Here is a 72,089-nt window from a genome sequence, read left to right as displayed (position 1 = left end):
ATAATGGTAAATTCTAATCGATACTTAACCATAGAATCAAACTTAATAGCACCGGAAGCGGCTCTGGGAACATTGTACGTTCTTTAATACGTAATGTTAAGGGCACAATAGTCTGCATCTTGATCTACATGACATTTTGGGTTTTGATCAACAAAGCTAACAGTGTCATGTGAGTCAGTGTAATTATATGTCTGTTGCTGGACATGAATGGGATCTCCAGGAACAACCAATGAAATCCAAAGGGGGATTCTGCAAAATGGCTGACTTAGAGTTTCAAACAGTGTTTTTAGAGAAATGAAGGGGGCGGGGACTAAGGTGGGGAGATGCTCTGGAGTGTCAAAATGGCCTCGAGGACCAACAACAATAGCTCTCAGTGAGATCCTGAATGGTCAAGGCACAGCTTGGGTGTGATGGCATTATTTCATGCATCCTACCTTACGTAATAAATCTCACTTATGAACGTTTACTGGCATAACGGTTATACCGTGGTGATCAAGGGATGTGTCTTTATTTTAAAGAACCTAAGTAGGGTGAAAGGGGAGAATACCTGCAGATACCTCTCTAAAGGTTCAAAAGTTTGTCCAAGAACAAGGACATGTGTATCACATGCAGAAGGCAGAGCCATGACAGAATATGGAATAAAGTGGAATGTCTAGGTGGGGGGGGGGCTTGGTTATTCTTTTCATTCCTCTTGCAACCTGTTCCCAGAATCGAATACTTTGAAAGTAAATAGAAGGAGGAAGAATGAATTATTTCACTCAGGGCCTGAATGCCAGGCTGTCGGGGGCTTTCCTGAATGGAATCTTTGACTCTACGACCAGCTGTGTAATGACTGGGGGGATTTAAAAGAAAAAGTCCCAGATGAAACAGATTCTGTCCCCTACCAAAGGGGAAAAAGAGTTCTACTCCCGAGCTAATGGAGCTGCCCGCGACGTGCCCTGCATCGGTGCTCTGATGAACAGGATCCTGATCTGCACGGTGGCACAGCTGTTCGATGGCACCCGAGAGCCGTCCTCATCTTTGCATTAGGACAAAGCTCCCCCAAGACTGGGTGACACTCTTAAAGTATTGAATTTTACAGGGATCTTACAGCAACTGGGAAATTAAGATTCTGTGGAAGGACGGAACAGCTGGAGGTGAAAGTCCTTACTAAAAATAGAAATGAGTTGTCTCTTCACTGTCTCAAGGGTCACGTTGGGTTTGCTTGGTGAGCAGAGGCTCAGGGCGGGCAAGGGGGAGAGAATGCTAAGGAGTGTCTCTTTCTGTGTGTGTGTCTCTGTCTCTGTGTCTCTGTCTCTGTCCCTCCCTCCCTCCCTCCCCCCTCCTGGTGCTATTGTGGCTCTAGCAACATCTCAGGCCAGGCTTCCTGCCAAGATCTTTGTCTTTCCCTGGCCTTCAGTCAAGTTCTGAGCTCTTTGTGTGAGTCTCTTCCTGTCTGCACCCCCAGCCCTCGCTCTTCCTTCTGTCCCATCAGCCTTTGCTTTCCTGTGAGCTCTCTCAGCCATAGCAGTTTCCCCCATTCGCTCTCGTTTTCAGTGAGATTCTCTTTCCCCGGGAGGTAGAAATGACTGAAAAGGAAAGCCAGTCCTGAGCATGCGCAGGTGAACAGGCTAGGCAGGAGCGTGTTCAACACGAGGAAAGGCCTCTTGGGAGTTCTGATTTCTCAAAAAGGCTCTAACAGTCCAGTTTTAAACAGACCCAAATTAACCTTGTACTACAGGCTGTAATCTAGCAAACAGACCTGGGTTGAAAACCCAGCTTCATCAGGACAGGGTTAAGCTCTGGAGGCGTCCCCGGGCTCATCCGGGGAAGGTTCGGCTCTCAGTGCAGCTGTCGCACAGCGCTTTCTGGGAAGTGAGAGGATCCTGAAGGCTCTGACCTCATCAGTGTATCAGTGTATTCATGTGCTCAAAATTTAATGGGATAGTGGGTTCTTAATTTAGTGGGAAACTTACCACTTAGGAAGTGGGCTGGCTTGAATAGGTATGGCATATACATATACACATATACATACACACACAGAGAGAGAGAGAGAGAGAGAGAGAGAGAGAGAGAGAGAGAGAGAGAGAGAGAGAGAGAGAGGCTTGTTGGGAAGCTGCTCTCAGTTGGGAGAATTCATTGCCTCAAGGAAGGAGGCCAAGGATGTCACCACTGGAGGAGAGGTAGAAGGGAAAAAGAGAGAGAGAGAGAAAGAGTGTGCTCAGAGAGAAGGCAAAGAAGTGGGGAGGGGAGAAGAGGGGGGAGAGAGAGACAGAGACACACACACACACCCAGAGAGAGAGAGAGAGAGAGAGAGAGAGAGAGAGAGAGAGACAGAGACAAAGGCAGAAAGGCAGAGACAGAGACAGAGAGAACACACACAAGCAAAATGACCGGGTTATACAGCATATAGAGCCTCTGGAGTAAAGTCCAGCCTCTGGGCTGAAAAGTTAAGGGTTGGGGGCAGGGTATGCCAGGGAACAATTCTGGGAGAATCTGGAGGCACCAGGTCTGCTTTACTATGTAAAATATGCACCTCAGCCCCTTGTCCTGGGTCTGAAACTTAGCAGTAAGTAACCCCTAGCCCATATTCTTTTGAGTAAGACCAGTAAAACTCATTGGTTCACCCAGTTGGACCCCGGTGGTATCCGTCCTTTACTCTGTCACAGACTCCTTATGTGGGGTGAATAGATGCGTGTGTAGGTCTCACTATGACAAGTTTTGTCACAGAACCCCCTCTTCTACCACAAACACGTGGGCTGTGCCTTGTTGCTTGGGGACCCACTCTAACACTTCACTGACTGGCCTAGTCAAAGTGATTAGTCATTCCCCAGTATGTTTTGTGCAACCTCAGGATTTTTTTTTTTTAGGCTTCTTACTGTCTTTCCACACAACTCCCTTTTTATTTTCTGTCCACGGCCTTCCCTTTCTCGCTTCTTCTTCCTCACTACCCTTTGCATGTCTTACTTAACTTTGTGTTACTCAGAGAAAATACCAGACAAGATGCAGCTTAAGGGAAAAAGGGGTTTGTTTTGGCTTAAGGCCCATTGTGGGGGCAAGGGGAGGGGGAAAGGAGCAAGGCATGAGGCAGGAGGTGGATGTGTGGTGATATTACCAGGATGCATAGGGAACAAGGGAAACAGAGGTGGGCTAAATATTTCATGGCCTACCTCAATGAACCATTTCCTCTAGCTAGGTCCCACTTCCAAGGTCTGCCTCAGATGAGGACTGGGTCTTCAAACACACGAGTCTGTGGAGAATATTTCATATTTAAACCAATGACATATCTTCCTTTCTGACTTGATTTTGTACACTGTGGTGTGTATGTGGCTTGTTCACTGCCATGTGTGCCAGGCTAGCTGACCCAAGAGTTCTGGGTGAGTGTCCTGTCTCTACCTCCCATCTGGCTGTAGGCAGACTGGAATTACTGATACTCTTCTGGTTTTATGTTGGCTTGGGGATTTGAACTCTGATCCTTACACTTGTGTAGCAAGCACTTTTTACCCACAGAGCCACCTCCTCAAACCCCTTTATTAATTTCTTCTTTAAAAGAAAATCTTTTACTCTCTCACCAAGACTTACAATCACGCACGTGCCCGCACACACACACACACACACACTCACACATACACACACGCATACACACACACACATACACACACATACACATACACGCATACACTTACACACATACACACACATACACATACACACACATACACATACACACACATACACACATACACAGACACACACATACACACACATACATGCACACACACACATACATACACACACATACATACACATACACGTATACACACACATATACATACACATACACACATACACAGACACACACACACACACACACACACACACACACACACACACACACACGCACACGCACCTAACTTTGAAAGTTAAATAATTAAGGGGAGATTGAAGGAAGGCAGAGATGTCATAAAGGTAGGATTAGGAGAGGAATCCACACACGCCATGACCAGGCATAAGTGCTAGCTGACGCTACAACTTTACTGAGTTTTGCTAGCAGCTGACGAAAAGATAGAAACAAATCATTAAGAGTGGTGAGGTCCCTGAGATTAAGTACATACGTAAGGACAATAATTCTTTTCCTGAGCTTTTTATCTTCTTTGTAGATTCTCATAAGGCGAACCAAGTAGCAAGGGCTGTCTAGCATAATCATGTATATACCTTCATAATAGACATGGCGATCTGTTTGGAGAGCAGTTCTTAGAACACCCTTTATATAAGCTGGTAATGTATAGCTGACGTGAAGTCTTAGCAAAGCATCTTCATGAGAAGCTAAAATAGCATCCTGTGTGTGTGCCCCAAGGTCCTACATTTCCCATAGGCTTTAGAGCTCTGTACACACAGGGATAGACAGATTCCTGTCCTGTAGACAGTCTTTGGAGATCTATAATCAAGTACAGTCCCAAGAGTGGTCCCTTTCCGCCACAGTGAAGGGCAAAGAAATGTGGTCAGAAGAGGGGTACAAGGAGGACTAAAGTCCTTTTAACTAAAATCAGCGTTCAAACAAGCACCTGTGGCTGAACAAAGTCCCTCCACCTTTGCCTGTGGTGGGCTGAGAGACTAGCTCCAGGGACGGGCAAAATAGCTGACCATTCTGACACGCAATAGTTCTTGGAAGTTTATTGTTGATTTTTCAAAAATTGGATTCTACCTTGTGTGAGTTGGGGGGTGTGTGGAGAGCACGTACATGTGACTTAGAAGGAAACACCTCAAAACGTTGGCAGGGGGAAAGCCATGACAGGCTGGATTTGGGCTGATGTTCCTTTCTTGCATTCACAGTGCCCTTTGTGGTGAACACATGTCCCTTTGGTGGTAAGAAAAAGTACGACAACGAGAGTTGTTTTAGGGAAAGATAACTATAGTGAGCTGCTTCCATAGCGCGCCATAGCCAGCGAGCAAGCCTGGGACATTCTAGCACACTGGTTCACAACTCAAGGCATTTTAGAACATTTACGAGGACTTTAAATGTAAGGGTACCCTGGCTCTATCCCCAGTTAAATACAGTAGCACGTCTGAGACAAGGGTTCGGGTACTGGCATTTAAAATAATGTTCTATGCACTTATAATGTGCAGCTGGTTGAAAACTACCCCAGGCACCGTAGAACAGCTGCAGCCGTTTGGCCCCAGACGGCGTTCAGACAGACACACTCTTTAGTGGTTTATGTATCTCCGTGATCTCGTCTTTGCCTTCTTGTTCAGCTTTGGCTCCTTCCTTAGCTTTTAGAAGAATGTCCAAATAGGGGACGTTGTAGATTAAAAGCAAAGCAACATTGAACGGATCCGCACAGCCCGGTGTCCTGACAGGGATCATGGGGAAAAGGCATCCATGTTTCAGCCGCAATTGGTTGGTTTGCTTTTAGTGATGTAGGGACAACTGAGTTGGACTTCTCAGTGGGTGTGCTGCTTTAGCGAAGACTGGTAAGGCTAATGGCGTCTATTCCTCCGTAGTTGGGGTTTTCTTGTGTGTGGTAAATCATTGGATATGAAGACCTCTTATCTGCTAAGATGGGTTGTTATATAAGAACAGGGTTGAGTTTTTTAATTCTGTGTTTCTATGGCTTAGGAAATTGCCTGGTGCAAAGTAGGTGCAGTCAAGGGATGACTAACAACGCAATAGGAATAGAATGGAGTAGCCCATGCCTGTCTCATGGTCGAGAAGGACCGTGAAGTTCACTTCTCCTAACCCCAGTGCTCAAACGCACAGGACAAGGGGGAGGCCGCCTTGCCAGAGCTCAGCCTCCATCGCTGTCTGCCCAATGAAGATCTCCTCGGCAAACTAAGTTGGTTCTAAGTGTATCCTGCCCTTTGGAAATTCTCAGTGGCGCTTTAGGGAGCGCAGCATCTGTTTCTCCACCGGTGCGTGTGCCCCAGAAAAAGAGTAAGATCAGGTCTTGGGGACACGGTGTCTGGACGAGATATGTTCCAACTGCTACAGCATTTTTCCTGAATGGCTGGAATTTTTCGCCTAAGAAACAAAAGATCCTATAATCTGAAACTTGCAGCAGCCAAAATTTACACTTCTATGGGAAAGCTTGGCGTGTAAAGCTGTGTGTAACAACCTGGGTACTGGGAATCATACTTACATGATATTTTAATGATCTATTTTTACTATTTTCAGAATTAAGTGTGCATGTATGTGTGTGTGTGTCTGTCTGTCTGTCTGTCTCTCTCTCTCTCTCTCTCTCTCTCCCACCCTCTCTGTGTGTGTGTGTGTGTCTTTATGAAGGTAGGTGCATGTGCAGGTACCCCACGTAGAAGGGGGTGTCGGATCCCTTGGAACTGGAGTTATAGGTGATTGTGGGCTGCCTGACATGGGTGCTGGGAACCAAATTTGAGTTATCTAGATAGCTGTAAGTTCTCTTATTTGCTGGGCCATTCCTCCAGCCCCACTTACATTCTATTTTAGAAGCAACTTAGCCTTCCTGGGGGGAGGAGAGATGGCCTGAGACAGTAGAAAGAGAATAAGGGTTCAGAGTCAGCTCGAACCGAGTCTGAGCCATGCAACCTGTGCCTCCTGTTGGGTTTGCTCTCTTTACCTGTGGAATCAGATGTCAGCTCTGTGGAAACAGCAATGTCGGAAGGAAGGCTGGATGCTGTTTCCTTTAGCTGCAGCAGCAACTGTTGTCTGTACTTCCCGTTGGACCTTGAGGAATGTTGGTATGATAATCGCAGGAAAGACCCTCGGTCACTGGAACCGAGTGCCGCTTCTTACCCTTGCAATTTCACGCCGATTTCACATCCACCGAGGCCACCGGGGAATCCATGAAGACTCACAAAACTTTGCCCATGCTTTCTTTAGTCACAGTGGAGGGGAAAAATAGAAATAGAGGAGTGGGAAGTGTAGTCTGTAGAAGGCATTTTTGAGCTTTGCGTGCTATGGGTCTTGTGGTCTTATAAACAATTCTCTCTCTCTCTCTCTCTCTCTCTCTCTCTCTCTCTCACACACACACACACACACAGAGAGAGAAGAAGAGAGAAGTATGTCTCTGTGAGGCAGGGGGAGGGAGGGGAGAGAGTTTGTTTTCAGGAGCTTGTTTCTTGGGGCACCACAGAACAACATGGCTAGATTGTCCAAGGAATAAAAATCATTAATAGAGCTGTCTTCTGGGTTCCCCGCCAAACCACTGTCTGTATACTCAGGGGAAAGAGTTCCAGCTTATTCACAAATCGTGTTATCTTTCCACAAGATATTCATTGTTTTGAAAATAGGAGAAAACCTCAACAGCTCTGAAGCATATAATTAGGCTTTCTCATTACCCAACAGGAATGCACCCTAGTGCTGTGGGGATACACTTGAGGATGATTTGGGGGGAGGGAGGGAGGGAGGGAGAGAGCTCTGGGGAGGGGGAGCTGGAAGCGGGGGGCAGAGCAGCTGGCCCCCATTCCTCTCTTCTGTCTTGTTCGATTTTTTTTCTGCCTAAGGCTTCTCGCACATTGGTGGCTTTTCCACAGCGGCCTGGGCAGAGTTCTGCTGTGCATTCCCAGGCTTCTCATCTCCTCCTCTCCCTGGTGATCAGTGTAATAAGTGACTTCAGAGTATTAAAGTGAATTCCACTACCACTGAATCATATACAGAGCCAAGGCCAAGCGATGACATCAGGAACATATGTGTTAGTCTGAAGGAAAAACTTGGCTTCGGGAATGAGAACAAGAACTCCAGTGGGGAAACCAGGGGTACAAACAAAGGCTACAGGAAAACTCAGAGTAGTTACCTGAGAAGACCACCGCCCCCAAACATTTGTGCAGAATCAAAGCAGGTCTCAGAAGTTAGGATGCATGTGCTGCACCCACAGCAGAGACTGTGGGGAGGGATGGATTCTACTGGCTGTAATTCTTGATGACTATGATTTTACAAGCCTGGAATTTTCCAAGGAAGCTTTATTTTCATTCAGAGTGGTATCTATGAGATATTAATTCATTAATCACTGTCCCCATATCAACCAAACGCCAAAGAAGATGCATTCGAGATCTGTGTTTATGTAAGCACATTGCAACATTGGGATGTGGTCATTTCTCCTTGTATTCCTCTGAAGCCACGGGACAAACTCAGATCACTTCATAATTTGACCTCATGCTTGAGCTTTATGCAAACCTTCTTGTCTCCATAGCAACGAAATCACTTAGTATAAGAAGCCTGTGGAACAATATAGAAAACAAGAGGGGAATCTGACTAGAACAAAAGACAGAAGTTAGGGTCAGAATTTCTTGGGCTCTAGAAAATTTTTATTACAATTTTATTGACCTCAGTGGATTAAGCCTTGGTGACACTAGGTATAAGTTTTGTTTGTTCTCTCTGATCCTCTCAGGACCCAGAACCACCTTACTCAATCTTCAGTCCTGCAGATGCCTGCTATGCTCACTGTGCACCGGCGTGAGATGTGTGTTCGTGCTCGAGCGTGTATACACATTGCTGAAGATCTGTGGTCTCTCGTTTCGAGTCTGTTTTCCTAGTCTCTCCAAATGGTCTTCTTCCTTTTCCTCAGATGCACTCATACTAGGATAAGCCTAACTCTCATGTGAGTAAGTTGTAATGGTATACTGGAGAACATACTCACTCACCTAGCCAAGCATTTGTTAGAATGCTAGGCACCGAGCAGACATCCTGTGTGACAGACAGCAAGCACAGCAGACACAGAGGCATCAGCGGGTGGTTACAGTTCATCGTTGTGTGGTTCATTTATGAGGAGCTCAGTGTGAAACCTTCCCAGTCCCCTGGGACTAATAGCTCCCCCTTTGTACATTCTTAGTCCTTGGGATGCTTGATTGACAACTTCTGTCCCTTGGTAACTGAAGTGTTTGGTCCTTCACCTATTAACTTCCATGGATGAGAAAATGTGTGCTCCAAACCAAAAAGTAAGTTACATGAAAAGGTTGCCCAAATGCCTATGGTTTCTACTCCCATTACAACGCCGTCTGTGGCCAAGCATGCACCTAGAGCCTCCTGGGGTTCCCTGTGATTGTTTGACTGAGGAAGAAAAGACTAGGACCTGGTTTACTGACGGTTCTGCGCGTTATACAGGAACCACCCAGAAGTAGACAGCTGAAACATTATAACCCCTTTCTGGGACAACCCTGGAAGATATGGGTGAAGGAAAATCTTCACCGTGGGCAGGACTTTGGGTAGTGCACATGGTATCACGGTTTGTTTGGAAGACGAAATGGCCAGATGTACGATTGTTCACTGACTCATGGGCTGTAACCAGTGAATTGGCTGGATGGTCAGGGTCAAGATCATGACTGAAAACTGGTGAGAAAGACATCTGGGGAAGAAGAATGTGGCTAGATCTATCCAAATGGGCAAAGGATGGAAGATATTTATATCATCCAAAAGTGACTTCAGCTGAGGAGTTCAATAGTCAAGAGTTTAAGATGACCCGTTCTGTGGACAGTCAGCCTCTTTCCCCAGCCATCCCCGTCATTGCTCAATGGGCACATAGATAAAGTGGCCATGGTGGCCAAGATGGTGGTTTATGTATGGGCTCAACACAGACTTCCACTCACCAAGACTGACCTGGCTACCACCGGCACCATTCCCCGAGGTGTCCAGTCAGCATCCTGGTGGCAGGGTGACTACCTTGAACCACTTCCTCTGTGGAAAGGACACTGTTTTGTTCTTTCTGGAGTAGATACTTATTCTGATTATGTATTTGTCTTTCCTGCATGTGATGATTCTGCCAAAACTACCATCTGCAGACTTACAGAACGCCTTATCCATCATCATGGTATCCCACACAGTATTGCTTCTGACCAAGGAACTCATTTCACAGCCAGAGAAGTGTGACAGTAGTCCCACGATTATGGAATCCACTGGTCTTACCGTGTTCCCCATCATCCTGAAGCAGCCAGCCTGATAGAAAGATGGAATGGTCTTTTAAAGTTACAGCACCAATTAGGTGGCAGCAGCATGGAGGGCTGGGGCAGGGTTCTTCGGAAGGCAGTACATGCTTTAAATCAGCATCCTATATGATAAAGTTTCCCCCATAGCCAGGATCCACAGGTCCAGGAATAAAGGGGTGGAAAATGGAGTAGTTTCACTCACTATCCCCCTAGCGATCCACTAGGAAAGTCTCTGCTTCCTGTTCGCACAGCCCTAAGTTCTTCTGGCCAGGAAGTTTTGGTTCCAGAGTGGGGAGTGCTCCAGCCAGAGCCTACAAGATAAGCTATGTGTGTTCCCGTGAGCAGAGCTAGAGAAGTGGCCCAAGCCGTCTGGAGGAGCCCAGAAGATCGTGTGTGGATCTCAGACATTGGACACTGAGTTATTTATACTGTTGGAGTTTAGTTTTGCTTGGTTTAGATTGTGGCTGTGCCCTGGTTCTTTCCTCTTGAAGAAGGTATTTGATTTAATTTTGACTTTTGCCAGAGCCCACAGCTGAAGGACCTTGAAATTTTAAAAGAGATGTTGGATTTTTAGAGATTGGCTATTTTAAAGAGACTGAAACGTGTTTTAGTTTTAAAGACGATGGGACTTCTAAAGTTTTTTATGTTATTATTGTGATATCTCATAAGAAAGGAAGGGTTGTAGCAATGTATTTGTGTCTCATGTTGACAAGGGGTCAGTTGTACTGGCTGGTTTTGTGTATCAACTTGACACAAGTTAAGAGTCACCTCAGCTGAGGAAAGACCTCAATGAGATCCAGCTGTAAGGCATTTTCTCAATTAGTGATCAATGGCAGAGGACCTTGACTACTGTGGGTGGTGCCATCCCTGGGCTGGTGGTCCTGGGTTCCACAAGAAAGCAGACTGAGCAAGCCATGGGAAGCAAGCCAGTAAGCAGCACCCTCCATGGCCTCTGCATGAGCTCCTGCCTCCAGGTTCCAACCCTGCTTGAGTTCCTGTCCTGACTTCCTTCAGTGATGAACAGTGCCAGGGAAGTGTAAGCTGAATAAACCCTTTCCTCCCCAACTTGCTTTTCGGTCACGGTGTTTCATCCCAGCAATAGAAACCCTGACTAAGACAGGCTGGGGTGTTAGTTAGTCTATGTTGCTGAACATAATTGAGAGGAATCATCTTGAAGAGGAAAAAAGGTTTATTTGGGGGTCACAATTTTGGCAATTTCAATCCACAGTTGGTAGAACTTGTTTCTTTGGGCCTGTGATGGGGCAGCCAAGCCCATCAGAGTGAGCAGCTCTTGCTAGAGGAAGGTTCTCACCTCAGGAGAGCTGGCTATCAAAGAGAAGGGGCCAGGGTCCCTTTTGGGGAACACCTTTGATGACCTAAATTCCTTCTCCTGGGCCACAACTCCTAAAGGTCCTAATGAAACCCGTGGGCCCTGGGGGAATACTTACTAAACTATGGAAATCATCTCTGGTTTTACCACATCGTTCAGTTCTGATGGGATGCCCAGACCATTAAGGCTCTCACCATCAACCCTGACAACCTGAGTTTAGTCTTTGAAAGGGGAGAAAGCCTGCACGTTTTCCTGTGATTTCCACATATGTGTCACAGCACATGCACATGTGTGCCCACAGCACATGCACATGTGTGGCATAGCATGTGCAAAATATGAAATTCAGCACAGGCACATCTGCACCACAGCACATGCACCTGTATACCCACAGCACATGCACATGTGTACCCACAAAATATGCACATATATGCCACAGACATGCACATGTTTTCACACAGCCCTGGCACATATATGCCCACAGCACAGGCACATGTATGACAGCATAGGCTCATGTACATGCACACAGGGCATGCACATGTGTGCCCGCATCAAGGCACATGTGTATCATGGCACATGCTATGTATGACACAGTACAGGCACATGTGTGGCATAGCACGTCCATGTGTGTATGCACACAGGGGTAATTAACGTCTAAACAATTAAGTGGCCACTATTTTATGACACTTTATTAAGCAAACACTGACTTTCCTAGGCAATGTGTTCTCTTTGGTCATGCTAGAAACTGGAGTCAAATGGGGGCCCTTTTGCCTCAACTCCTCTTCGTGTTGGGAGCAGGGAATGTTAGTTCAAACACCTGCCCAAAGACTGGAACCCAAGAGAATTCTGACACCTTCCCTCAGTTCTCATGCAACAACTTGATTGGTTTTGATTGTTAGACAGAGTGTCATGTAGCACATTCCAGCCATGAACTCACTAGGCAGCAAAGCCTGTCTTGAACTCCTCATCTTCCTGACTCTATGTCTCAAGTGCTGGGTTTTATAGACATACACTACCATGCCTGGCTTACCTTGACAGGCTTTGAAGGCTTTCAAAGAGACGGCTCTTCCTGCGAGGTGGGCAGGCTGTGAGGGACCTGAGCTGCAGATGTGGCCGAGGACACAGCACGGATATGGAGACGGGCTCTGGATAGGGCCTCTAGGAATTCGACTCTCTGGTACCTTGCTTTGTGAGGTGAGTTTTAGCCCATGACAGCACAGTACTGCTGATAAATGTTTGGCCTAAGTGAATGGCCAAACTAAAAAGGGATTAACCTATCTTCGTCCCGCCTCCTCTGTGCTTCCTGTGCCTGTCCTCCAACCTGCCCTTTGCCATGTATTAGATGTTCTATAAATGCTTATTGATTGAGTAGAACAGTTGCCACAGCCAACAACCAACACTTTGGATCGAGGTGAATGAGTAAACAGATTTTCAGGTCTGTGCCTGTTTTATGTATAAATTCACACAGTTAACCTGGAAATAAAATAATTTTGCTTTTCTTGATTATAATATAAAAAGGTAAATATTCAGCTGGGCCTCTATTCCCAGCACTCAGAAGGCAGAGTCAGGTAGATCTCTGAGTTCCAGGCTAGCCTGGTCTACAGAGTCAAAAAGAGGGCTCTTCCCATGAGGATGTGTACAACTAGTACACAGAAAAACCCTGACTGGACAAATAAAATAAAACAACCAAACAAAAATAAGAAAGGAAGGAAGGAAGGAGAGAAGGAAGGGAGGAGAGAAGGAAGGAAGGAAGGAGAGAGGGAAGGAAGGAAGGAGAGAGGGAAGGAGAGAGGGAAGGAAGGAGAGAAGGAAGGAGAGAGGGAAGGAAGGAAGGAGAGAGGGAAGGAGAGAAGGAGAGAAGGAAGGAAGGAGAGAAGGAAGGAGAGAGAGAAGGAAGGAAGGAGATATCCACTAATTTAATGGAATTTGACTAACACACTGAGTACAAGTCCTAGCTTTTCAAGGCGAGGTTGCCTCTGAGAGTGACCCCTCTGCTCTGAAGTGACACATTTCATGTTCACAGCAGAACCATGTAAGAAGTCACAAGGTATGCAGTATTTTTTCTGCTCTTAGAGAAAAATCCTTTTTTTTTCCTTTTGATATCTGAATGAATGAACCTTTGCCTGGACTGTTAAACCACATTTTAGATCGGGGAAAGTAACAACCGAAATAAAAATTTCATTTAATATCTTGCTTTAGTCTTTCATCACTCTATCAAAACATTTGAAACAGGAAAATATAAAGGGAAGGAAGATTTATTCTAGGTCAGAGGTTTCTATGTACAGTCACATGGCTTTGGGGCTGTGTCAAGAAGGGACATCCCTGAGGGGAGTGGTCAGGGGGACGAGGCCACTTACTTCACCATCTAGGAAGCAAAGAGTAAGTAAAAGGCTGGAGTCCCCATATCCCCCTCAAGGACACACCTCCCAGTGACCCGATTCCTTCCATTAGGCCCCACTTACTAAAAGTGCCTTTGCCTCTAGATAGCACTATAGACCTGGGACCAGGCTTTTAACATGTCCTTTGAATGACATTTAAGATCAAGCCATAACAGTAGTCACAAGTAAGACACACCCCCACCACACTGCCTCTTGACACAGGACCTCAATGGAGACTTGAAGGCAGGAAGGACGTTAGGTCATTGGTCCTCAGACGTTGGCCCCTGAAGCTCCAGACTAGAGCAGAGCGGGAGGGATGGGTCCATATAGGATCCAGTAGCAGATCTGGTATAAGAAACTGACATGTGGGCAGTGCTCTGTGGAGTGAGCACTGGACCTGGGTGTGCATGGTACATTTGCCCCAACACTCCTCGTCGACCACTCCCTGATTCGTGCTTGAATGGTACCAAACTTTGTATTTCCCTGTGTATGATGTGCCCTTCCTTATCAGCTCAATTTTGATCACGCTATTCCCTTTGCCTAGACCCTTACCTCAGGTTTTCATGTCCACTTGGTTGTGTAAATCCCCAATTAGCATCAATAAGGCATCACTTCCCTTAAACCCATTTTCCCCTCCCCAACCTATGTTAGCTGCTTCTGTTCTTGTGTCGTTAGATGTTTTGCCCTTGTGTAAGGTTGTACAATTTTGTTTTGAAGTTGGGTACTTCTTGGACTTGAACTAGGACCTCATGGGTGTTAGGCAAATGTTTTACGATTAAGATCCAGCTCTGCCCCTTGTGCAGGTTTTTTACTGTAAAATTCACCTTGACAAGAGAAAGATTTCCTGTCCAAGCTCTACTCGCTGAGTGCCCGGGGCTGGAATTCTTGGTATCTTTGCGCCTCAGATGCTTTCCAATATGTGAGAGTGAGTGTTCAAACCACCCCTCTGCCATCTTCTTTCTCTGCTAACTATAGAATAAAGATGAGACCATAGAGAAGGCACGGAGCTTGAATCACCAGCTTCAAATAAGAAATGGACCTGCAGTTGTGTGAGGGCAAGGACTCCCTCTCACTCTGACTCAGCCTGTGGCCTGTGGGTGACTCGGTTTCTTAAACCTTAATACAGGTAATAATGACACTCGCTGCTTTGTGAGGGGCTATTAAAGTTAGCAAACTGCTTGCCAATGCGGGGATGAAAGGGGTTAAAAACTGTAATTTGTGAGGCCTGGTAAATTGTGTCGCTTGTCATCTGTGTTGGGCTTAGAACTAAAGCAGATGATTCCTGGCCTTAATGCCGTCTTCTCAGACGACTCAAGAGCCAAGAGGAAGAAGTAGTGATGCGTGTGTGGGCTGGGGTGTGGAGGGAGAGACCAGCAGAGGTCTGAGGCAGCCAGCCCTCCCACTTGCCCTGGAGGCAAATGTGGGACAATAAGATCTCTGGTAGACTTGCTGGACAGCACACTCCAGTCTAGAATTTCACAACTTCTACTCCTGGCCCATTGCTGAGACCACCCCTCATGGGCCCACCATGCGCAGACTCCAAGGGGGTCCCATGATCTCTGTGGCCCTTGTCCTGTGGCGTCCAGGACTAGTTCTGTCTTCAGTTGTGGTTAGCACAGGTTCTGTAAGCCATCTGTTGGCTTAGCTGCAGGAGTGTTTTCTTGTTTTGTTTTTTTGTTTTTTTAAGTATTGATGTACGAAGAATTTATCTTAAAAGCAAGGCTCTAAGCTAGGGTGCTGGCTTACTTTAAAACCCTTGCTGGAAGCCACACGCTGGTCCCTGCATTCATTATTTTTGCATTGCTGTGGCCAAATATCTGACAGAAGCAAGCAAGGGAGGGATGGGTTCGTTTGGCCCACAGTTTGGATGCTTACAGTCCTTTTTGGCGAGGAAGGAATACTAGGGTAACTGAGTTAGTGGCAGTAAGAGTATGTGGTCCAGAGCCATTGTATAACGTGATCAGGAAGAGACCTCAGAAGTTAGAACTGAGGGCCCGCCCCCACGACCTTCTTCCTCCAGCCAGGATCCATCTCCTGCAGACTTCACAGCCTCCAAAACAGGGGTCATAAGGTGAGAACCAACTACGGAAGACAAGAACCTGTGTGAGAGATTTCATATTCAAACCATAAGAACCCCCAACTAAAGTCCTCTGAGACCTGGTCACAGGCTGAGGCCTTCTCTGGATGGTTCTCCTAACAGGAGGAAGATGATTTTCAAATGCCACGCCCTCCTACATTCTCTCTTTATTTGGTGGGAAACAATACCTCGTATTGTGGAACAAATCTTGGCAGAGCATTCTGGGAGGGGATAAGGAATGGGTGGGGGTGGAAATTCTCACTCCCGGGGCCTGTCTTCTCATCCTGATCCTTAAAGACCTGTTGCCAGGTCCTCTTCCTAGTCCCTGACCCGAGACCTTGGAGCAGCTCCAAAGCATCGCCACACGCACCAGGTTGTGACAGTGCTGTGACTTCACTGGGACAGGGTTGTGAGTTCAGAGCACCCCTGTCATGGAGCTGATAACCCTTGTCACTGTGGCAAAGCTATGACTTCAAAGCGTCACTGTCCTCTCTTTCCTGTGCCAGATGCAATCCTAAAGTGAATTCTGCATTAGTCAAAAATGCTGTCCTGGGAGAGCCTAATGGCCCGGGATGGAAATTCCAGTCTCTTGGGGAAACTGAAATGTTTCACAGGTCCCAGGGGATGGCGGCGTCACCTGCTGTGTGTTGGAGACTGCAACAGTGCTGGGCATGGCGATAGGACTTGGTGTGTAAAGACATGTAATAACTAAAGGGATTGATTACCAATGCTGAGAAATCTCAACAACGTTGGAGAGTTTCCTGCTTTGCTCAGTTGGGTAATACCTGGGCTTCAGGGGTTCTATCTATTTACTGAGCGCTCCTGTAGTCTGTCTGAGCACCTTGCTGGGAGCTGATCCTGCTGCAGCTGACGCACACAACCATCCGTGTCCTTGTGTATCATTCTGATGGGGAGATGTGCAAAGCAGGAGCAAATACATCCACAGCACCGCTGAGTGGACGGCGACCACTCTTTCCAGTCATGGATGCGCACCCCTGCGTCTATGTGAGATTGGAATCTTGGTCCAACCCCCATCTCAAACCTCTGCCTCTATGTCAGGGCCAGCCAACATGGCTAACACGAGGGGCCAGTTGTAGTTGTTTTTAACTTAGATGTGGGAGTGACATTAACAATACTCAGCACCCCTTGTAGCTCAGGTGCTAGCTGGACAATCAGAGGGATGCCTCAAGTCCGTTTCCTTTCGGGGACCTCAGGAGAAAGCCTGGAGTAGCTGGCGTGGTCGCCTTTCCCGGAGATGGTGCCTGGAATAGAAGTAGCCACAGAATGACTGGATCAGACAAAACCTGTATGGACACCAATTCTGCACCCCCAGAAGACTCTAGAAAAAAGATGAGCTCTTGTACGTTCTCATCTGGAGTTCCGTTCAAGAGTTCCAGTGTTAATTCATTTTTAGTTTTTAGGTTTGTTTATTTGTATGGGTGTTTTGCCTGCATATATGTATGTGTATCACATGCTCTCCCCACCAGAGGCCGGAAAAGGATGTCAGGTCCCCTGGTTTGGAAACTTCATGCAGGTGCTAGGAATTGAACCCAGGTCCTCTGCAAGAACAGGTGCTCTTGAAGCCATGTCTCCAGGTCCCTCCTTGAACTTTAAAGTTTGAATCTGAATTAGAACTCATAGCTACTAAGTCCTCAAAACCCCATAGGATCACTTTGACATGAGATAACCTTAGCAATGAGACGACATGTGGCACCAAGGTAGAACACCAGCTGTCAGGGCACCAGCCCCTTGGAAATACTTTACAGGGAAGAATGTGGTGGCTCCGCCGTGAGCTTTGATGTGGCAACCTTTTCCTTTGGACCTGCTTTTGCCAGGCCATGACCTGCTTTACAGAAGAATAGCTCAGACCAGAGCCACTCCTCTTGGACGGAAGATGGGACACACTGTTTGGAGGGAGTGGCGGTGACCCAACCACCCTCATTGTGGTTGTTAGAGAGCTAGTGCTTTACTGGTCCTACAGGTTCCTAACTTGTCTTCGTGGCTGGCAACGTCCCGTGGCTTTTATTGAAGACTTAATTGAAGAGTGTCTGATGCCTGAGTGTCTTTGCTGCCTGGCAACCTTGAAAATGGAGGAAGAAAGAACCCGATCGGAGTAACAGTACGCCCTGTACGTGCTGTCTTCCCTCGGGCGGAGCCTGACCGGAAGGTCTTTTCTGTGGTGTGCACAGTAACTCCAGGATGGTTAGACTGATTAGAGGCTGCTAAAAGGACGTCCATCTAAAAGGACGAAAGGTCAATCACTCGTATCCTTTTGTTAGGGACATGGGAACTGTTCCACACGTGGCCTCTGGTGGTGGTCCACTTTCTTATCACGTGATCAGTGGTAGCCGGAAGTTAGTTCATTCACCGCCGTGCCAGCATACTGTGACACCGTAAACAAAGAGAATTGGGCCGGTTTAGTTTGCCTCTTGGGATCATGATCCAGGAACTCTCGAGAGTCTGGAAGAGAGGGACAAGTGGGTGCAGTGACTGTACAAGCATTGGGTGGAGTAAGAGAGCGGGTGCTTAAGTGCATCTGTGGCGATCCAGGATGTGGGAAAGGAAATAGGATTGCTTCACCCAACTCTTGTTAATGAGCATCTATTTTGTGTCAGTCACTCATCTGGGGTGGGAAGGATGCCGTAGTGAACGAAGCAGAACAAAAATCGTATCCTCACAGAGCCGATGTTCCAGTGGAGTGACACCAAATAATTAGGGAAAAATGGAATAGATACTGGGCGCTAGGGAGAGTTAGAACTGACACAGGGGGCGCTGGGCTAGTCTTGGGCAAGAGTTGCTGATGCAAGGCTCTGGGCTCTATCTTAAGCAACACACACCCAATACAAGGAAAAGGCTGGAGAAGAACTGAGTCAGTGTGCCCAAAGCGCAGACATCTGGATGGTGACAGACAAAGAAAACTCATTATACTCTTTTATTTTAGTATGTTTAAACCTTTTTCATAATAAAAATTTTTTTAAAGGGACCAGGAAGCCGTGGAGGAAGGATGGAGTCCTGGGGCCTTTAGAATATTTTGAGCAAAGAAGGGAAATTGACTGGACAGGGTGTTTTGCACACCTCGGAGCTGTGGGTGTGAGAATCACCTACTTTCCTGGAGGTCTGTGAAGGTCCAGGGGATAGGTCTGTTACAGTTTCTATGTTAGACAGAGCTACACATCCCTATTTTGTTGTTGTTGTTGCTGCTGCTGCTGCTGCTGTTGTTGTTGTTCCCCTGTGTATTCCCACAACAAATTGCAGTTCAGCTATCGTTAGGACCGCTGTCCCTCACGTAGGGATGATTTATGACAACAGTTGCTCTTTTGTATCTTTAGCTGGCCCTCGGGGATCAAGCATGGGGTGCAACACATTCTGTGTGCTCAGGAGTCCACCTCACAAAGTCTGTGAGGGGCGCAGTCTCCCTGGGGTTTCATAAAGCCATTAGGTAGCCTACGACTTTTAAACTTTATTTGGAAAGCTTAGAACAAAAAAGTACATTTGCATCAAGAGCTAAGGTCTATTTATTTATTTTAAAAATCTCATGTTATTAGAAGTTAAGAAATTACGATAGCAGGAGTTGGGGAGGTGGCTCGGTGGTTAAGAGTGTTTACTGCTCTTATGAGAGCAGTCTCCTGGTTCCCACAGCGGGTGGCACACGCCTCTTATGACTCCCCTTCTGGTTCCGTGGGCACCTACATTCTTGTTCACATACACATGAGTACATGTTATCAAAAAAACACGGTTGAAAGGATGCAAAGACACTGTGCTGCTCGTGTATGGAAATATGGACTCTTCCCTAGAAGCTAGCGGGTACACCTGACCAAAGATGGCAGTCGCTAATGTGAAGCCCTCTCAGTTCTTATCCCCAGCTGTGTTCCACGGATCAACCAGGCCTCTCCCATGAAGGTCCTGTGTAACTTGGCATTTTTCATGTCAAGAAGGTTGAAGAAATATTATCTAAAAATAGAGTTGAATCTGTCCCTGAAGCCAACTTTATTCCCACCTCGACCTTAAATCCGCCAGTCTTTCATCAGGTTCTGCCCACAGATAACTCCAGGGAAGCCAGGAGTCACACTTAGGGATGTGCTGCAGGTGCCCACGTGACCTCGTTGTAGCAGAATGCCATAGAACCAGTTTGTCAGAGAGTACCTCAAGCAAGTATGAACTGGAGGTCTTCTAATAACACTCTTCTGCCTGTTGATTCCTTTTGTAACACTGGAGCCAAATGCTACATTTGCTTTTTCCTCAGGAGGAAGGGAATTTTTGAGAAGATACGTTGGTTTCTCATACCTCATAGGACGAAGCATTGAAACATCGCAACTAATTAGCATGCACACGGTTCGCATACAGTGCTCTGCATCTTCCTGTTTATAGCTTGTTATCATCCAACCTCTGTAAACTACCCCTCCCCCTGTTTACTTGGCCAATTTCGTCAGTCCTGTTGTCTAGAAAACCCTGGAGGAGACGGAGAAGGTGGTTTTAGATGCTGTAATGCAGATCAGATTGTTGGAGGGGTGTTTGGAACCAGCACATCCACTGGTCAGGACTGATGCCTTCAGAGCAGCAATGTGTTTTGAGTTGAGGCTCACCACAAAATGGTAGGACCAAACCTTCCTGTGTAGCCATGAGAAACTGTAGGATGGCCTCTGAAGTTAGGGCTCCTGTTTGGTCCCAGTATTCATTCTTTCAGGCATGGGGGACTGTACTGGCTGGTTTTGTGTGCCAACTTGACACAAGCTGGAGTTACCATAGAAAAGGAGCCTCAGTTGTGGAAATGCCTTCATGAGACCCAGCTGTAAGGCATTTTCTCAATTAGTGATCAAGAGGGGAGGACCCAGCCCATTGTGGGTGGTGCCGTCCCTGGGCTGGTGGTCTTGGGTTCTATAAGAGAGCAAGCTGAGCAAGCCAGGGGAAGCAAGCCAATAAGAAACATCCCTCCATGGCCTCTGCATCAGCTCCTGCTTCCTGTCCCACTTGAGTTCCAGTCCTGACTTCCTTTGGTGATGAAACAGCAATGTGGAAGTGTGAGCTGAATAAACCCTTTCTTCCCCAACTTGCTTCTTGGTCCTGATGTTTGTGCAGGAATAGAAACCCTGACTAAGACAGGGACCGTCATCTAGAAAGGTCCTTGGCTAGTGTTCCTCTGATGCTGCAGGAAACTTGGTTTGTCTTAGATGACCATAGAGACAATGCTGGCTGAAATATGGCTTTGCAGCAATCTTTCTTTCCATCCAAGACTCATAAATCAGATTCATCTCTGTGGCCACCATGAACAGAGGAACAATGAAAGCTTACCTGCCTCTTGATAGCTGCCAAAGCCCTCCTGAGAAGCAAGCTGCTTCACGAGGAGTTGTCAGCTAAGGATATATATATATATATTTTTTAAAATATCTGATACTTTGTTAATATGCTTAAAGACAAGTTACTTTGTTCTTATCAAAGCCAACCAAAGCCAGAGCTTGGTGTTTCTCAGGGGCTAGTCTCTTCCGATAGATGGTAGCAATTATTTTCTCCCTATTTAACATCTTACTTTTTCCAGTAAGTGCTGAAGCACAGAGAGCAAATGTGGTTAACATAATATATGTCCTGGCCCGGCAGGTGACTTTCCCCAGCTTTGTGCCTGCCCCTCAGTGTGCTGGCTAGTTTTTTTTTTTTTTTTTTTTTTTTTTGGTTTGTTTTTTTTTTTTGTTTGTTTGTTTGTTTGTCAACTTGACACAAGCCAGAGCAGTAGTTCTCAACCTTCCTAACACTGAGACCCTTTAATATTGTTCCTCGTGTTGTAGTGACCGTCAGCCATAAAGTTAATTTCTTTGCTACTTCATATTTGTAATTGTGCTGCTATTGTGAATAGTAATGAAAATATCTATGTTTTCCCATGGCCTTAGGGGACTCCTGTGAAAGTGTTGTTTCACCCCCAGGGTGTTCCGACCCACAGGTTAGAGTCATCTGAGAAGAGATTGCCTAGATTGAGAAATACTTCCATCAGATTGATTGATGTGGGAAGGTCCAACCCACTGTGGGCGGTGCTATGCTCAGGTAGGTGGTCCTCAACAGTAAAGGAAAGCAGCTTGTGCAAGCCATAGGGAGCAAGGTGCTTTCCTCAGAGGCTCCTCCTTCAGGTTCTGCCTCCAATTTCCTGCTCTGATTTCTTTAATGATTGATTTTTTTTTTTTGGTTTTGTTTTTTTTTTGGAGCTGGGGACCAACCAGGGCCTTGCCATAGGCAAGTGCTCTACCACTGAGCTAAATCCCCAACCCCTAAATGATTGATTTTTGAGGTGGAAATATCGGATGAAATAAACCCTTTCCCGTCCAAGTTGTTTTTGGTCATGGTGTTTTAGCACAGCAATAGAAACTTAGACATGGGTACTCCCCTGCTGTCCCCTGAGCCTTTCACACCCTGAGCTGGCAGAATACAGAAGAGAGCACGAAGCCTATAAGGCCAGATGTCACTTTTATTTGTTGTTCCCTTAGCAAGGCCCAGCCACACAGGAGTAAGCCAAGGTTGGAAACATGCCTGGTCGGCCGACTCTTAGCAAGAATGTGATATTGCAAAAGAGGGGATGCAATGTTGAAGAACTGGGTCTCCCTCATCGCTGCCACTTCCTGGAGTAATGAAAGTAATGAACACAGACTATTTCCCATGGTACTCTTCAACTTGGCACCGCTTTAGAAAGTACCTGACTTGCGCAAGTCCCTTTCTCGTCAGATTACCTGTGGCAGTTGCAGAGCGAGGACCCATGTCACACAGCTATTGTGTGTGGGTCATGTCTGACCTGTGTGGAGGGCTGGATGGGATTCTGTTAGCAAAAAATCCCAATGAGCTTCAAGGAAAGGCAGGCGGGGAGCTGAATGGGAACCTTCCAGGCAGTGACATGAATGGGGACAGAGCCGCTGTGAGAGAGGCTGAACCATGTATGTCTACAGATTCTGTCAGGGAAGGCTGGCTCTCTGGGATCAGAATAGAGAGACACAATTGAGGACAGCAAAGTTGGCATTATTGGATCTTGCTACTATTTCAAACCAAACCTCTATATTGTATACAATGTATACCCATGATTTTCCTATGTTGCCAATCATCTTTTATATAACTGTTTACCCAGGAAACTCCTCAGGAGCTAAAACTTAGAGCTAACATCATTGTTCATTGCAGAAACTTGCCCCCAAAACTATCCTTTAATTGTGTCAAACAACAGTTTACAATTAAGTCTTGGAAACTCTTGACTTAAAATCCCGGTTTGTTTTGTCCACCAATCCTAAATTACGATGTTATTATCCTTGATCAGTTTTGAGCATGCGTCCACATCCAAAGACTATCACCAACAGCTCCAAGTCTCTGTAACTGTTTTTATTTCTCATCCCCCACATCTTCGATGCTACCAAGCCCGAGGCATGTCCTTGTTTACTGCCATGAGAACCTGGACTGTCACCTGTTAGCAGGGTGTTTGTGGGATAATTTTGTGCAGCCAGTGTCCCACTGAATCTCTTAGCTCAGAAGAGGTTTACCAAAACGTCTAAAGGGAAGGGAAACTAATACTGCTAGAAACAATGCAATAAAAATGTTCCTCTAGTGACAAAGCGGGCTCCACTGGCTACTGAGAAGTGACCAGGTAAGCCGCTGGTCTCGTTCTTTGGCTAAATGAATAGATTGCTAACATCGGTGGGGAATGGGTTCAACCTTCAGTGATTCCAAGAAAGACTAGAACTCAGCAACAGAACACAACCAAGTAACTGATGTAGCCAAAGGCTAGCAGGGACACAGAGGGTCTCACAGGGACAACCTTGAGAATACAGAACAGCAGAGGTTGGAGGTCAACAGTGGCCCCCTCAGGGGCACTTCAGACATAAACAGCATTGTGCAGACTGCAATGATAACTTCGTGGATGAACTCTTAGCTTGGGTCCCAGTTGCTTAACTCTGTAACCTTCAAGCATGCTCATACATGCTTTTGCTGAGAGGACCAGCATCACAGATCCAATGACCTTAAGAATCAGGTGGCTCTGTCTTCATTCCAGACCACGGAGAGAGAGGCAGTTATGAAGTGGGTTCAGGTTGAGCAGAAAGCCTGTGGGGTTGGGAGGGAAAAGAGCCAGGGGTAAGAGGCTGCTGTCTTCCTGATACACCCAGACTCTCAGGCCTCCAGGATCCTCCTGTGGTAGGTAGGTCAGTAGGTCGCAGTAGACTGATATTTAATCTGGGATGGGGGAGGGAAGAAGAGGGAAACAGGAGGATTTGGAGTACTGGCCGAGTGAAAATCTGCACAGATCACTTCATCTAACCTTTGCTTTCCCCGAGAGATCCCTGAGGCTGCTCAGTCATACTATACATTCTGTGAGTGGGGAAGCTTACTTTTTTTTTTTTACAGTCCAGTTATTATCCCCCATCCCGATCTGCCCTCTGACTGTTCCTCATCCCATACCTCCTCCCCTGTCTCCAAGAGGATGTCCTCATTCCCCCATCCCCACCCTGCTAGACCTCTCCACACCCTGGGGCCTCAAGTCTCTCAAGGGTTTGGTGTGTCTTCTCTCACTGGGGCAGACCTGGCAGTCCTCCACTGTATATGTGTTAGGGGCCTCATATCAGCTGGTGTATGCTGTCTGGTTGGTGATTCAGTGTCTGAACAGTTTCTAGGGACAGGGGAAATCTGCATTGTAGAGTTAAGGGGCTCTGAGAGGTATGGGGGTGCTGAGGTGAGGACAGAGTTCTTCCCAGAGTTTGGCATGTTTCAGAAGAAATCCGGGGGATAGGATGTCATATGGGGCTCTGTAGCCAGAGGAAGTAGCGTGACATTCAGCTTGTGTATGTGCAAGTGGTTCACAAAAGAGGATAGCCCATCCTGCCGACAGATTCCTTCTCTACTCCACAAACCTGGCACATTTAGATTCACATTGGCTCAGTGCTCTGGAGAACTTAATCTGTGTGACGAGAACATCTGGCCGGCATTGACCCACATACCTAAAAATTAAGTATCTCATAGTAAAAAGTATCTAGGGCAAGAAATATTAAGAACAAATCAGAAAAAAACATCAGTGGTCTGAACTCTCTCTATAAGGTGACCAGCCTCCCCCCCCCCCCCCCCGCCGCGTGAGGATAGGTGGGGTGGGGGGGACTTCTTTATGCTCAGTCGCAGCTGCTGAGAAACTTGTCCTGCAAGCATAGAGGTCTGGCTTTAGGTCTGGAGAGTGACACTCCCACCCCCTCAGTGATGTGCAGTTGAGTGGTTAAATGTTCTGAGATCCAGTGAGAACTGGAAATTCTTCATTCTCTGCCATCAGATGGAGAAAGGGGAAAGCAATCAGGAGAGAGCCGTTTCCACTGAAGATCAATAGAGAGATCAACTAATTCAGGAGGAATGAGGGTTGCTGGCGGTGGAAGAGCAGAGGGAACTGAGCAGAGGTGGGCTTCTGTGGAGAGCTGGGAGGTGGGGTTCTGTGGAGAGCTGGGGGTGGGGTTCCGTGGAGAGCTGGGGGTGGGGGTTCTGTGGAGAGCTGGGAGGGGGGCTTCTGTGGAGAGCTGGGAGGGGGGATTCTGTGGAGAGCTGGGAGGTGGGACTCTGTGGAGCTGGGGAGCTGGGAGGGGGGGGGTTCTTCTGTGTGGAGAGCTGGGAGGGGGGTTCTGTGGAGAGCTGGGGTGGGGGTTCTGTGGAGAGCTGGGGGGGGGGGTTCTGTGGAGAGCTGGGGGGGGGGGTTCTGTGGAGAGCTGGGAGGCGGGCCTCTGCGGAGAGCAGGGAGGGGGGCTTCGGAGGAGTGGGAGCTGGGAGGTGGGACTCTGTGGGAGCTGGGAGGGGGGCTTCTGGGAGCTGGGGGGGGGCTTCTGTGGAGAGCTGGGAGCTGGGGTGGGGGTGGGACTCTGTGGAGAGCTGGGGGGGGCTTCTGTGGAGAGCTGGGAGGGGGGCTCTGTGGGAGAGCTGGGAGAGCTGGGGGGGGGGGTTCTGTGGAGAGCTGGGAGGTGGGCTTCTGTGGAGAGCTGGGAGGTGGGACTCTGTGGAGAGCTGGGAGGGGGGGCTTCTGTGGAGAGCTGGGAGGGGGGACTCTGTGGAGAGCTGGGAGGGGGACTCTGTGGAGAGCTGGGGGTTCTTCTGTGGAGAGCTGGGAGGTGGGACTCTGTGGCGAACTGGGAGGTGGCCTTCTGTGGAGAGTTGGAAGGGGGGCTTCTGTGGAGAGCTGGGGGGGGTTCTGTGGAGAGCTGGAAGATGGCATTCTGTGGAGGGCTGGGAGGGGGGCTTCTGTGGAGAGCTGCCCCGATGCGTCAGGATTCCCCACCCCCATCTGAAAGTGACTGTCAGCACCTTCAACTGCATTACCACAATTAATACAGTTGTTTAACAAACAGATACATAGAGTAGAAAATATTTATGTGAAAACTGTTATCAGCAGGCACAGTAGCACATGCCGTAATTCCAGCACTCAGGAGGCAGAGGCAGGAGGAAGAGCATTAAAAGTTCAAAGCTTTCTTGGTCTACCTAGAGTTTTAGGCTAGCCCATGCTAAAAACAGAGTTCCTGAACACCTAGGCTGGGATGAGAGCTTGTCCAAAAACAAAACAAAACGTAAGTAAAATAAGAGTACTTACTGAACTGACTATTAATAAAGAGAAATATGAAGAGGTACACAAAAGGACAAACTGTAATCACTTTAATTCATCCACGGTTAAAAATATAAACATACAGAGAAGTATAACCCATAATTTATTTACTTCTGGATGGATGGATGGATGGATGGATGGAAGGACACATTAAATTTGTCCCCCCTTTCCTTTTCCTTTTCCTTTTCTGGCGTCACAGGTTTTGCTGCTGCCAATACCCCCTCAACCCTCCACAGGAACACATTGCTGAACCTTCACTCATGTACCTACAGGCTTATGTAGAGCACTGGCTGCCCAAGCCAATAGATGCACATACAAAAATCATTGTAGGTCATACCTGTCCTTTGCACAAGAGCTTCCAGGGGCCATAGAACAACTTAATTCATGATTTCAGTCTTTATGTTAATGCCTGCAAGGGCATTCGTGTTATCGGTGATCACAGATGAGGTCGGAGAGGAATCTGCCCTGAAGAAGAACTGAGCAGCTGAACTGGGAGCCAGCTGCAAGTTACAAGAGAAAATGCTAAGAATGGAAAGGCCTGGGCCTTATCCTGGCCTGGCCTGGCTGCATCACGTGAGGCAGGGAGACCGTGGGAGGCACCAGTTCCTGTCCACAGCTGTGGAGCTAGACTGGGATGCAGCAGCTACCCTGGATGACGACCTGTCTAGTACTCTTGTGGGTTTGCACGGTGTAGACCGTGGAGATCTTTCTTCCCAAGAATTGTTGCTTAAAACGCAGAACCTCATCTGATCTGCTTCGGTCATGGGAGGCGGCCATGAGACCTGGTTCCGGCCTATTCTTCCCAACGTACTTGTGAGGGCCAAAGTTGGGAGATTAGCATGTGCACCACCCTGCCTCTGCGTGGGGCGCTCCTCAGCCTTTCCTGTTGCATTGGCAATGGTGATAACTGGTTGGAGCCAGTTAGCTCTGGTCATTGATTGTGCCATCGGGAAAGGCTTCAGAAGCCCACAATAGCCCGTCTAATAAGACACAGGGAAAAGCCTAAGGAAGAGAAGCCGTTAGAACATCAGAGGATGGGAAGCTGTTTTCTGCTTGAGGCGGCTTTAACCAGCCTAGGCCGGATGCTGCATGAGAGGTGAATCCAAACATCAGGAAACTCAGCTTGAATCATCAGTCGGCAGACTCTATGGAGAGGGACCACACGGCTTAGTTAGACGAGGTGACTCTGAATTGTGTAAGGTGGTGAGCGGAAGTTATACAAGGGAAATCTAAGATTCAGAGGTAATTCCAAGGTTGTAGAAAGTTGGCAGGAAAGGGTTTGTTGCTCAACAAAGGACAGCTTAAGACACTGAACATGACCCTCAGCTCTAGGCTCTATGAGAGAAAGGCCCTACTGACTCACCAGTCACTGAGGCCAAGTGGTCTATTTCTGAGCATCTGAAAAGGCCTTCGGCTTACGTGTCCTGAGGCCCACTTACCCACTTGTTTCTGTGACACCTGCTGTCATGGGTGCTGGGAGACAGCATTAGTATAGGTACGGCCAGGCGCAGAATAAGCTGACTGCTTACAGCTACAGAAAGGTAAGCTCCAATCAGTTCGAACGCTGTCTGGCACAGCCAATCAGTACGAACGCTGTCTGGCATCAGCCAATCAGTACGAACGCTGTCTGGCATCAGCCAATCAGTACGAACGCTGTCTGGCACAGCCAATCAGTATGAACGCTGTCTGGCATCAGCCAATCAGTACGAATGCTGTCTGGCATCACGGAGGCTGCCTGCACTCTGAGATGTCTCTCTGTGGGACAAAGCCTGGAGTCACAAGTTTCTACTTGAATTGGTTTCTCTCGCACACAGGACCTCAGGAGAGGGTGCAAACAGGCCATCGTCAGCCTCGAATGCTAGAGAACGGCACACTGAAGAAAGCTGAACCTCGTTTGTCTCAGGATAGTTTTCAACGTGGTGGGGTCAAACAACGCCTTCACAGGGGTCACTGAAGACCATCAGAAAGCACAAATATTTACATTCCTATGCTTAAAAGCAGCAAAATTATAGCTGTGAGGTAGCAACAAAAATAATCTTTCTGTTGGGCGTCATCACAGCATGAGTAACTGTATTAAAGGGTCGCAGCATTAGGGAGGTTGAGAGTCAGTGGTCTAGAAGCAGCAGTGCCCCTTGCGGCTACCTCCAGCCTTCAGAACCGACTTCCGCAGGTCATCGATACGAGCTTGTGATGCCAATACAGGCGTCCAAGTGGTTTGGAAGCCATCCCACTTGTATTCCGAGAGGGCATTAACACAGCGCTGCACTTTTCAGTGGAGAGGAAGACGGAGTGTGGTCCAGAGGGCTCTGGGCTCGGACCAGTGGTGCTAGTTCAAAAGCTCTTCTAGAAGCTGCGCACTTGGGCTTTCTGTCCTGCTGCCTTTCTTGTGTGTGATGCACGGGTCCATTCCTGTTTTTGAGAGGCAGCAGGAAAACAGTCCCGACTGCTTCCTGTATCTATCACGTCTCTCCCTGTCCAGGCCAACTTGAGTAGAAATAAAATTAAAAATTGTAAAGTGTCAGCTACTATACTGCTATGCAAAGTGCTTTACACATATGCACTTACTTAATCTTATGTCGTTTTAAAAAGGTAGATAACTTCGCTTTCTAAATGTCCATTAGTTCTTTGAGATGTCTGTACCCGTTTTGAATTTCCTCACTCTCGCACCAGCAAAGGCTTTTCGTCCAACCCCTTCTCCATCCAACCAACTCTGTGGGTGTTTCCTTTTGTTGTTGCTTTGTTTCTGTTTCTTACAAAACCTGTGATGACCAATTTGCGCTGCCCAGATATGCTTGGACATGGGGCCTTCTACTGGAGATTGGTCAACTTACCAGGGCCAATGCTTCTAGAACAGGAGGCAGCGGGGCAGCGCCCGGGTACACTGCTAACAGCTTTCCCTACACTCTCGTTCTTCATCTTCAGAGCTCTTACCGTTGAGAGAAGCTGCAGTCGCTGAGGGTCTTCAGACTGCTGTCGCCTCATGTGTCTTAGCTGTTTTATATTCTGGGTATAGCACCAGCAGAGAGAGAAATCAGCCCAGTGGTGTGGGGTAGTGGCTATCAACAAGCAGAGTCTGTATTTCAGCTTGGCTTTTACTCAAGTCTGATAGCTTGATGGTCGCCTGGGGAAAAAATGATACAGTTGGGCAGTGGGGGGTGGGGGAGGGAAAGGCAGTGGAATCGGTTGAAAAGTCAAATTGTGCAGTGGGTTTGAAAAACAGTCTTTGATGATTTGCTCTATCTTCTTTTGACTTCTGTAATGAAAAGCAATGTCCTTGCAGGCAGCACGTACCGACCCCGGGGACGGAGTGGCGGGGTGAGGGGTGGTGGGTGACGGAGCTGATTTTCCTTCACCAAAGTCTGCGCTCTGCTGCGGTGAAGACCACGGGGCTCGGGCTTCCCCGCCCAACAGGGAGCCGGGTTTGATTGTAACGAACAGCGACCTCTAGTGGATATATCGGAATTTGCATCTGGCAAAGACAACACAAGGAAATGGGAATCCTGATCAAATTCCAAAGGAACAAAGGAGGCACTTTCCCATTGTTTTCCCTGGTAGAGAAGTCCCGGATCCAGGTCTGAAGAGTACGCCTCATTTGAGGTGATACTCAAAACATTGCCTCACGCCCACCCCCACGCCCCCTTCAAACCTATCACTGGCTTTGATTTTTAAAGGCTCTCCTGCTTAGCTCAAAGATTTAACCCTGCGAATTCTCAGAGATAGCCATCAACTTCTCTTGCTGTGACTGTGCATGTGTGTGCACACGTGCGTGCCCGCGCGTGCATGTGTGTGTTTGTGTGTGTGTGTGTGTGTGTGTGTGTGTGTGTGTGCGCGCGCACGTGTGCATATGGGTGGATATGCATCACTATGACACTGGAAGATAGATCAGGACCATCCCAGGGGGCTATGGAGAAGGCCTGAGTGCCTATTCACCCTAGCTCATTATGGCTTCTTCCTTGGGCTTCCAGCCCTTGTTCCTACACGAAGCTGTGTTTTGCCTTTGAGAACAACAATCCTCTCCTTGACCCTAACTCTTTTCACATAACTGCAGTTGGCTGGGGTGGGTTCCTTCCTATTCCCTGGCTCTGGTCTCAGCCTCACCCACACCTAGGATTCCAGGGTCTGCTCTCCTGGGTGATGTCCAGGCAGAGTTAGCTCTGTTGGTGTATTCATTCCCAAGGAAAAAATGGGGCCGGGGAGTGACCTCTGACTTTGTCAGGAGCTGGGAGAATTCTACTGGAGAAAGGCTAAAATCACAGTTTCTGACCTATGACCTTACAGATTTGTGATGGGAATAAGAGTTTGAGGTCTGGGGCATGAGAAAATAGATAATAGAATAAATTTAGAGACATTTAAAGCCAGTGCAGTCTTCATATGTGTACACTGTGATAACTGGGCTGCGGCTTGATACAACCTTTTAACTAAGTTTCAAAATGGAGGTGCTGTGTACCTTGCTGTAGCTTTAAACTGCGTGTGACAATCTCTCTGTCACTTGGGCTTCCCTCATCATTTGAACAAGGCTTAAGCGTTTGCTCAAAGCCATTACTCTCAGGGACAACCTGCCCACGCCACCCCTGCTCGCACAGGCTACAGCATGATGAAAATTTACCTGTCAGAAGTAAAACATACATCACATGGATACTTTACTCATTTCTATTCAACAGCGACTGTCATTCTGACAGGGATTCTCTTCTTGGCTAAACTCCAGGCAGGCTCCTCTGAGCTCTCTTCTTGACAAGCCCTCAACCTTGACCTACAAAGACTTGGACAAACACTAACACGGTTTCTAAAGTTCAAAAGCTGTGCCCCCTGAATGGCCCCAGGCTCCCCCAAACAAGCTGACTTTAGAAAATTCAAAGCTATCAAAAGAATTCACTGCTTGTCCCAGTCAGTACCTGAAGACAGGACCCCTGAATTTCCATCTTTGTGGGAAGAAGGAGCCAAGTGACGATAAATATCGAACAGACCAGCCTCTTCTTATAAGGACTATTTTTAAAAGCGTATGTGCCTGTGTCCGGTCCCTAGCACACACATAAACTCCAAGACAGACCTGGCAGTGTACACCTATAATCCCAGCACTGGGGTCAGGAATGCTGAAGGATGACATTGTAAGAACAGAGACAGGGGGATGCCCAAGCTCAATGAGAGACCCTGTCTCCAAAACCAAGGTGATGAGCGATTGAAAAGGACCCCCAAAATGTCCAACTTGGTGCAAACACACGCATATGTGTGTATACTAGGACACATGCATACATAAGCAATGTTAAAACATACTTTTACAGTTTTAAGTAATTTTAAAATGGCTTTTGTTACAGTTTATGAAAACCTCTTGAGTCTACTTTGTCTGATGCCCATCTATTCTCCCTTTAAAGTTCCTTGTCTTCTCTGCAGATTGCTGCTGGTCAGCCTGAGCTGTGGTCTTTCACCTATCTATTGTCTGCCAATTGTCAATGTATGTCTTTGCAGTCTTAACGGCTGGCTTTGTCTGTCTCCAACAGTCCGTTCAGTGGATGATGCCCGCTGTAGGCCCCACCTGTACATACTTGCCATGAAATTAGTACTGACTATTCAAAGAGACGAACAGGGATGGACTCATCATCGAACCAAACAAAAGATGTGAAGCCACACAGGAAGGAGTCTGAAGAGGAAGAAGGGTTTGGTGGGAGAGGATCAGTGCCCGTCCTTAGGGTGTGGCCATAGAAGGCAAAGGCAGGAGAGGACTGGGGAAGGAGGGTTGTGTAACAATCAGCTGATAGATCCGACTACAGATTGAAGACCACGGAAAGGTTCTTGGCTGGGGGTCAGGATGGCCAGCCCCTTCTGGAGAGAAATGTGTGTGACCTTAGGCCACGTCCCTCCGGGCCTTGCTTCCGGTTCTGCTTCTCCGGAAGTTCTGCCCATAGTTGTACCTGCCTTGTACCAGTGACTGTTTCCGGCCTCTCCCTCAAGGCTCCTCTTGAGGTGCCTCTCCCTGCTTATTCTATGTTCTCACCACGTAACCCTCTCAACCAGGAGAAAGCTCTAGAATGCTGTTCGGTCCCTGGTCTGTCCGAGGCTTTGCTCGCTAAGCGGTGAAGACTGCCTTTGTACCTTCACACGTGCCAGCTCCGCTTGCTTCCTCTTTCCGTTCTAAGTGCCCGATGTGTGCTTATTTGGGTCATCCGCTCTTCTTCACCGAAATGTAACTCCTGGGGGAGCCTTGTTACGTTCATCACTAGACTCAGGTACACCGAGCAGTGCTGGGCGCACTGTAGATGTTCAGCGAATGACTTATGGCTGCCTTGCTCTCTCTAACACCAGTGCCCGCTCCCGTTGGAAAAGCCGCCGTTATCGCGCGCCCGCCTTCCTGCCTCTTTCTCCCTGATTGTAGCTTCTTTATTTTCTTATTTTTTTCAGGCATAGATTCGCATTTTCTCTCATTTGGATCTTAACTGGGCCACAAAGGCCTGTTTATTGAGGTCTCAACCCGCAGCCCATAGAGTTAATGGGAAGCCATGGAACAGTGGAGAGAAATTAGGTCACCAGGATGTGCCCTTGAAGAGAATCTCCTCTTTGCTTCCTGGCTGCCACGAGCTAAGCAGCTTATTCTGGTAGGGCCCAGCCAGATGTACTGCTTTGCCACGGGCCCAAGAATGACAAGGCCAGTCGATCAGGGATTGAGACCTCTGAAACAATGAGCAGAGGCAAATCTCATCCCCCCAGGTCGGTTGTCCTGGTGCTTGGTTGGTGGTGGAAAGATAAAGACCACAGCCTTTTCTCCCGGTGGGGTGGGTCTGTGTGGATCTCAGATGTTATCGCTCACATCTGTGTCCACTTCCAGGCCACACCTCTTATGGCCATGTTCTTGTAAATGTCTCGCTGTCCCCTAAAACTCAAACCTCCTTCTGCTCTCAGGAATACTATCTTGACCAGTGATCCGACTTTCCATCCGTTCATGTGAACCAGAAATCCAAGTATTTCTCTCTGTTCCCTTTTTAAAAATGCTTCCGAAATCTGCACCAAGTCTTAAGGGGTTTTCTTTATGATTTTATTTTTCTGTTTCCGTGTGTGTGTTTGTGTGTGTGTGTGTGTTTGTGTGTGTGTGCATGCGCGCGCGAATATGAAAAATATGCATGCACGTGTGGAAACTAGATGTCAGCTTCTGGTACCTGCTTCTATCACTCGCCGCCTTATTTTTCCGTAAGCGGAAGCTCTTACAGACTCAGGCTCCCCATTTTGGCTACAGCAGCTGGGCAGCGAGCTGCCAGGACCTGCGCTTCTGTGCTTCCCAGAACTCGTGTCATAGATATGCCTGGCAGTCTCATCCTCTCAGACTGGTACAGAAAATCCACATTGAGCCACGACCTCATCTCTATTGATGGACTTAAAGGTATAGAGAGGTTTTTGTTTTTGCCATTCATGGGGGCGGTGCACATGTAAAGTCAGACGACATCCTGACATCAAAGAATCCCTCCCCATGTCAGTTCTGGAGCGTGAACCGGTGCGTACCTCCAGCCTTTGCTCACCCTGACTTACTTTATTTAAAACACAGGGTCATATGTAGCCCAGGCTGACCTCAATTTCACTATGTAGCTGAAGATAACCTTCTTGCTCCCACCTGCCAGGAGCTGGGGTTCCTGTGTGTGAGCCACGGTGCCCATTTTACACCGTACGGAGTTCGCGCTCAGCTCAGGGCTTTGTGCGTCCTAGGAGAGCACTCTACCAAGTGGGCTATATTCCCAGCCCCCTTCCAAGTTGTTAATTAAGGAAATATTTATTTATTGCCTAATATATGCAAAACACTGTGCTAAGTGCTCTGCGGGGGGGTGTGGTAGAAAGAATTCTATTCTTCTCATGAAGCGTTTTGTAATTTTGGCTGATGAGGGAAATATTCAGGAAGTATAATTTAAGGTCAGAAACGCCGAGTCACATGTTATATTTTACAAGACTCTAGATGAAGGGAAAACAATCCCTTCTAATTAGATCAGGGAAGACTTCAGGAAGATGGGGACCTTTTGGAACAGGTAGCATTTGGACATACAGATCCCAGGGGAGGGAATGACACACAGAATACCAGAGGCAAGAGTCTGGATGGGGAGACTCGGCTGGGGGCTCTTGAGTTCGTTTGAAAGGCACTGAGAGGAGACTGCAGAATACTGAGTAGATAAATAATGCATCTGAGCAGTAGTTCAGGAATGCTAATCTAGTCGCAGCTTCTAAAACACATTATAGATAGGAATCCAAAGCAGGGGTAATTATCTGGGACAGAGGACGGACGGGCGGATGGACAGATGGAGTGTACAGGGACAGTAGTGTGTGTAGAAATGTAAGAGAGGGCAAGGCGGGGTGAACAGAACTTCACATGCCACCGTAAGTGGAGGGCTGAAAGGAATCCATAACAAAGGAGGGCTGAGATGCAGGACCCCACCCCATAGAAACAGTCTGAGCCCCGGGTCCTCATGACCTCAGTCAGATAGTGCAGTAGCTCTTAGGGGGCCGTGCTCCTCTCCATCATGATGAGTGGTAAGGCTCAGTAGTCACTGGCTATTGCCAGGGTGTGGCTGCAAAGACAAGAACACCGCAGATCTGTGTCAGAAACACACTGATATGGTGGAGGGAGGACGCTATGGAGGAGGGACACGGGGAGGTGAGGAGGAAAACAATGTCAGAGGAGACAACCAGGGTGGTTCAAGGAGTCCCTGGCACTGCTAAGACCTGGGAAAGGTGGAAGAGGATTCTGGGTTCATAAGGTCTCATCTCCTCCCTTCCTCTACTCCTCATTTTATTTTCTGGTAAAGGTCTTTGCTTCATAGCCCTGGGATCCTCTCTCTTTTCTTCTCCTGGCTCCTACAGTCCACCAACCAAACAAGTCCGCCGGTCTGCTGTTTTCAGGATTACCGAGGACCAGCCTCAGCTTGCAGAAGTGTTCAGAGGAAGGAGTACCAGGGAGCCATGAAACAAATGACTCAAAGTCAAATCATGGGTTCAATATGACTCCCTATGTCCTGCTCGAGATAGCTTCCCAGACTGCTTTCTTCATGTTCTGTTCTCTCTGGAGATCTCCAGGCAATTCTCCAAGCAGTTCTCTCTTTTTATTCTAAACAAACAAACAAACAAACAAACAAACAAACAACAAAACCTCTGCACAGCTCATCTGTTGCAGATCTAGCTTTTTGTTTACAAATCGATTCGGTCATTACCCCAGGTTCCCATTTGATTTTTCCCACGAATCAGCATCCTGTGACCCTGGCCCCTTGATTCTTAGGAGACAGCAAACACACATTTTCCCCCTTAACATTATAAAAGAATTCAGAGATCTGACCGTCTTTGTTAAGCACAGACAAGAAGACAGCTAGGTGGGACCTCAACTTGAAATAATTACCGTTTCTACCATGCCTGGATATAGATTCTTTCTGTTCTAGTCTGACCCCAAACTTAGGAATCTGTCTGCCTTTGTAAGCATAAACCAAAAACCTAGCTGGGTGGGGTCTCCTGCAATCACCACTCCTCAAATCTCTTCCTCTCCTTCCTCAGTATCCTTCTGACAAGTTGGCCCACGGCACAGCTGCTTTTGATCCTTTAGAGTCATGAAGCCCCTCATATAATTCACGTTGCATCCTTATATTTTGCAATAGTTGAGAAATTATATATTTTCAACTTCATGTTTTTAGAGCTCTTTCCCACAGCCTTAAGGGCTGCCCTGAAGGTCACAATGTTTACCATTTTGCTGAGACATTAGGCACACACCACACGCCTGGACTTCTGCTGTTTCTAATTATCATGGAGTCATTAACGTTAGCAGGGAGGACATTCCTTGAAGAGTATGGACATTATTGTAGAAACAAGCCTCATGCCACAGCAGTCATGACACTCGAGGAGGCACTGCCTTAGGAGTGGGAACCACGTCTTTCCACCCTCAGCAAGGGCGCGGGATTCTGTCTTTCTTGTTGAGAGAGAGAGAGAGAGAGAGAGAGAGAGAGAGAGAGAGATCGCTATTCTAGGAACAAGGTTAGATTAGGTTTTCCTGGCTTACCACTAATTACACACCACACACACACACACACACACACACACACACACACACACACACACACCCTCACATGAGAGAGGGGGGGAGAATTATTATTTTAATGAACTGGTTGTTGTGGTTATTTTAACGCTAGGAACCTGGGAAGTGCAAGTCTGTTGAGCAGACTGCAAGCTGGAAACCCAGGTGGGTTGGCGGAACTTCCGTATCCCAACACAAGCTTTGAGAATCCTCAGTTTCCATTCTGACTGGATGAAGTCTGCCCAAGGTTATTGTTGTAAGCCTTCAATGGCCTTCCCCTTCCCGTGTTTAACAGGTCTACAGACAAACCTTCAAAGGAGCACTCAGATTAGCATTCACGCAAACAGCCGTCGTATAATGTACCCGCAGTTGACACAGCTGACCATCACGATGCAATTTCTCGTGGAGTCATACAGAGTACAAGTCAGTGTACGGGACTCGCCATGATAAAGTTCTCAGAACAAGAGTGAAGGATTGCTGAGAAACGTCGAGGTTTGGTCTGTGCTGTGTATTGTGCTGCTAAATCTTATACGGCAAGGTCTAGTTGCCTCAGAGTGAGTGAATTCTCACATACGCCAGCATTTGTTGTGCTAACCTTGCTCCTTAATTTAAAACTATTAGTTGAATAAAGATGTCTATAGCCTGTAGCTGGGCAGAGGAGAAGTAGGCAGGGCTTTGGTGCCCTGGCTTGGGGTCTGAGGTGAGGGCGAGAGGGAGTGGGTGGGTCGTGAGAGCACGGCCATGAGGCCTGTTGGAGCAGGAGCAGCCCAGATGGGACAAGGCAAGTTATATCTCAGGGTTATTGACAAAGTAGCTTAGGGGTTGATATCTGTCCAGACATTATAAATATGGCTTTAGGGCATATTATAAATATAAAAGGTTTGTGTGTTTTATTTGGGAACTAAATTATTTGAGGTAGGGTAGAAACTCCCAGATAATATTTGCTAGGACAGGGAGACCCTGCAGAGGCAGCGAATTTCCTCGTGTTCAGAGGGCAAAGTCGATGGATGCTGCTGGGTGAGGTTAGAAGGGAAGCTCTTGAATCTGCAGAGTCTTGAACTGTTTGGAAATCTACATGCTAAAAGAGAAAAGGTTGTCACTGGTGGAAGGCCCTGAGAATGTTGCCATAGAGAGCCTGGAGTTGGTAGACAGGAAAGGAGGATTGAAAATCCCAAGTCACTGTTGTGTGTGGCTGAACTCCCCGAGGTGAATTTAAGGGGTTCAAAATTAGGAGGGAAGTCTGCTGTTCCTCCGACAGTAGACAGGACCTAATGATGCAGTCTGGAAGTGTGAGCGTAAAGTCAACAGCACCTAAATAGGGTTCAGTACACACTTCCAGTGACAGAGTGACAGCTCTTGACAGGTGTTTATCACATGACGAAAGACTAATTTTTGTCTGGAAGTTGGCTGATTTTAAAAAAAAAAAAATGTGGAGATAAAACCACACACAGGAAACAAACACACACACACACACACACACACAGAGAGAGAGAGAGAGAGAGAGAGAGAGAGAGAGAACAAAACAGCTTACAGCAGATATGCAGATATTGCCTCAAAACAATTGGAATTAGCATTGCTGAGCCATTCCAAACCCGATGAGTCTCACCATTAGCCTTCTGTGCACCCGGGCGAGGAGGCATCATTACACAAATTACAAGCCCGGAGAAGGGGCTTTTCACCGGTGGGGGAACTTGCAAGAACGGTTAAACCAAAAGCAATTTCGTCTGTCTGCAATTTACTCTATTCCCTCCGCTGCCGTTGAAGGATTCTCACTCCCAATCTGATTTCTCCTTTTTCTCAATCCAGCCATGAAGTCATCAAGTTCTCTGTTTGGGACAATACGATTTGCTGCCATGGAGACAATTAGGATATCATAAATTTATCCTGCCCCACGAGATCAAAGAGGAAAAGCAATCATGCTAACATTTTAGTAATGCCGTTCGCCCAGCATCACTGTCTAGTAAATAGCATTGGTCTGCGGATGGAGAAAAATGAAGGGGCACGCCCCCGTCGAATTATAAACAGGGCCAAGGATGTCCAGAGAGTTCTAATTCCCGCCCAGAGCGGCTGCCCAGGAGTCAACTCTGGGTCTCTACCCTCTCTCTCTGAATGAGGCTGAGGAGCTGACCCACCTCAGTGCGAGCTCTTCACCAGCCGTTCTTCATCACGAGAGAGAGCATTTGGTGGAACCTGGCTTGATAAAGACAGGCAAACAAAAAGCCCTTGGTGACTGTCACGGGGTGAAAATATTTATAGGGGGCGGAAGAGAGGCTCTGGTTGGAGAACCTTAACTTGCAAGCTTTCCTGCCCAGTTCAGTCCTCCAGTGCCCCCTGCAAGTTCATTCTCTGAGCTCCCAGCCATGGGCGAGCCTCCCTGGAAGCTAATGGCCCTTACTTAATGAGCCTCTCACTTGTACAGACCCTCCTCCCCCACGATCTAGGAGAGAGAGACCTTAGTGATGTGTTCACTTGAGCAGAATGAAAAAAAAACATTGTATCCTGGAACTTTGGCGGGTGGGGGGAGGGGTGGTGGTGGGTGGATCCTGCTGTGGGGAGGTGAGTTGGGGGAATTTGGGTTAGATGGTGTACTAAACTTAAATTATTATCAGTTGTTTCTGAGTGTTAGTGGCTCTCAGGAATATTCTTACTGCCCACTGCCTGCTGACTCCTCACTCCATGTGCGGTGAGAAGTTCGAGTCTGCCTTGGGTTCTAGCCACGGGGACATACTCGGTCAGCCTTCTTCATGAGTGGGATATACACGGTGTAATTATGCACCTTTTGCTTTGGAGCAGATGGATGCCTTAGCTCTCTTGGGCCACTGGCCACCTAACAACTGATTCCTCAAGCGCCACTGAGTTTGTTTCCTGTCTTAGGACCCTTGGCCTTGGACTTAAGTATGAGGTACCGTTTCAGGGGCTTCTTCATGCCCGTAGCCACTGCCCAAGAAATTGGTCTGTATCTACAGGTGTCTAGTTTACATCTGAAGTGAGTACAACGTCCATTGACTCAGTGGCTTGCCTCCGAGGGACACTGGAGCAGCCCAGGTCGCCTTCACTATTAGCTGGAGTTCTCGTTCCCTTGCTCTGACAAGAGGCTACGAAGACGCTTTGATGATGCAGTTTTCAGTTCAGAGACTGACAGCTGTGTCTGGCTGTCCACCTTTGCCCCAGGGTCACTGAGGCAAAGGCCACGAGGCTCCAGAGGAAGGACCGGATGTATCACCACTGTGTGCACTTTCTACAATGTCACATGAGCTTCTCTTAAGGGCTTGGCCTCTCTTTTAGTCAACTTTCCATGTCCACAAACTGGCTCACAGCTAGAAATTTGGCAAGGGATTATGACATCCGACTATGGTCGTGATTTATTTTTTGTTAACAACTGTGATGGCAGATTTTGATGGTCAACTCAACCACATCTGGAATTAATTAAAACTTAAATGAGTGGGCACACCTGCGAGGGATTTTTGTTTTGTTTTATTAGAAGACCCATTTTTTTTTCTTTTTTTTTCGGAGCTGGGGACCGAACCCAGGGCCTTGTGCTTCCTAGGCAAGCGCTCTACCACTGAGCTAAATCCCCAACCCCAACCTACTTCTTTAGGATTCTGGCATATTCTAAAGACCAGTGGAGACACCCAAGTTTCCCAGACTGCACAACTACTAGATTCTTGGACCTTCCATTGATTGGCAGCCATTTGGACTAGCTGGACCACAGCCCGAAAACCATTTTAACAAACACCCTTTAGATATAATATAAAAATAATAAATACATCTGTTCTGTAAGCTCTGTTCCTCTAGAGAACCCTTACTAATACACTGAGTAGCATCCCTGCTGGACAGCCATTTTTAACCTAGGGAAACTACATTCGTTAACAGTGGAGCACTTCTCCTTTGAGAGGGCTCATAATGACCCAGGAGTTCAAGATCTTTCTCCAGGACCAGATAACTTCCCAGGTGAATTCAGCCATAGGGATCTCTCGGGAATGACCCCTGCAGGTCCAATCCTAACATTCCCCTAGCAGCAAGGCACATGGCTCTGGGGACAGACTTCAGAGACGCTACCACATACTATCTGGGGGCCATTCAGCAGGTTATTTAATATCTTTTCCTTTTAGCTGCCAACTGGGTATAGTCCAGTACTCCTTTGGCAGCTGTGATGAGCTCAGGTATAGAAAACATTTACAATAATGCCGGGTGCACTTTGGCATCCGTACCTAAGACTCTGTTATCCTGGTGCCTCCCTGCAGCCAGCTCCCGTTCAGCCTCACCCAGTTCCTGCCCCCGTCTCTGTTCCCGCAGTAGACTGTGATGACCTGGACCTCTATGCCCTTCGTGCTGTGGAGATCCCTGCCTGTCTGTTTTTCCTGCCTGGCTTTGTGTTCCTCCAGGGCTTGGCTCTCGACACAGTGCAGCTGTTTTCGAAAACGTTTTTATTATTATTATTTTTTTTTAATTTAAAAATGAAGAAGTGATCATGTATCACAGGAACTGGTTCATTTAAGGGCTGGGTTCTGAAGTGATTTTAGAGCCAGCGGTTTCCCTGCCAGCTGTGGCTGAGTCCTGTCACGTGTGCACAGCCGCATCCGTTGGATTAAGACTACTTGCTGACCAAGCTCAATAAATCTCCTCAGCTTGTACCCAGCTCCTGTGATAACCGCCCTGGTTTGTTCGGGTTCTGGACCCATGCCTTGTCTGAGCTGTTGGACTCACTCATTTCTAGTTTCCAGGTTCTTAGCTCCTGACACCTTATATCCTTGAGTGTCTGCTTAGACCTCCGTGTTCCCAGGCTTTTGTAGAACTTAGGCCCTGGCTCCTCCTCCCAGCCCCATGCTCCCAGAATCAAGACTCAGACTCAAAGTATATTTACGAATACCTTGGCCATGTAGCTAGTTTCTTCTCTGGCTAGATCATAACTTAGAATAACTCATGTGTTTTAACCTACATTCTGCCCCTGTGCTCAGGGACCATACGTCCGTCTCCTCACATCTTCCCCGGGCGAGTCTCTCCTGTGGCCCTGTCTCAGAATTCTCTCTCCTCCCAGATGTCTCTCCCGACCCATGTTGCTTGATTTATTACTGACAGATTCCACATCCATACAGACGTAAGATATTCCCAGTACACGTTTATGTTCTGCGTCTAGGAAAGTGACATCAGATCCCTTGTTTCTGTTGTGGCTCCCTAGTTCACAGATTTCAACAGCCTAAGAAGTCCCAAGATCCCTGTTCATCTGTTCTCTTAGCCCGTGGACCATGTCACCATCTCTGAGTCAGTCAGAACGAGAGCTTCCTGGAAGAGTTGGGCTTAAGCCCCTTCTCCACTCAGCCACAGCTCGTCGGACCCATGCGGCCGTAGGTCTGACCACTTCTGACACTGACTTTGCCCCCAGAAGAAACGTGTTTATACCGGCTGGCTGTGGTGGTGCGTGCCTTCAATCCCAGCATTCAAGGGGCAAAGGCAGATGGATCTCTGTGAGGTTGATGCCAGTCTGGTCTATAAAGGGAGTTCTAAGCAGTGTGTGTGTGTGTGTGTGTGTGTGTGTGTGTGTGTGTGTGTGTGTGTGTGTCCTATATCAAAACATTTCGGGCTTCTGCACATTTTTTTTTTTTTTTTTTTTTTTTTTTTTTTGGAGCTGGGGACTGAACCCAGGGCCTTGCGCTTGCTAGGCAAGCGCTCTACCGCTGAGCTAAATCCCCAACCCCAACTTGAGTATTTCTTATTTACATTTCGGTTGTTACTCCCTTTCCCGGTTTCCGGGCCAACATCCCCCTAACCCCTCCCCCCCCCCCTCTCTATGGGTGTTCCCCCCATCCTCCCCCCACAATCATGTTCACTGGGGGTTGAACCTTTGCAGGACCAAGGGCTTCCCCTTCCACTGGTGCTCTTACTAGGCTACTCATTGCTACCTATGAGGTTGGAGCCCAGGGTCAGTCCATGTACAGTCTTTGGGTAGTGGCTTAGTCCCTGAAAGCTCTTGTTGCTTGGCATTGTTGTACATATGGGGTCTCGAGCCCCTTCAAGCTCTTCCAGTCCTTTCTCTGATTCCTTCAACAGGGGTCCTATTCTCAGTTCAGTGGTTTGCTGCTGGCACTCGCCTCTGTATTTGCTGTATTCTGGCTGTGTCTCTCAGGAGAGATCTACATCCGGCTCCTGTCAGCCTGCACTTCTTTGCTTCATCCATCTAGTCTAATTGGGTGGCTGTATATGTATGAGCCACATTTCTGATCCTTGCCAAGCAACATGTGTCTGGGGAGAGATGGCACTGACTGGATTCCTGTTGTGCTCCTGGGTGTAGACCAAGAGGAAGTTTCCACCGCCTGACCCCTAACACAGGTGTTTGGCACTACTGCACAGCCTAAAGGACAGGAGCATAACTATGCTCACTCTCCGTTCTGTGCCCAGTGGAGATGGTGCCCTGCAGTTACAGGGCTTCTCTTCAGCGTGTAGATACATTTGTGTCAATCCACCCACACCTGACATTCCGGAAGTCGTTCCTAACGACTGCCTATGAATCACTCAGAACCCTCTGAACCGAGCCCTGGAAGCAAGGTCTGAGGCCACGAGTGTGGGAGTCAAAGCACCGTTTTCTAGCTACAGGAAAGCCTGGGATCTTATCAACTCGGTGGCATTGAGAACAACAATGGAATCGGACCTGTGGGTGTGTCTGGGAAGACGTTTCTAGATTACGGTAGTCGTGGGCAGAAAGACTCACCCTCATCGCAGGCAGCACTGACTTGTAGGACGGTGCCGGGGACTGAAAAGGGAAGAAGAAGCTGAGAGGCTGCAGCTATGACCCTGCTTCCTGAGGGCCCAGCATGACCAGTTTCTACCTGCTCCTGATACCATCCATGCCTTCCTGCTGTAAGAAACATCCCATAATAGTCTTCTCTCTTCAACACAAGAAACCATTTGTTTGCAGGACTTAAAATCCTTTTTATATCCCCCACCTTGAGAAACCTCTATGTAAAGGTTTTAGTTCAACTCCCTGGTCCTAGGAAAGCTTTTATTCCCACAGTTTCTTTACATTTTCAAAACTCAAGTGGCCAACCCCTTCTGGCCCCCCTTTCTTTCCTTTGCACCAGTTCTTTTAAAAAGTAGCCAACTGTGAAAGACTGAAAGGCTCCTCAAACAGCAGTCACCGCCAGCCTTAGGATAAAAAACCAGGTGCACTCTTTGTCAGAGGTGGTCTCTCTCCCAGCACACTGTCCTGGTCAAGAGTAAAGTTTTGCCTGGTTGAGATAATTCTGCTTGGTTTAGGTGTTCCTTTGTGTGACACTGAAATTATCCCTAGTACTTCCACAACGGACTGTATCCCTTGGAACTGTAAGCCCAAAGACGCCCACCCTTCCTTAAGTTGCTTTTCTTAAGTATTTGATCACAGCGATGAGAAAAGCACTTCTGCAAGGCTTTTTATTTCAAGAATGATAGATTGAAGCATTAGAGGCTCTGGATTTTAGTCAAACATCTGCACATTTCAGAATTGTGCATCCTAATAACCCATCTAAATACTTGGATTATTTCAGAGTCAGAATGACCTCATGAGAAAGCAGGATCAAGAGTCATGCAAGTTGCTTCCTCAGACTAGGGGCTCCCGGCTGTGTCTGAATTCACGAACCTGAACTGAAGTAGGGTGAAGTGGGTGGGGAAAGATAGAAAAGAAAGCATGGAAGAGAATGAGGGCAAACAGAGAGCACCTATGGGACGTTAATGGGGTCAGGGGGACAGCAAAAGTGCTTGGAGGTCAAAGAATGGAAATACAAGGCAGGAGGGGGTTAGCAAAGAAGGAGGGCAGAGTCTCAAGAGCATAGAGGAGAGTCACCAGGAGTTCTGTAGAGTGTGTGTGGCTTTGTCTGCAGCGTGAGCGTTAAAGGCAATGATAGGGGATCCACAAGAAGGCTGCACGTCCTGGTTAGGGCAACTGTTGCTGTGAAAGAACACCAAGGCCAAATGCAAGTTGGGGAAAAGAGGGTCTGTTTGGCTTACACATCCTCCACATCATTGTTCATCCTCAAACGAAATCAGGACAGGAACTCACACAGAGCAGGACCTGAAGGCAGGAGCTGAGGCAGAGGCCATGGGAGGTGCGGTTCATTGCCTTGCTCCCTGTGACTTGTGCTTTCTTATAGAAGCCAAGTCCACCAGATAGGCTGGGCTCTTCTCCTTCACTCACTAATTAAGGAAGTGCCCTACATGCTTGCCTACTGCCCAGTCTTACAGGGAACCTTATTTTCTCCATCAGGATTCCTTCCTCTCAGATGACTATAGCGTTTATCAAGGTGATATAAAACTAACCCGGAACACCATATCACCTTGCATCATGTAAAAGGTCCAGAGACCGTGTAGAAGATTCCAGGCGTATAACTGGGATGTATTAGCCAAATTAAAGTGTGCATAGGAGGTGGACAAACCTACTCAGCCCAGCCCCCTTAGACCTCCACCATCCCAGTCATGCACACATAAACAGCCAGGGACCAACTGGATGAGCGCAACCTCTCCAGCCCTAGTATTTCTTCCTAAGACGCAGTATTCTAATTTTGATAACGTCTTTATGAGAGGACATGGCATGTTCCTCTCCATTCGTGGTTTTGGTGGGGATGGCTCTCATTTATACTGCGGGGGAGGGCAGGCCTTTAAGTGAGACTTTGAATCAATGCCAGACTAAGCCCACGGTAGAGCTGACTGTGCCAATGGCTATGTCAACCGCCCAAGCCACAGATTCATCATGAAGCAAGGTGGGCACCATGCCTCTGCTACTTAAGTTTTCCACAAGGTATGGAGGCGATAAGTCATTTCTGTCCTCTTTTGCAACATAACTTTCTATAATTAAAGACTTATTACTCCCTGGGTCTCTTTCTTGCAAACCAAACACAGGCTATCTTCAGTGTATTTTCTCCCAAGACTTATTCTTCAAATTTTTAATAGTTCTCATTTTTTTTCTACCCTGAAACTTCTTTGATTAGTTTGCATTGATTTTGCAATTTGGACCTTGAAGAGGAATACGCTGAGCATTCCCACCAGGTTTGAACTTGGCAAAGGTCAATCAAGAGCAACAAACACATTCCTCTTGGCTGAGGAGCAAGCTATCCACACGCCCAGCCCCACGTGCCATGCATGCTCTGTGGTTGCAGTGTAGCCCTCAGTGGACTTCCAAATCATTACTGATTCTGCGCTCAGCCAGCCTGCTAACCCCCAAGTCTCAGCTTGATCCATATGGAAGCCATTTGCTTGCCCCGGCTGAATCTTATTTTATTGATTGGAGTTCAGCCTCTAATTCTGACTATACACATATTTTATTACCTCCCCCAACTCCATAAGGTAATTTTTCCCAGTGTCCTAATGTTTCAGCATGGATATTTTGTCCGATAAGTTTCACATCTTTTGAGTCCATACTGAGTGAGCTGAAGAGAGCTTTCGCTAATTCACTCTTTCGATAATGATTGAGAGTCTGGCATATGCAAGGACGTAAAGAACGTTCATGGAAAACAAACTTAAGAAGAACTAAGTCCGTAGTTGTCCTTTTTCGGACATAAATCTAATTCAGAGTTTACGCTTAGCAAACGGCTTTGTCCTGTGACAAAGTATAGTGGTCTAACTGCTCCTAGTAGCTCCCTCCCCAGTCTCTGCAATGCACACATTACCACCATGAAAAGTTTTAATGTTGTAGCTGGGTGCAAGTCAAGGAAACAAAGGGATGAAAGAGATAATGTAAGAGCTTGCACATCTTGCCATACAGAATAGTAAGCCTCATGGTGGGGCTATGGACTGCATCCCAAGAACCGACGGAGTCACTCGTCCTGTGACCATAAACTCAGGTTACAAAGCCAAGAGTTGAAGGAGAGAGCCATTATCCCAGCCTATCTTGGAGCTTATTGTTCTGGAACACTGGTTGCTGAACATGTTGAGCCCATTGCAAATATTCTTCTTGACAGGAGGCCTTCCAATAAGTGTGTATCCATGTAGTCTTTGGAAGAGCACCCTAAATTGGCTCCCATATTGCAAGTTCCTAGGAAACACAGGAAATGGGAACATGATGACTAGCTTGGAATGTAATGAGTGGTGGCCAAGATCACAAGTCAAAGACTTGACCATAGCAGGCAATGAGAGAGAGAGTAAGAAAAGGGGAAATTAATATTATCTTGAGTTTTCATTATGTGTCAGCACTATATTGTACACAGATATGGCTGGGCTTGCTTTTCCATATAATAACCCTCTGAGACAGATAACATTATCTTTATTTTCAGATAACTAACATCACAGTAATATGGCTAAGAAACTCAGCCAAGTCAGGATTTGGCTGTAATTCTGCTTGGCTCAAAGAGTGTATCTTCTACAATATCATTTCATTGTTTATGATGAATGAGATTCATTTCATATTGTCACATGTCATATGAGCTAGTTGTGTGAACTTAGTGTCCTGTGGAGGAGAAGCTTCAGTCTTACAGTCTCAGGATGGTGCGTGACTCATCATTGTCCTCACATAGGGAATCCCCGAGGGAGCAGTGGGAAAGGTGGATAAGATACCTTGTTTCTCTAATAAAATGGCCACAAACTTGCTCTGGTGTAGAACGTTTCTTCTGTGGCATAGGTATTTGTTGCTTCTCTTGGAGAGAAGGACACATATCCTCAAGTTTATGTTGAATGTTAATAATCGTATTGTTATCATTTGATCTAGGAATCAGTGTCTCGCCCCTATCTACAAGAAAGAGTTGCAAGGCACTCAACCAGTAGTAATTTTCTTTCCTCAGTTTACACTCTGTAGCATTTCCGGTATTCTCTATTCCCTTGACTCTGCGTCCATGAAATTTTGGATGAGAATGTCCCACATAGGCTCGGATGTTTGAATACTCGGTTCCGGGTTGGGGGTTTCTGTTCAGAGGGACAGGTCTTGCTGGAGGAAATATGTTGCTGGTGGCATGCTTTGAGATTCCCAAGTCGAGTGCCATGCCCAGTTAGGTCTCTCTGGTTTGTGCTAGTGGTTTGAGATATGACCCCAGCCATCATGTCTGCCGCTAGCTCCCAGGTTGTCCCCGCCATCTTGGACCCTAAGACTTGGGAACTACAACCCTACCCTGAAACTCTTTCTTTTATAAGGGGCCTTGGTCCTAGTGCTTTATTGCAGCAATAGAAAAGTAACTAAGACAGCTTACTACAAGCCCTTTGTACTCGCATTACATTACTGCTAGTAATGTGTTCACACGTGTACCCAACCAGATCATCTTAACACTTTTCCTTTGTCAACCACAAATGATAATTGAATTGGTATGGTGTACTGAACCCCTACTACACAGATTTCTAATCACACCACCTCCTTATAATATCCTTATAAGTATCTGATAAAATACACCCCCAGAGATGGGAACCTGGGGACCCCGAGAAGTGACTTGCAAACACAACCTCATGACTTGTTAGGAGATCTGGTTGGGTTTAGGAATCCAGACAGTCTGATTCCAGGTTTCTACTTCCCACTGCCATGCTGGACACGCCCTACAGTGTACCAAGGCTGCTCTCTTCTGTGTTCAATGCCCTGACTACTTTCTCCTTTATGATGCTTTGGGTATCAAGATGGTGGTTGTAACTCTGTTTTTTATTTTATTTTATTTACTTATTTACTTATTTATTTATTTATTTTGAGTTTAGAATAGAAAGTGAGAACATAAACAATTACCCTTAATTCTGGGTCCTTGTCCACCTTGAAATGTCAGCATCATTTCCTTTTAACCATCCCTTCAGTCCTGCTCTTGGATTAAAAAAAAAAAAAAAGGGACCCAGTTAATTAATGTCTAAACAGACATCATGGAAGTTGTAGGAGAGGGTGGAGGAAAGTAAAATCGTATTTGGAAAATCTCAGCCATGTGTTGTGTAGCAATGATTGCTATTAACCCAAGGGTTAGAGAGTGAAGGTTTCAGCGCAGGATAGCGGCGATTGGACGATCTGGAATGAGCAACAAGAAGCCTTGTCGGTGGTGAAGGACCTGATGGAAAGCAAACACAGCGGCTGTAAAGCGAAGCTTTGTGGAGCTCTTTAGTGATAATTAAATACGGGGAAACTGATGAGCACCAAGGCTTGCGTTGTGCAAGAGAGTGAGTCTTATAAACGATTTATAGAGAAAGTAAGACAATTCTCTGTCCGCCATCAATACCCATATGCTAGCATTTCACAGAGCAAATTCGCATTATATTGACTTTATTATACTTTCATGTTTGGTTACATCGATGGGCCAGCCATCATTCTAGGTATCCGGTGCATGATAGTGGTGAGAGAATATTTTGTAAGACACTGTCCTCTGACTCTCAAGGGAAATGTCTTTAATTAGTGAGGACACGGATGTTTTGTGAGCCTGGAAAACTGAAGATTAACCCTTGGAAGTGAGAGTGTGTTTGCTGTGCAAGTGTGAGGACCTGAGTTCGGATCTCCAGCATCCGTGGAAGAGCCAGCCATGGTGGCCTGATGGTATCTGTACGCCCAGTGCTGGAGGGACAGAGAGGTCAATTCTATGAGCTCATTGGATAGCCAGTGCTGCTGCAACAGTGAACTTTCGGTTCACTGAGTCAAGTTCACTGGGCCACTCTGACGAGATGGAGAGCGACAGAGGAAAATCCAACATCAACCTCCATCTGTACACATACCGCCTTTTCCCCATGTGTGCACATGTGTTCACAGATACCAAAAAAGGACGTAATGATGTGTTTTGTGTGTTTGGAGGGAGGGCCCTTGCAAATAAGGTACCTTGAAAGTTACAACTGTCTTGCCTTTTAGAACATGAACTAGTCTTGTACCTAATTTATAAACCTATGAATTTTGATGTTCTCTGAATCAGCTCTATCTTCCTCATTAATAAGTGACCTTAAAATCCCATGATCAGAATACATTTTAAGAACATTGCTTTCACATGTATCTAATGAGTACCAGGCCGGGGGGGGGGGCGGGGGGAGTAAAGGTTTACTGAGTGGGAGGAGCTTATGAGATTAAGTAGGGTGGTCGCAGGAGGCTTTGCTGACAGTGTGACCTTTGAGCTCAGCGCTCAGAAGGACAGGATATGCCTTGCCCGGTGTAGCGAAAGAATATTGCAAGGCAAAGATAAGTGAATAACAAGGACTCAAGGTGGTTTTGGGCAAAAACCCCACCCCAGTACCCCTCCCTGCCCCGCCTGGACTCCCATTCCTCAGTACTTTTCCTGGCACTGGGGAGCTAACCCAGGACCTAGCGCATGCCCAGTAAGTGCTGCCCTGCTGATGTACAGTCCCGCCCACTTTTCGCTTTTGCTTCTGAGACAGGGCGTCACTACGTTGCCCAGGCTGTCCTTGAACACACCTGTAGCTCAAGCATGACTTAAAGTTTGGGCTCTTAGGCAGGCAGTTGGTGGTGCACGCCTTTAACCCCAGCATTTGGGAGGCAGAGTCAGGTGAACCTCTGAGTTTGAGGCTAGCCTCATCTACAGCGTGAATTCCAGGACAGCCAGGGCTATACAAAGAAACGATGTCTGGAAAAAAAATCCACCCCTACCTCCAAAAAACAAGAACAAAAAACAAAAACAAAAAAACAACGTATGATCGGAAGATCATATGTATGCTTCGTCCTCCTGAGGAGCTGTGATTAAAGGCGTGTACTATCAATCCCAGAGACCTTGGCATTTTTTATTTTATTTTTTTTTTTTTGCTTCTTTTTTTCAGAGCTGGGGATCGAACCCAGGGCCTTGCGCTTCCTAAGCAAGTGCTCTACCACTGAGCTAAATCCCCAACCCCGGCCCTGGCATTTTCTAACTACATTAATGAGTTCCAGAACATACCGGAAGGCCCGCGAGGCTGACTGAGAGAAGGGGAAGGTATGGAGCAGGTGAGCTCAGAGAAACAGGTCATGGAGCAGAGAGTCAAAGAGCCAAAGAGCTTGGACGTTTGTAAGGCTGTCTTTTCCTGAAGTTTATCTTCAAAGACTCACTCTGTGGTTTACAAGACAGGCCAGGGTGGAAGCAGTTAGACCAACCAGAAGACACCACAGTCCACTCGAGAGCTGATGCTGTGCTAGACCCAGACTTGACAACTAGCTAGACTGTTTCTACTGAAGAGATACACAGAAGGTCTAGGTTGGCAACAGGATAAAGAGACAGAAGCAGCCTGAGGGGGGGAGAAGAGCCTGCCAGCTGGGCATTACTTCTGGAATCACCTGTATGCGGACCAGAGGGTCTATGCAGCCCCCCACCCCTCCGGTAGTACAGAATTCCCGCAAGTCCTGTGGGGGATTTTCTAATCACTGAGATTTCTGGTCTCCCCTAATGAGCTGTTTGTAAGAGCACCCTTCTCATTACCCATGTCCCCAGGTTGTATTTCTCATAATGTCATTTTTAAAAGTTTGATTTTTCCCTTTTGCTTTAGCTTTCGTATCTAAAATATCTTTTGTCCAGGTCTTGGGAGATGCTCGGTTGGTAAAGTACCTGGTGTGCAAACATGAAGACATCTGCTCAGGTCCCCAGGTGGGAGATAAAAAGCAGGGTGAGGCCCCACACATCTGTGATCCTACAGCTACTGGTGAGGTCAGCGTGGGGTAGGGGAAGAGATGGCTTGGCTCTCTGAAGCCCATGGACCGGCCAGCTCAGCTGAACTCATGAGTTTCAGGTTCAGAAAGAGACACTGTCTTGAAAATTAAAGATGGGGGTGTGAGAAAGGAGACACACATCACACCAGACCTCCCTCGATATGTACATACGCATGTACAGCACACACACAAACACACACACACACACACACACACACACACACACACACCCCACACCCCTGTCACATGCAAATACAGCTGCATTTTTCATGTGGTGGTAAATACCTTTTGAGGTGTTTGGTCGGCTATAATTCTTACCTTTGAGGAGAGTCATTTCTTTAAATCTCATGTCCGTTATGTAATTCATGTAATTCTTAACTTGGCAATTAATAAGCCTTCGTTTTCTTAAGTAAGCTTTGGCTGTCAGTAAAATAAATCTCACAATATCCACAGAAGATGTCATTTAAGGGAATAATGCACACGTTTGCATCCATGTATGTTCATATAGTGTACTTCTTATAGTTCGAATGTAAAGTCTTACCCACAGGTTCGTGTGTTTGGATGCTTGGTTCTCCGCTTTTGTCGCTGTTTTGAACTTTGTCCTGGACTTTGGTAGGTGGGACACAGCTGAAGAAAATGGGTCATTGGGAACCCAGTCTGTGGATTATAGCTACCTTCTGCTTTCGGTCCAAAGTCTCTGCCTCCTCCTCCACAGCCAGAAGTCCCAGTGGTGTTCCCAGCACCATGCATACAGCTCTACCATCCTCACCATACTGGACTGAACCCTCCCAAAATGTGAGCCAGGCTAACTTTTTCCTCCCTTAAACTGCTTCACTCAAGCATTTTGCGGGCGATGAAAACAGTTTCTGGTCTGAATTCATTCTCGTTGACACCCAAAGGCTGTTAGCATCTACAGTATAGGCCCCAGGGCTAGTTCTCAGCTGGGTGTCCAGACACTCTTAGATTTCAGGCTCTTACTCAAGTTCTCACACAGTGGGGCTAGAATCAGGGAATGCTCAGCAGCCTGCCCCGGGCTCTGTTTTCTCAGGGGTAAGGTGGCTATGTCCTTATGCCCTTTGGCCTTTAATTCAAACTCAGGTCTGTTTCTGGTACCCAGTGATGCCTCCCACGCTCTCTGAGTAGCAGCCACCAGTCCACCTTGCTGAGTGCTTGAATGCAAGGGACAGAAGCTTGGATAGAGCTGACTGTGAACAAAATTGATCCACTAGGTAGCCTAACCTAGACCTAGTCCTGGAAGCTTCTAGCCTCTATACAATCTAATCCACACCTAGAATGTTTTCAGCCTCTGAGATTTGCTGTTGAATAGACTCACCCCTTCCTAGTTCTTTCTGATTTCTGGCTGGCTGATTCAGCTCAGCTGTTCGGGATCAAATTCCTCTCCAAGCTGACTGGTTCAATCTGGCTTCTCTTGGCTTCTCCTGAATTGATGTGCTTGGCCTCATACTAACTTAGGCAATCTGTTCTAATCTTCTGGTGCCTTCTCATTCTCTGGTTCATTCTGTCTTCACCTGTGCCTAGCTTGTTCTCTCTCTGCAGCCACCTCTGTTCAACTGTCCAGGTAAAACTGCCCTGTCTCCTTTCCTTTCTCTGCATTGCGTTCTCTTACTTTTTCTCTGTTCCCATGAGAGTTGGGCATATCCTATTCTGTCAAATCTTTCTCTGATTCATCACTTCGTCACCCACTCGATTAGAATCACTTTCAAGCATGGGTGCTTCCTTCTACAAACTAACTTTACCTTCACTGTTTGGGATGAAAGGTCTGCACTAAGGCTGAACCACACCACAATTAGAAACAGATTTTTCCAGGAGACAATACAACCTCGGGGGTCCCAGTGTGATCAAATATTCTGCAACAACACTGTGCCTTGACTCGACCACCATGGAGTCTAACCTTCTAGAATCATAAGCTCAAATAAACTCTTTCGTCTATAAGTTACCAGGTTGGTGCTGTTTTATCCCAGCAATAGAAAAGTAATAAAAAAAAAAAAAGTAAAAAAGCAATAGAAAAGTGACAAACATAAGAACAGATCCAGGGCAGTCTAGTTTTAGAAATAGACAGATCCAGGGGTTCATCGGAGCACCTGACACAACATGTCAGGAATCTTTGTTCCCTGACTCAACTGGCTTTGGTTCTCTGGCAGCTGAGCCTTGAGTCCCCAGGCACTGGCAGCTCCAAGTTAGTTCTCACGGGCTTAGGACTGGTGAGAGGGGAATAGAGTTTAACAACTCCATCTCATGACTTAGGTCATGGGCCAAAGCTACCCCCATCTCCAGAGATGATGGTGTTCCCCATGGAGTTAGGGGTTTGACTCTGTAGCACGAGGTGAGAAAATGATAGAAAATTGAAAAACATCAGAGGAAGGACCTACCATGAGGGGAACCCCCTTTTTGATTTCTCTCTACTCTCCTGAGTTCCCCTCTAGGGAGGCCTAGCATCCTCCACTGGGGCCAGTGTTCCACTGCCCACTGAATTCCCAGCTCAAGACAGACTGTGTCTTTTAAAAGTGAAACAATGGGGTTGCTTCTTGAGGAGTTTTAAGAATAAACATCCTCTCCCACTCCCTGCTTGAATTTAATCTTTTATATTACCACCAGAAATAATTTCTAGTGTTCTTTCATTTGCAAATAAGGGCTGGTGTTGTTTTTTTTTTTTTTTTTTAACCACATGTATTATTTATCATTCAATTCATGAAGAGCCTCCTCCCCTCCTGGATCAGCCTGTGGGTGTGTGTCCTTGAATTTAAATGAGAATGTATCCGGATGGTCAAAACAAAAAAAGTCCATTCCGAAGTCAGCTCTGGGAAGAGGCTGGGAGACCAGCAGCATGGCCTTGTGCTGGTGGAGGAGGCGGGGAACCTGCTAAGCTTTACTCGCAACAGTGAGGCCCACAGTGGAGCACGGGAGCCCGGGCCCTAAGATTACCAGGGAACTAACTGGCTCTAGATGCGCGGGAAACATTTCACAGAAGAACTCCAGCTCCTTTACAGCCAACGTTCTGCCCTGTTGAGTCCCTAGATTTTATACTGCCAGTGACATGGGATTTATAATTCTCCTCAAGAAAGAAAACCGTGCTGGCGGGTAAGGAGTGGAGCGTGATTCCTTTCTGCTCCTAATAAGGCATAGGTGTTCCGAGTTGTTGGTTGGGATTTTCCGTGCTGTTTGAAAAACAAAAAAGAAAGAAAGAAAGAAAAAAAAAAAGCAATGCATCTCCACTTATAGCCAGGGGTGGATGTAATAGCTCTCCTTTCCAAAGGGCTCTGTCCCCATAGCAACAGGAATAGTGCAGATAGAAGCTGGAAGACACATGCCCCGGGGCCCTTTGGCTCGCTCCGCTCGGTGAACCCTGGGCTCGGTTTTGTCCATCCTGGCTCGGAGATTTTGTTGGCTGACTCAGCAGCCAATGTCCCTGGCCATTTGAAGCTGACTCCATCTTGATAAACCCCAGAGTGCTGCTCTCAAGTGTTCTCTGATGTGTTAAGGAGATTTTATTGAAACCGGATGCTTTTTCAAAGAACGGTTAGGCTGGAAACCTTCCTTAGGAATTCCTAAAACATAATTTTTTTTTAAAAGGCAAATCTCCTTAAAGTCTTTTCCTCTGTCCTTCCTCAAATACTAAATGCTGTTAGTTAAACACGAGGCAGGGCAGCAAACTGGAAAGACTGAGAGGTGGAGAAGGGCAGCGTAGCACTGCCCTGTGTCAGCAATGACCACACCAGCCTCATAAACGTGAAGCAATGTCAGGCAACAATCGTTCCTTTTGTGACTCTTACTCAAGAAAACATTTCAACATCAAACAAGTCCTCGGAGTGTTTCGCAGCATTGGTGAGATTAGAGGAGCTGTCTGTCCCTGTAACTGCCAACACCTGGACTGCATTTGAGTTATGACTCTGGGAGTGTGATTCCATTCCCTGCCCCCACCCCTATCTCTGTCCCTCTGTCTCTCTCTCTCTGTCTCTCTCTCATCTTCCTGAGCTTATCAACACTTTTTTGCACAGTATCTCTTCCATGTCTAGTTCATGATGAATTTTGTTTATTCTTGGGGGGGGGGGTAAGGGGAGGTTGGAATGGTGTGTGTGTGTGTGTGTGTGTGTGTGTGTGTGTGTGTGTGTGTGTGTGAGATCTTCACCTCTCGGTTTCCCTCTGAAACATTCCACAACAGTGAAGCTAAGCACACAGGGGTCAGAACCACTCACTTCCAGCTGAGTTTGTAAAGACTCTGTTCTCTTAATGGAAGCCTTCTCCAGCAGCTTGGTCTGCTTACTGTTGAGATCTGCCCTGGACCCCACCCTATGTCTATACATATTGCGTAAAGTGGTGATTTTCCAGCCCGTGTCCTGCCCTGAGGGACTTCTTTTTACCGTGATTCCATTTTGAGTGCAAATTTGGAAGTAAGATGACTGCCTCTTGGGGGCCATGTAAACACCTTCAGTCCAGCACCGCCTATGAGGTTGATGAATGACATATTTCCAAAAGTAGAAAGATTCCCCCTACCAATTTATCAAGGTCAATGGAGACTGTAGGAACACACAAACATATGATAGTCATATCAGGAAAACTAGGCCCAAGAACTTACCAGACACACCATGCTGAGGAAAGTGTGCAATGTCCTTACCTGAAGCTCCAAAGGCAGAGAGTATCCAATGCTGTGATGGTAATGGCCCCACCCACCTATCATCTGACCACCCAGCGTGTGCATTAAGGGAATGACAGGCTGAGAACTCCTAACTATTCCGGGTTCTTCAGTTCAGCCCATTCCCTGTTACTGACATAGCCTACTCAAATTGTCATCTGTTCATCTATCCAGTGGCCCATTAGACCTGCTGTTGATCTGTCCACCCATATGTCCATGTGGACTCTGTCCTGACCTCCACCTCTCCATCCTCCTCCACACTTTGGATCTTCAGTTCCACGGTGGCCCTGCAGCCTGACTGTAGTGCAGTGGCCACATCTGCAACAGGATCCTCCTGCCTCCCTATCATAGCTCCCTGCTTTCAGCAGCTCAGACCTCTTTGAAATTCTGTGAACCACTCTCAGCCTCCTTAACCCTTTGTTGCCATTCTTGAAGCTACATATATACATATATACAAGAAAAGGGCAAGGGGGAGCAGGGAAAGAAGGAGGAAAAGGGGGGGGTGGAGAAGAGATTTCTGTATGATGTGTAATGCATGACCTGAGAGTCAATGGTTAAAATTGAGGCAGAAGAACTCTGCCTGTCCGTCTTGGAGGACTATCTAGGAAAGAGACACTACTTGACAAATTCTTGTACCGTGTGAATTGTCATTCAACAGATTCTGACACGAGAGACACAAGGGTGTTCATCTGCGTTTCTGACATGGCCAGGTCATAACATTTATTAACCTTTTTCTCTGCTGCTACTCTCCTTGGGTTTGAGGGGCGGGTCACTTTCCTGTATGACACATGTTCCAGATAAGACAGTAGTGCCCATATCACGGGGTGATTGGGAAAAGTTAGATATTTTGAAGAATTAAAAAATTAATAATAAGCCGCCTAACTACCCCAAAAGAAGAAGTGGGGTCTGTAAGAGCTTGAACTTTTCACCCTCCCCTGCTGTACAATGGTTCCCGGAACATTCTTGCATGAAAAGTTTCCTGGAACAGCCACAATGACCCATAGCCTCCGGCCACAATGTTCCAACGGCCCTGTAAAATGTCACAACCCCTAATCACAATGTCACAAAGCCCTGGGTGTGTTGCCTGGTGTTACACATGACTAGCATATGATTTAACTGTATGGGCTGTTTATGGTTTTGGAATTTCCCTCCTCCCTCCCTCTTGCTCCCCCTGGTTTGTGGTTTTTTCCTTTATAAGCTCTGTGAAAATTCAGGTCGTGGTCGAACTCCACTGCCCCTGCGTGGGATACGAGTCTCGACCCCAGTGCACTGGTTACTATCGATAAACCTCATGTAATTACAGCAAGGACGGTCTTGTGTGAGTTCTTGGGGGGTTGCGTCATCCCGAGACTTGAGTGAGGGTCTCCCCACTCTGGGGGTCCTTCATTTTCCTTATGCACTTGTGCTGTCTGGTTTTGTGTCAGCTTGACCCAAGCTAGAGTCGTCTGAGAGGCAGGAAGCTCACATAAGAAAATGCTTCTATAAAACCCATCTGTAGGCAAGCCGGTGGGCATTTTCTTATTTAGTGACTGATGGGAGAGGACCCAGTACATTGTAGGTCTAGTGGTCCTGGGTGCTGCTGTAAGAAAGCTAGTAAGCAGTACCCCCACCCTCTGCATTAGTTCCTACTGCCAGGCTCCTGCTCTGATCTCCTTCAGTGATGAACAGTGATGTGGGATGTGTAAGCAAAATAAACCCTTTCCTCCCCAAGTAGCCTTTGCTTGTGGTGTTTCATTGCACTGGTAGTAACCCTAACTAAAATAATACTTACATTGACCTAAGCACTTAGAACAGTACTTGGTGTTGGGTCAGCTACTGTGAATAAATCACACTGCACGGGCTCCCTTCCAAAGACCTCCATGATGGCACAGTCATCTAATGACACAGTAGACTCTGGGCACTCTTTCCTGGATTTCCTCAGCTTTAGTGTGCCAGATTTCAGTTCATAAATGCCATGCATACTTTGGAGGGATTAAGACTTGGCACCATATTGAAATTCAGTTTGTTAAAAACATTACCATTATGTGTTAAAAAAAAAAAAACAACTAATCTCCATGTGGGTCCCCCAACAACTGGAGTGGGATCTGTCCCTAAATCTGTTGCCTGCCTGTGAATTTCATTCCCCTAACTGAGCTGCCTTGTCTGGCCTCAGTGGGAGATGCACCTAAGTCCTACAGTGATTTGATGTGCCATGGTGGGGTGATCTCCTCTTTCTCAGGGAAGAAAAGGAGGGGGAATGTGGAGAAGGGCTTTGTGAGGGAAGTGGTGGTGGTGGGGGGAAGGGGACTGCAATGGAGATGTAAAATGAATAAATAAACAAATTAATGAAAAAAAAGAGATTAATACCTTCTGCTGTGGTGGTTTGAGAAAGAATTGTCCCCATAGGCTCATGGATTTGAATGCTTACTCATTAGGGAGTGGTGCTACTTGACAGCACTTAGGAGGTATGGAGAAAGTGGGGCCTTGTTGGAGGGAGTATACCATGGGGGAGTGGGGATATCAATTGCTCAAGTCAAGCCCAGTCCTCCTCCTCCTCCTCCTCCTCCTCCTCCTCCTCCTCCTCCTCCTCTTCCTCCTACTCCTCCTCCTCCTCCATCACCACCACCACCACCACCACCACCGCCTCTCTCTCTCTTTCTCTCTCTTCCTCTCCCTCTCCCTCTCTCTCTTCCTCTCCCTCTCCCTCTCCCTCTCCTTTTCCCTCTCCCTCTCCTTCTCTTGCTGCCTATGGACCTAGATTTAGAATTTTCATCTACTTTTACAGCACCATGTTGGTCTGAATTCTGCCATACCTCCCCTCCCCATGATGACAATGGACTAAACCTCTGAACTGTAATTCAGCCCCAATGAAATGTTTTTCTTCATAAGAGTTACCATGATCATCGTATCTCTTCACAGCAATAGCAACCCTAACTAAGCCAGAAATTGGTACCAGGGACTCAGATGTTGCTGTGATAGGCTGGAACATGCTTTTGTTTTTGAAGACTTTGGAACTTTGGATTAGAAAAGCAATTAGACATATTAAGCAGGAGTAATATTCCGTCTTGTTAGGAGCATGGAAGACAGTGATACTAAGAGTTATTTGAATTGTGGGAACCCCCAACTGGAGAAGTTTCAGAGGGGACAACTATTAGTATGTAGCTTAGAGACCATTTTTATGATATTTTGGTGAGGAATGGGGCTGCTTTTTGCCTTCATCCAGAAACTGTCTGAGGTTAAATTGAAGAGGTTTCAATTAATGGCATTGGCAGAGGAAATTTCAAGACAGCCTAGTATTGACTATATTGTATTTATTAGTGACCAGTCTTAGACAGATCTATAATGGAAAAAAAATCATGGAAAAATACAAAATGTGCAGTTTAAAGGAAAAAAAGAGGCACCGGGATATGGAATGGCGCTAAGTCCTATGTTCAAGGAGATAAACAGATTAAAGCAAAATCTGATTCTAAATGGAATAAAGAGAGTGGTGACCTCAGGGCAAGACCGCCATCCACCTAAGGTTTCAATTTATAAAAAGGGATTAAATAAAAGCTTAAGGTGGGTACACCTTTAATCCCAGCACTCAGGAGGAGGAGAAGGAAGCAGGAGGATTTTGGGGTTCAAGGCTAACCTGGTCTACAGAACAAGTTTCAGAACAGCCAGTTTAAACAGTGAAGGAAGTCATCAAAAACAGAGAGCTGATACAGACATTATTGAATGAGGAGACCAAGTTCTAGCCCCAATAAGCAGTGAAACTTGGCAGCTTGGGCCATGTGGTTCTAGATTTAGAGTCAAGGATACAAGAAAGGAGTTGTGAAATCTTGCTCTGAGACTAAGGAAAGTCCCTGAGGCCAGACTTATATCAGGAGTATACCTGTATAGAGACCCAGAGAAGCCATCGTGTGAAGCTGTGAAAGTGAAGCCTTGGAGACCCCAAGAAGTTGGAGATACCATAATGGTGGGATACCTGCCAAGGAGAGCTGCTAATAGGAAATGGAAACAGTCCAGAAGAAAGAAGTTTGTTGCAGTTAACAAAGATGAAAAAGAAACCGGAGATGTGAAGAGTGCTTTGACATCAAACATGTAGATGCAGAATTTGGAGTTTGCCCAGATGGTTTTCAATCTTCTTTGGTCCAGTATTTTCTCACTTTGTTCCTTTTCCTCCCTGTGGCTGTTCTTTTTGGCTACTTTATTGGGTTCTTTTACCCAACACCTTTCTCCACCCTTATTCCCTCAATCCCCCAATACTAGGTAGGAGAGAAAGAAGATTAGAGGGGAAAGGGGATTCAGATCTCTTTAGACTACTTCTTGCTGGTTAGGAGCCTAGAGTTCCTAGGGGCATTTTTAGCACATTGTCAGCACATCTCCAGCTAGCAATCCAGCAATCCAGCAATCCAATCCAGCAATAGCCAAAAGCAGCAAACAGCAGTGACAACAGCAGGAACCATTGCAGCAGCAGCAGGAGCAGCCGCTGCTACAGGCCCTCTTGGGGCTCTCACATGTGTACCATCTCAAGAGTCCCCAGAATTCTGAGCGTAAACTAACTACAGCTGGCAAAAATCACTCCTCTTCTAGAGCACAAATCATAGTTAGAGGCTGAGGAAAATCTGAAGTAATTCCATATCCCACACCTGTGATCAAAATAAAACCATAATCACATATCACATAATATAATGGGGACTTTTGAAGTTGGACTGAATACATTTTTGCATTATGACATGGCTACAAGCCTGTGGGGCCAGGGAGTGGAATACGGTAGTTTGAATATAAGGATGGTTCCCTATAAGTTCATATATTTAAATGCTTGATCATTAGGAAATTGTGCTATTTGACAGTGATTAGGAGAGGAGGTGTGGTCTTGTTAGAGGAAGTGTGTCATTAGGGGCTTTGAGATTTCAAATGCTCAAGCCACCCTAGTGTGTGTCTCTTTCCCATTGTCCATGAATCCAGATGTAGAACTCTCAGATATCTCTCCAGCACCACGTCTGTCTGTATGCTGCCATGCTTCCAGCCATGATGAAAATGGACTAAATCTTTGAACTGTAACTCAGCCCCAATGAAATGTTCTCCTTCATAAGAGTTGCCATGGTCATGAAGTCTCTTCACAACAATGAAAACATTGACTAGGATAGCTGGGGAGATCGAAATCATATTTTGCTTGACTTTGACTCTTCTCTTCTTTTTTCAGCACTGGGGAATTAAACCCAGGAGTTCAGGCACACAAAGCAAGTACTCTACCATGAGCCTCAGTTCTACTGTTTTTATCTTTACATGCTGTGTTAGTTAGGGTTTCCATTGGTGTGAAGAGATACCATGACCAAAGCAACTCTTATAAAGGACAACATTTAATAGGGGCTGACTTACAGTTTCAGAGGTTCAGCCCATTGTCATCAGGCATCTATGGTGCTGGAAAAGGAGCGAAGAGTTCTATATCTTAATCGGAAGGCAGCCTGGAATTGTCTTTCTTCTGTAGGCAGTCAGGAAGAGGTCCGGATCACACTGGCCAGACTTGTGCATATGTATGAGACCTAAAAGCCCCACCTCCACAGTGACACAGTTCCTCTAACAAGGCCACATGTCCTCCAAAAAGGCCACGCCTCCTAATAGTGCCACTTCTCATGGGCCAAGCATCTTCAAACCACCACACATGCTAGTCTGGCTGTGTGGTGAAAAGCAGCTTTTATCTGTGTGCTCAGTGAACTGCCTTGATCAAAAACAAATGTCTCTATGTTTATAAAACTTATTTTTAAACAAGGATCAACCCTTTCTCCTATACTCGTTCTTTTCTGTGATTCTTTCTGAATTTACAAGTAGAATATTTTATTTTCTTAATGAAGGATTCTTTTTTTTTTTTCCTATTCTTTTTTTTCGGAGCTGGGGACCGAACCCAGGGCCTTGCTCTTGTTAGGCAAGCGCTCTACCACTGAGCCAAATCCCCAACCCCATGAAGGATTCTTTTTTTTTTTTCTTTTTTTTCAGAGCTGGGGACTGAACCCAGGGCCTTGTGCTTGCTAGGCAAGCGCTCTACCACTGAGCCAAATCCCCAACCCCAGGATTCTTTTAAGTAAATGTTATTTTAAGCATGTTTTAAAATATTTTATGTGTGTGCGTGCATGTGTATGTGCATGCGTGTCTGTGTGTGTGTGTGTGTGTGTGTGTGTGTGTGTTGATTTGTCATTATGTGAGACACATGTCTGTCAGTCGCATGAAGCTGGAGTTACAAGCAATTGTCAGTAGCCCAGTGTGGGTACTGGGAATTGAACTCATGGTCTACTGCAAGAACAGCCAGTACTCTTCACTAATGAGTCATCTTCATCTCCTTTAATGGAGACTTTTAAAGGCACTGGCAAGTTCAGATGTAAGGCAATGAATCAGGGTGCTATCTAGACATCAGGCTCTTCCCGGGGTCTTGAGTCTAGTTCTCTGCTTGAGCTGCAGATCCCTTTCTCATACAAGCGTGGTGGCTGTGTACCCACCTTCAGCTTCCAAGGAGAAGACTGGCTACCATGTGATCTCACTGAGACTCATTCAGCTGCTTACAAAACGAGAGAGGGAGATGCCACTGCTGCACAGAACCTTTAAGATTAAATGGCAGTGAACATGTGTATAGCACATGGGTCAATCAATACTTGTCACCTGGCAAACATTCAGTTTGAGATAGCTGGTGCTATACCTCCAGTTTTGATCAAAAATTGTCCTGGGGCCCTCTCAAGTGTCACCCTTCCGAAAAGGGAAGTGCATTAACCCTTTCCTCTCGCAGCCTAAGCAAGAGCCTTGTGGTTTTTCTTTAGCAGACTCCGTACAATCTGTGGCCAATTCAGTATGCCTCCTGCCATTAGCAATGAAACAGTGCCTCACAATTTCTCAACCCTGGAATTAAAATCAGAGACTGTAGTCATTGCCCCGAGTTATACAAGGCATAAATAAACTTCTCTGGGAGAGTTGGAAACTTTCCTAGTTTGAAGATAATTAGCTCTGTAACTCCAACGTCAGTGTATAAACATGCTCTCACCAACTCAGAACCTCATAGCATTGGGAAGAGGGCTGTGTAACAGCTACCTAAGAGCCAAGGCATCCTTTCTTGTATTGGATTATAGTCAGCTTCCATCGCAAAGGAGAGGTTCAATTTCAAGGACAAGTCTTTTATTGGGAGTTTGTTAGAAGGACTCACAAGATAGACTTTAGGAAAAAGAGTCAAGGAGAAAAAAAGTCTTACCTCCATTTCTCTCTTTCTGGCTCCTAGAATTCAACAAGAGCAGCTAAAGCTGGTCTTGGAAGTCAAGGCAGGAAAAGGAATTCTTCCCAGTAGAAAAGCTCTTGGAAGTTCAACAAGATGACTTGGTGTAGGCGTGGTGCTATGGAGCTTGAGTGAGTGACTCTAGTTTTCCTTTTAGCCTGGTCTGTTAAGGCTCAGTACAGTGGACTCTATCAACTTTATTTAACAACATTTAAGTCATCTCCCTGTCTTGTCTGTTGTGAACAGAATGACAATGAACATGGAAATGATATCTCTTTGTGATCTTCGCATATATAGGTGGACCAACTGGTACTTCTCTTTTTAATTGTTTGAGGGGCCTCCATATTGGACATCTTTGTCTGTACTCACTTCCTGCCTGCTCCAGACTTAAATGGCATTCATTACTTACCACCCGAGTACTATGGCATGCAGATTCATGCACCTATCTCTGACTACTCTGAAGTCTAGACTCATCTAGACCATGGCCCCGAGGTAACATTTCTACTTAGACACCTGCAGCAGGCTGAGAAACTCCCTTCTAAAGACACCCATATTCGAGCCCCTTCGACTTGCATGTACCTTTAAACAGCCATGACTTTGAGTATGTTTTGTCTTAAGGGTCTTGAGTTAGAGATGATCCTGTTTTGCCTAAATGGATCATAAAAGCAATCACATGCATCCTTACAAGAGGAGAAGGACAGGAGAAAGCGCAGAAGAAGAAAGGGCAATGTGGTGATGTGATTCTGGAGAGAGAGGGGGGTTGAAGTGATCTAGTCACAAATCTAGGGATGTGGGTAACCCTCAACTTGATAAGAACTCAGATAAGACAGCAAAATAGAACCGAGGCCAGGGTGGTGGCCACTTCCCCGGAACAGGTGACAATGTTCCCACCACCTCCTTCTGAGAAACCTCATCAGGCAAGGCTTTCATTAGAGCATGGTGACCTTATGACTAGATACGATTTGCTGAGGATTGAGGGACGTGGGGTTGGCTCAAATACTATAGATAAGCATATGCACTTTGCAATAAATTCGGGTCTGCACCCTGATGCTCGTCCCTGGAGTCTGATTCCTGGGATTCATCACATGATTCCATCACCTCTCACTCCCCACCCTGGGCCCTGTTCCCACACCCCTCTGCCACTGTGCCTGGCTGAGTCACTGTCACTTCTCGTTTTAAGTTACCAAATCAGCCTCCCGACTCCTTTATGCATCCTCCCCTCTTACAGACCACAGGATCTACCCTGTGGCCCCTTTCTCACCCAATGCAAAATCTGAAGCTTTTGTGATGATGTCAGACCTCTTTGAGGCTGGGCCCCTGTTGCTCCACACTTTATCTCCTTTTCTGCAATATCTGTCATTCCTCTTAGTCACCCTGGCTGCTTTCCTGTTCTGAATACTCTAAGGAGATTCTTGTTTTCGGGCTCCGTACTTGTTATTCTCTCAGACAGACATCTTGTTCCCTCACCTCTGTCAACTATTCTTTTTAAATGTTAACTTCTCCGTGAGATTTCCCTGGCCAGCTTATCTCAGCCTGTACCTTCAATCTGTTCTCTCACCTCCTGATGTACTCCTGCTTTGGTTTTCTTACTCGTATTTATAACTATGGCTTTTACTTATTTATTGTGTTGGACCCTGTTCTCTGAGACTTCCGTGAGGATGTGGATTTTCACTATTTTGATCTAGGATCATATTCCCAACACCTGAAGCAGTACCCAGCATATAGCAACTGCTCAAGACAAATCCGTGTGTAATGACTGTCAGAATGCACATCCTAGTGGTGTTTTAGGCTAAGGAGGGTAGAGAAATTCATACCACTTTCACCAGAGACCTGTGCATCTCACATATAACTTTTAATTAAGAGTCACACATGTTTTTGCTGGTGACTCATACTTGTAACCAAGGTCTTGAGGCTGAGACAGGAGGATTATGGAGAATGTGAGGCTAGCCTAATGTGATGGTTTGAATGAGAATAACCCCTTGTCAACTCCTCTGTTTGAATACTTGACACCTAGTTAGTGGAACCATTTGGCAAGGATTAGGAGGTGTGGCCTTGTTGGAGAAGCTGCGTCCCTGGGGGTGGGGTCTAGGGTTTCAAAATCCTATGCCATTCCCAGTGTGCTCTGCCTCCTGCTAGGAGAGCTTAGGTGTGAGCTCTCAACTCTTCCTGCCACCAAGCTGTCACTTCCTGGCACCACACATCACTATCATGGTCTCTACCTAACCCTCTGAGAGTGCCAACCCAATTAAATGTCTTATTTTATAACTTGCCTTGGTCATGGTTAAGAGGGGGTTACATAGAGGATCCTCTGGGGAAAAAAGAATGAAAATTCTTGAATTTTCTCTGGCTTCAGACATTTTTCCCTGAGATGTTCGATTCTTTCATTTACATGGATTTTAGTTCTATTGAAATTCTCCTACTAATTTGAGTTTCCTGATAGTTTCACAAATATTAATTAATTAGTTAGTTAATTAATTAATTAAAATCATAGGAAAACCAGAATTGATAAAAACTTAGGATCATTCTAATTTCAAGGTTTCATTTTAGGGGAAAAAATGCATGTAACATTTTCCCGGTGGTCCTACCTGATCCCACCCAGTCTCACCTGGTTCCACCTGGTCCCACCTGGCCGTGCAAGATCCTTTGCTCTATGTGGCACATGGAGAACTTGCTCCATTAGCGTCTAAGTGTCTAGTAAAGGTCATAGTGGCCCTATGGAAACTTAGTGGCCCCACACTTGTCACTCTCATTGACCTCAGGTGTCCTGTTCTACAGTGAAGATAAATTGTGATCTTCAAATGAGGACCTATGCCAGGATTTATGACATCTCCTGTCAGTGACAGAATGATTTTTAACCATGTGAAGACCAAATTTTGCCCAAGTCACCATTCATGCTGCATGAATATTAACCAGTAGAGTCCTCATTACAATTCTGTAAGGTAGAATACTTATTTACTCCATAATTACTTTGCCAAAGGTCATGTCTTTAGTTTTCTTTAGAAACTTATACAGATAAAGTGGCCTAAACACCAAAATTTTCTTGTCTTATAGAACTGAAGAATGAATTGAGGCTGTCACAATCCCTCTGAAGATCCTACAAAGGTATTATCTCCAGGTTCCTGGGATCAATCCAGCATAACTGTAGTCTTCACGGGAAATCTTCTCTTATGTAAAGTTTTATGTCAAATCTGCCCTTCTCCTCCAGTCATATTGGATTGGGGACCCACCCTACTCAAGTATGACACCTTGTCTTAACGAGGGACACATGGAATGGTCCTAGATTTTGAGGTGCTATGGATTAAGTCCCCAATATATGAAATTTGGCTGACTGCAATTCCACATTTACAGACACCCACTGTATTTACCATAACAGAGTCTAAGTGCCAGAGACGTGACTTAAACCTGGCTCTGCCCTGTGGGCAGCACACAGAGTTCTGTCCTGAGCATGCTCAGAGTAGGTGTTTAGTCTTGATATTGTGGTAGTTTGAACAGGAATGGTCCCTGAGACACATATTTGAAAGCTTGGCTCATAGTGAGTGGCACTATTAGGAGGTGTGGTGTAGTTGGAGGAAGTGTGTCACTGTGGAAGCAGGCTTTGAAGTCTCATCTACTCAAGCTATGCCCAGTGTGGCTTGCAGTCTTTTTCTGCTGCTTTCAGATCAACATGCAAAACTCTCAGCTTCTTCTCAAGCGCCATCTCTGCCTGGAGGCCGCCATGTTTCCTGCCATGGTGATAATGGACTAAACCTTTGAGCTGTACGCTAGACCCAATTAAATGTTTTCCTTTATAAGAATTGCCTTGGTCACGGTGTCTCTTCACTGCGATAAGATGTTAAGACAGCTATAATAGTTGTACACATCACCATTATGTGATACAGAAGATCCACTGTTCTTTTTGCCTCCATGAAAGACTATAGAGAAGAACTGAGCAGAGGTTTCACTGTTTTTGTGGATAATTCCATTGAATTTCCAACAGCTTGATGGTTTTCCTTTGGGAAATTATTGAGGAGCATGTATGCCCCTCATCCTGAGATGAACTGAAAACTTGGTGGGCTATTTTTGCATTTTATGTAATCAATGATGATGGCTGAGTCCTCCCATTGTGCCTAAAGTGTGCTGGTTGCAGGAGTAACCTGTGACTGTGTCAGACGTGTGGCTCTGGAAGCTCAGCCTTGTAGTACGTGGGTGATCCCATCAGAGCGTGACAGACACAAGCCTGCAACCTAGAGTGAGCCTTGGAAGCCCAAGAGCAGACGCATACAAGGACACGTGACAGATAACCAACTGGTAAAAGTTTTGTGTGTTCTCTCCCAACCCAGAGGAGGATGTCAGCTCCCTCCCTAGTCACCTTCTTCTGCGTTATTCCTTTGACACAAGATCTGTCACGGATCCCGGTGCTAGGCTGGCAGCCACCAAGCCCCAGTGAGCCTCCTTTATCTGTCCCCTCCTAGCACTGGGGCTACAGGCATGTGGCCACACACAGCTTTTTATGGGAGTTCTGAGGATTTGAACTCAGATCCTCACACTTGCGCAAGTGATTTTACTTGGCCGGGCTATCTTGTCAGCCAGAACCAACTTTTGATATCAATGAGCACTAATTTACAGTTCAAGGGAAAACCAGATTCTAGCTTCACATCTTTTTTTTTTTTTTTTTTTTTTTTTTTTTTTGAGCTGGGGACCCAACAGGGCCTTAAGCTTGCTAGGTAAGCGCTCTACCACTGAGCTAAATCCCCAACCCCTCACATCTTAAGCAGTACTGAGGACACTCACACATGGCTGTGCCACCTAGGCCAGGTGTCTATTACACAAAGAGACCTGAAGAAGTAGAGGGAAGAAAAGCCAAGATGGCTGCTCTACCAGGTCTCTTCTGTGGTGATTTCCTACCGGATGATCGTCTGCTTCTGCCCAGCTTGACTGTGCCAGGGCTAGCATCAAGGGCTAGGATACATGCCACAGGACATTGGATAGTTTACATGGGAGCACACAGAGCCCAATTCTGCTCAAAGCAGGATCTGCCTTTATCTCAAGCACGGGGTGTGGGAAGTGGCTTCTTTGGTCACCTTCTTTCCTTCTATCTTTTTACTAAAAGCACAGGTAGCTCGGGGCACTTGTGCAGGAAATGCACCCACAGCTGCTCTTACTGCTGAAATATTCAGAGAGAATGAGATGCAGCCTCTCAGCCCAGAGAGAAAAAGGAGCTGCAACTAGCACCATGGGGGATAGTGCCAATCCCCAGTCTCTGAACTCAGACCGCGTCTTCACACTGGTTCCCACTAGTGCCAAATGACAAGGAGGTAGAATCGTTCCTGAGAACCAAATTCTTTCAGATGTGTGTGCTTAGAGACATCTATGGGAGCTGTGTGCCAATGGACACATTGCTTTTTCTGGTATATCATTCGGTTCAGTCTTCTCCGAGCAAATGCTTTGTTTGAGAACCCTCCTGACTACTGCTTCAGGCGGCATGACAGGAGTGAACCCTGGCTAATAATTCGAATCTATTCCATGGTCAGAGTGGGAAAACCACAGTCCTTGCAGAGTGGAGCTTAGATTGGGTTTATTTCAGTCTGAGCCTGTACAGCATTGCACCCTCACTGCAAGCAGCTGCTGGCCCTTATGCATGAAGCACGATATTTTGTACACGGTAGGCACTAACTAAATATATTTTTAATGAAATTGAATTTCCTAACATTGTCAGCAAAACCTGCAAATTGTAAGTGGGGATTTTCAGATATCTCGTTCTATCTTGCCCAATAGGGCTCTTCAGATCTCTGCGCTTCAACTGCCTAACCACATCCTGTTGTGCTCTGGCGCTCACAGCCAAAGGCTTGCAAAAGCAGTTGATTGTACTGAAGTCTATCCTGATGAACGATTACACATGATAACATTCTATAATTGCCCTCCTGAGTATGAGAAGTTTTGCCCCTGCTGTTTAGAAGTTAGATGTGAGCTGGAGTCTATCAGGACTGTAGAGATGAACAGATCCTCTAAGTACATTCATTCATTAAAAAAAAAAAAAAAAAGTATCAATTCAAAATGGCCTCTCGTTTTGAATCAAGATATTTGATACCTAAGAGTATGTTTGGGATTTGCTTTGTCCCAGATGACCTTGAACTCAGAGATCTCCTTGCCTTAGTCTCCTGGGATTCATAGCCACTTTGCCTCAAGATCTCTATGCCAAGATCCAGGTCAGAAACTTGTGTCTCCCAACCTCAAGATCAGGATCAAAGGTGAGCCTTCCAATTCTGGGTTGTAGTTCACTCCAGAAACAGTCAAGTCGACAACCAGGAATAGCCACTACAGCCTGTGAGCATGCCTTGGGGATTATCACAATTACATTAATCGAGGTGAGAAGACTTGTCCACTAAAGGTGGCGCCATTCCCTATTCAAAAGGATCCTGAATTGTGTAAGTAGAGAAAGGGAGCTGAGCCCAGGCATCCATGAATTAATCTGTTCCTCTCAGCTCTTGACTGTAGATATAATATGATTCACTGCTTTAAGTTCCTGCTGCCTTGACTTCCCCACAGTGATGAACCTGCAACCTGGAATTGTGAGCTGAAATTTCCCTTAAGTTTTCCCTTAAGTTTTTGTTTTTGTTTTTGTTTTTTTATTTGAAGTTTTTGTTTACTAATGTCACAAGGAAACTTTCCCCTATGTGTTACTGCTGTTACTGAGAAGTTTTCTCATGCCTAGGTTGATTACATATTCTGTTATGTTCTGTGCCCTTGGAAACCAATCCCAATAGAAGTCAGTAGAACTGCTTCGTGGAGTTACCCACAATAAGCTTGGACCGGAACCAACCACCCAACAGCACTTCCTGCACCTGTGTATAATCTTTTATGATTTTTGCTTTTGTACGCTGCCCCTGGGATAGACCCCAACATAAGAGAGACACCTGCACCAATATAAGAAACTATTTGGAATAAGACTTCCATTTTGAGTAAGGGTTAAGTAAAGTTTAAGTTCCCAAGACCTCCCTGGAAACTGACATCCTACTTGGCAAAAGGAGACAGGTACACGGGTAAGATGCCCTGGTTGGCAAGTTAAAACATGAATATTAGACAAGGCAAGTCTCCCACCACAGTTGAAGACCCCAGCCAATAAGAGTAGGATAAATGTACAACAAAGACATATTTCTAAGGAACACTATCCCTAAATCCTGATTGGTGAAATAACTTGGCACAGATGTTTGTAGATCACAGGCTTAAAAAGCCCTATAGGACCTCGACTCAACATCACAGTTCAGCTCCCAAGTCTGAAATGTGTCCCTGATGATCAGTCATGGGGTGGAGCATTCAATAGACCACTCCTGTTTGACTGAGATGGTGTTTGAGTGGTTTGTGTGGTGATTCCCAGGCTCCAACAAACCCGAGCACCCAAGTCAATGAAAGCTATGGAATAATGGTTTTACATTTGAACTTGGTGAGTTTCCACTGGCAGCTCCTTCCTTTATTTTGGCCAAACAAAATGCAGAACCAGTGATAGAGTAAGGAAGAACAGAGTCGAGAGGAGAGTTGGGCTGATACCTGTGTCAAGTGCTAGTTTAGGTAAATGATACAAGAAAGCACAAAGTGTGGTCCTTGAAATGCCTGGCTTTCCACTTGAGTGTCGTGAAATTACACTCAAGGGGGAGGAATGGCTTCAGAAATGTCCTGATTTGGCTGAGAAATGGCTCGGCAGTTAAGAACACTCATTGTTCTTGCAGAGGACCTGGATTTGATTCCTAGCGTGACAGCTCACAACCAGGTATAACTCCAGCTCCTATCACCCTCTCCGTCCTTTCTGGGCACTGCACCTACATGGTACACTTACAAACATGCAGCCAAAACACTCACATACATAGACTAAGATAGACTAATTTTTTTTTTAAAGAAAAGTCTTGATTCTCTCAACAGCTCTGAGGTCAAGAGCAATGTGGACAAATTTAATGGGAAGAAACTTAAGGGATCCATTGGGAGAGAGAGGTATTCTACCTGCTGAGTGAGGCTTGATTCATTTACCACACTCCCTATGGTCAACACTCCCCCACCCTTTGGCAGTTGTCACAAACCACTTGTTTATTAAGATGGTAACAACTTTTCCAGTCAGTTCTTCCTTGTTCTGCTCAGATGGTTGAGGTCGGACACAGAGAAGCAAAGGAGTGATGGCTGTGGACTGGTCCTAAGGGTCACCCAACACATTATAGTTTGTGTACAGCTAGAAGCAAGAGGAGAAGACAAATGCAAACCTCTCTCAGCACATCTTCTGCATGGATTTGTTTGGCTGAAAACTTTCTCCACGGACCAGCAAGCTCTTCATGCAAAGCTCTGGACTGTGTAATACAGAGGGAGTAGAGTCACTGTATCTAGGTAAGCATCAGGATGAAGTAGTTGTCTTATAGAAGTACTTAGACCCTCATGAAATCATTGTCGAAAGCATTGACTGTTTGCTGTGGTTTATATAGCTGTTTTTCTGAGGAAGCTTCACAACCTTTGCATGATGTTAGTCACAAGACAGTCCTGGAAACCCTGGAAGGACTTGCACTATTGAGTACTGCAAACTGTGTACAGTAAGGACCTTGAGTTGCAAGGGTGAGGTGCTCCTTCAAGAAACGTGTAGATTAGATCTGGGTCTTGGTTTGAGGAAATTGTTTTACTCTAAAGATAACTTTTGTGTGATAATCAATAAGTATGCTGGTTTGGGGTTCAGTCCATGAGAGACTGGTCTACCCTGCAGCTGAGAATCCTTAGTATATCCTGCAGGGACCCTCTCTCTTGGATTGACCAATATAATTCACAATGCCAACAATTTAAGATTCAGAATTGGCTCCTTTACTTCCTATACAGATGTCCTATGAGTTCTATGTCTCTGACACTGTTCTAGAAGGGATTTCTAGGGCTCAAAAATTAATATAGGCTTTCCTTAGAGAAGAGGCCTATGTAGCAGGGTCACAGCCTTGTGCAAACAGTTGTTCCAATGGTTTCTCTCCCGGTGGCAGCATTCTTGGTGGTGGGACAACCATCGCAGTGATGCATTGGCCTTCTACTCACCATCTATCTAGATGTCCCCTCTATTGTAGTTAGGGTTTCCATTGCCGTGAACAGTCACCACGACCAAGGCAACTCTTATAAAGGCAACATTTAATTGGACTGGCTTACAGTTTCAAAGGTTCAGTCCATTGTTATCATAGCAGTAAGCATGATGGCATGCAGGCAGACATGGTGTTGAAGAAGGAGCTGGGAGTTCTGCATCTTGATTTGAAGGCAACCAAAAGCCCACCCCCACAGTGACATACGTTCTCTAACTAGGCCACACCTCCTAACAGTACTACTCCATATGGGCCAAGCGTATTCAAACCACCACATCCTCTAACTCCTGCCCTGTGTCTGAGTTGTCCAACAGTCTGGGGGAAGGCCAAAGTTATAAAAAGCTAGAATTCTGCCCATCTGTTATCTCGTAATAATCCCAC

The sequence above is a fragment of the Rattus rattus genome, chromosome 18, assembly GCF_011064425.1.
Source record: "Rattus rattus isolate New Zealand chromosome 18, Rrattus_CSIRO_v1, whole genome shotgun sequence".
Taxonomy (NCBI): Eukaryota; Metazoa; Chordata; class Mammalia; order Rodentia; family Muridae; genus Rattus; species Rattus rattus.
Note: the sequence above shows the minus strand (reverse complement) of the source record.